Source organism: Lathyrus oleraceus, chromosome 3, assembly GCF_024323335.1.
Source record: "Lathyrus oleraceus cultivar Zhongwan6 chromosome 3, CAAS_Psat_ZW6_1.0, whole genome shotgun sequence".
Lineage (NCBI taxonomy): Eukaryota > Viridiplantae > Streptophyta > Magnoliopsida > Fabales > Fabaceae > Lathyrus > Lathyrus oleraceus.
Window position 1 is genome coordinate 86162248 of NC_066581.1, and position 72089 is coordinate 86234336.

General features: G+C 35.9%; 3 protein-coding genes across 5 annotated transcripts; 1 reads left to right on the top strand and 2 right to left on the bottom strand.

The window, feature by feature from the left end:
• Positions 1-18591: 18591 nt before the first annotated feature.
• Positions 18592-21655, top strand: LOC127125495 (myosin-binding protein 7). 3 transcript variants are annotated; one of them, XM_051054281.1, is made up of 4 exons: positions 18592-18809; positions 18988-20502; positions 20597-20643; positions 21230-21655. In XM_051054281.1, exons 2-4 carry the CDS (start codon positions 19225-19227, stop codon positions 21339-21341), a joined length of 1437 nt encoding a protein of 478 aa, XP_050910238.1. In that variant the 5' UTR covers positions 18592-18809; positions 18988-19224; the 3' UTR covers positions 21342-21655. The 3 variants fall into 3 exon arrangements, with proteins under 3 accessions (XP_050910238.1, XP_050910240.1, XP_050910239.1); XM_051054283.1 differs by having other exon boundaries at positions 18596-18809; positions 21233-21655; XM_051054282.1 differs by lacking the exon at positions 18592-18809 and adding an exon at positions 18853-18874.
• A 15722-nt stretch (positions 21656-37377) lies between these two features.
• Positions 37378-39382, bottom strand: LOC127129823 (sulfate transporter 3.1). Its single transcript, XM_051058944.1, has 9 exons — positions 39368-39382; positions 39100-39237; positions 38938-39018; positions 38666-38792; positions 38304-38590; positions 38031-38221; positions 37860-37945; positions 37691-37767; positions 37378-37582 (listed from the first exon to the last, which is right to left on the bottom strand). Exons 1-9 carry the CDS (start codon positions 39380-39382, stop codon positions 37394-37396), a joined length of 1191 nt encoding a protein of 396 aa, XP_050914901.1. The 3' UTR covers positions 37378-37393.
• Positions 39383-39390: 8 nt separating this feature from the next.
• Positions 39391-40998, bottom strand: LOC127125496 (probable fructokinase-6, chloroplastic). The gene is made up of 5 exons (XM_051054284.1): positions 40790-40998; positions 40473-40670; positions 40220-40357; positions 39795-39911; positions 39391-39612 (listed from the first exon to the last, which is right to left on the bottom strand). The coding sequence occupies exons 1-5, from the start codon at positions 40976-40978 to the stop codon at positions 39478-39480; spliced, it is 777 nt and encodes a 258-aa protein (XP_050910241.1). The 5' UTR covers positions 40979-40998; the 3' UTR covers positions 39391-39477.
• Positions 40999-72089: the final 31091 nt, after the last annotated feature.

The following is a 72089-nucleotide window of genomic DNA, read 5'->3' on the forward strand; positions in this document are numbered from 1 at the left end:
CGGTTAACGCCCTGGGTTAACCGGTTAACGCAAAACAGAACGCGCTTCCTGGCAAATTTTAACAGTGTTAACCGGTTAACGCCCTGGGTTAACCGGTTAACGCAGACAAACATCAATTCTTTTAATTATCATAACAGTGTTAACCGGTTAACACCCTGGGTTAACCGGTTAACGCAAGACAGAAAGCTGTTCCTGCGCTAACACGAACAGAATGCAGAATTACCCGCATTTTTCGCCGTTGGAGGACTTCCGGACCTCCGATTTCGATTCCGTAAAAGGCTACACGTCCAGAAAACTACGACTCATCCAATTATAGATTCAATTACAGTTTTAACATAATTTGTTCATCACAATTTGCAGCATTCATCATCCCAATTAGGGTCAATTCAATGGCTTATTACTACCCATTACATGTTAATCCATAATACCCATTAAACGACGATAAACCCCCTTACCTGAGTTAATCCGGCAAATCTTCTTTGACCTTCAACAATCGTGAATTCTCCTCTTGAGCCCTAGCCTCTTCTCCTCCCTTTCTCAGTTTCTTCTCTGTTTCACGTGTAAAACCTTTTTACCAAATGGGACTCTTTTCTGATTCCAACTTTATATTCCAATAATAATAATCCAATAATATTCCAATTATTTAATTAAATTAATAAATATACTATTAACTTAAATTAAATAATTATCATATTTTATCGGGGTGTTACAACTCTCCCCCACTAAAAGAGTTTTCGTCCTCGAAAACATACCTCAAGCGAATAACTCTGGATAAGACTCCTTCATCTTACTCTCAAGTTCCCAAGTCACATTGCCACCTGCTGGTCCTCCCCAAGCTACCTTTACCAAAGCAATCTCTTTACCCCGCAACTGCTTCAACTCTCGATCCTCGACCCTCATAGGTGATGTTTCAACAGTCAGGTTATCTCTCACCTGTACATCATCTACTTGGACCACATGCGACGGATCAGGAATGTACCTCCTCAACTGAGACACATGAAAAACCTCATGCAAATTCGCAAGTGACGGCGGTAAAGCGATACGATAGGCTACCTCCCCTATCCTCTCCAAAATCTGATAAGGACCAATAAATCGAGGTGTCAACTTCTTCGACTTCAAAGCTCGACCAACCCCAGTTATCGGAGTAACACGAAGAAACACATGATCTCCCTCTTGAAACTCAAGTGACTTCCTCCTCTTGTCGTGATAACTCTTCTGACGACTCTGAGCAATCCTCATCTTCTCCTGAATCATCTTAATCTTTTCCGTAGTTTGTTGAACAATCTCCGGTCCAACCACAACACTCTCACCGGACTCATACCAACATAAAGGTGCCCGACATCTCCTACCATACAAAGCTTCAAACGGTGCCATACCAATGCTCGAATGAAAACTATTGTTGTAGGTAAACTCAATCAAAGGTAAATAACAATCCCAAGCACCTCCCTTTTCCAAAACACAAGCCCTCAAAAGATCCTCCAGTGACTGAATCGTCCTCTCAGTCTGACCATCAGTCTGCGGATGATATGCAGAACTCAATCTCAGCTTAGTTCCCAAAGCCCTCTGCAAACCTTCCCAGAACTTCGATGTAAATCTAGGATCTCTGTCCGAAACAATACTCGACGGAATACCATGCAAACTTACAATTTTCTCAATATACAACTCAGCTAATCTCTCTAACGAATAATCCATTCTGATCGGAACGAAATGAGCCGATTTTGTCAATCTGTCAACAATCACCCAAATAGCTTCAAAATTCTTAATTGTCCTCGGTAAACCAGAAACAAAATCCATACTGATACTATCCCACTTCCACTCTGGAATAGCCAACGGTTGCATTAGCCCAGACGGCTTCTGATGCTCAATCTTTGACTTCTGACAAGTCAAACAAGAATAAACAAAACTCGCAATTTCTCTTTTCATTCCCGACCACCAAAATAACTTTTTCAAATCATGATACATCTTCGTAGCCCCAGGATGAATACTCAGGCCACTACGATGTCCTTCCTCAAGAATACTCTTCTTAAGTTCGGTAACATCCGGAATACACACCCGATTACCAAATTTCAAAACACCATTCTCATCAACTCTGAATTCACCACCTTGACCTTGATTCACTAGAGTCAACTTATCAACCAAAAGCACATCGGATTTCTGACCCTCTCTAATCTCATCCAGAATACCACTCGTTAACTTCAACATTCCCAATTTAACACTATTGTGAGTACTCTCACACACCAAACTCAAGTCTCTAAACTGCTCAATTAAATCCAATTCGTTAACCATTAACATAGACATATGCAATGATTTCCGACTCAATGCATCAGCCACTACGTTTGCTTTACCCGGATGGTAATTCAAACCAAAGTCATAATCCTTCAGAAACTCTAACCATCTCCTCTGTCTCATATTCAGCTCTTTCTGATCAAACAAATACTTTAAACTTTTATGGTCACTGAAAACCTCAAATCTTGACCCGTACAAGTAATGCCTCCATAACTTCAGAACAAATACCACAGCTGCCAACTCTAAATCGTGTGTCGGATAGTTCCTCTCATGAACCTTCAGTTGTCTCGAAGCATAAGCTACAACCTGCTTATTCTGCATCAAAACACCACCCAAACCCAACAATGAAGCATCACAGTAAACCTCAAATGGTTCCGACGGACTTGGTAATATCAGAATAGGAGCAGTAGTTAACCTTCTCTTTAACTCTTGGAAACCTTCTTCATATTTTGAGTCCCAAACAAACGCTTGCCCCTTTCTAGTCAACATCGTCAACGGTAACGCCAACTTAGAAAATCCCTCAATGAATTTCCTATAATAACCTGCAAGTCCAATAAAACTCCTTATCTCAGAAACTGACTTCGGAGCTTCCCACTCAGATACCGCTTCTATCTTAGAAGGATCAACAGCAACACCACCTCTTGAAACCACATGACCAAGAAAACTAACCTCTTCTAACCAAAATTCACACTTGGACAGTTTCGCAAATAACTTCTTTTCTCGTAGAACTCCTAAAACCACTCTCAAATGTTCAGCATGCTCTTCTTCAGATTTCGAATACACCAAAATATCGTCAATAAACACCACAACAAACTTGTCTAGGTACGGATGGAAAATCCTATTCATATACTCCATAAATACCCCAGGCGCATTAGTCACACCAAAAGGCATTACAGAATACTCATAATGTCCATACCTTGTTCTGAAAGCAGTCTTCTGAATATCCTCAGTTTTCACACGTATCTGATGATACCCCGATCTCAAATCTATTTTGCTGAACACACTCGCACCAACCAACTGATCCATCAAATCATCAATCCTCGACAAAGGATACCGATTCTTGATCGTCACTTTATTCAGTTGCCTGTAGTCCACACACAACCTCATAGTACCTTCTTTCTTCTTAACCAATAACACTGGTGCGCCCCACGGTGACACACTCGGACGAATAAATTTCTTATCCAACAGATCTTCCAGCTGACTCTTCAATTCAGTTAACTCAACAGCAGACATACGGTACGGAGCCATCGATATCGGCCTAGTACCAGGTACCAAATCAATCGAGAACTCAACTTCACGCTCTGGCGATAATTCATTCACTTCTTCAGGAAACACATCAGGAAAATCACACACCACGGCTAGATCGCAAATCACCAGTTTATCTTTAGCCTCCAAAGTCGCTAACAGCATAAACAACTCTGCCCCATCTGCTACCGCCTCATTCACCTGCCTTGCTGATAGAAACAAACTCTTTCCTTCCTCAATCTCAGGAAAGATCACAGTCTTATCAAAACAGTTGATATAAACTCGGTTAAACACCAACCAGTTCATACCCAGGATAACATCAATCTGCACTAGGGGAAGACACACGAGGTCCATCCCAAAGTCTCTACCAAAAATACTCAAAGGGCAATTTAAACAAACTGAAGTAGTAGTCACTGAACCCTTCGCAGGAGTATCAATCACCATACTCCCATGCATCTCAGATATCTCTAATTTAAGTTTCACAGCACAATCCAAAGATATAAAGGAATGAGTCGCACCTGTGTCAATAATAGCTACAAGAGGAAAGCCATTAATATAACACGTACCTCGGATCAAACGATCATCTGCAGAAGTCTCAGAACCCGATAAAGCAAAGACCTTGCCTCCCGACTGGTTCTCTTTCTTCGGCTTAGGACACTGTGGACTGATATGACCCACCTCTCCACAGTTGAAACAAGTCATAGTCTTCAACCGGCACTCTGCAGCCAAGTGACCACCTTTGCCACACTTGAAACACTTCTTCTCAGTACTGGTACACTCATGGATACGATGTCCAGCCTGACCACATCTGTAACACTTAGCAGGGGCACTAGAGTCTCCCCCACTAGGTCTCCTCATCCCACTCTGTCTCTGGAAACCTTTGCCAGCTGCATACGGTTTCCCACGATCATTCTGATTCTTGCCTTTCCTATCAACCCTTTGCTGATAGCTCTCCGCTCTGGCCTTGGTATCCTGTTCAAAAATCCTGCAACAGTCAACCAAGTCAGAAAACACTCTAATCCGCTGATACCCAATAGCCTGCTTGATCTCGGGACGTAACCCGTTCTCAAACTTCACACATTTTGAAAATTCCCCAGTAGCCTCATCATAGGGAGTGTAATACTTCGACAGCTCTGTGAACTTAACAGCATACTCAGTAACAGACCGATTGCCCTGCTTCAATTCTAAGAACTCTATCTCTTTCTTTCCTCTGACATCCTCTGGAAAGTACTTCCTCAGGAATCTCTCTCTGAACACCGCCCAAGTGATCTCAGCACTCCCAGCAGCTTCCAACTCAGTGCGGGCAGCAACCCACCAATCATCTGCTTCCTCTGACAGCATATGCGTACCGAACCTGACCTTCTGGTTATCGGCACACTCAGTCACTCGGAAGATCCTCTCGATCTCCTTCAACCACTTCTGAGCACCATCTGAATTGTATGCTCCCTTGAACATTGGAGGATTGTTCTTCTGGAACTCACTCAGTTGACGAGCAGCTCCCAATCCCACAACATTCAGATTCCCTCCAAGTACTCCAGCTAGCATACCCAGAGCCTCAGCAATCGCAGCATCGTCTCTACCTCTTCCAGCCATCTCTATTCTGAGAACCCAACAAGCTAAAACAATAAGTACTGATAGGAGTACACAACACCTATCACATACAGGGAAACAGAATAATTACGACTCGACTCGACCGACTATGCTCTGATACCACTAATGTAACACCCTTCTAAAATACCCCAATAATTAATTAAAACAATAAAATATAAATCAGAGTAGATATGCAATTTCAGGGTGTCACACTTGACACTTCACACCATTCATCAAAATAACTGGTCATGCTCATTTATTAATCAAAACAAGGCATTGCACAATCCGCAGCGGATAGAAATCTAACAACATGCAAACCATGTAACACATTACATGTAAAGTTGTTCAACAACCACAAATGAAAACAAAGTAAACATCCCGTCCCGATGTTACATATACCAGAGCAGGACCCACTAAGGAACTACACTAGACTCCAAGCACTAGCTTCTACTCAATCAATGCTCGTTACCTGAAACATAGTTGTAAGGGTGAGTTCCTCAATCGATATAATAAGCATTATAAAATATCATGTAATGCTAAGTAAATTAACACATTCATCACCCTAATCAGATCACACATTCAGCAACGGCAACATCAACTCAAAATCATACTCAACACAAACACAAAACACACGTATAATATTGGAATACATCCATTCATATTATACGCCATACATACATTATGCAATGAGACTCCATGCATGCGGTACCGACTATTCGTGAACACATAGTTCAACCTCACCGATCAAATCCAGATACGGCTACCAAGCTCACTAGTCCCACTCATTTGAGACCTAGTGACTCACTCACTAATTCCTCACCATGGGAATTAGCTACCACCATAAAGGCTATGCTATGCACGCTAAATCACCTAGCATGCAAACATCAACAACAATCCACAATGGACATATGCTCAAACTCTAAGCCATAAACAATCCATCATACATCATACATACATCACACTCCAATCCACAATAGATATATTCACAGCATTATGCATATCATCATACATCATCAGCATATTTATCACAGAGTCATATCATGTCATGTCAAATAATAAATCACCGTATTAGCACACTCTACTAATACCTATACTGTTCAAAACAACGGGAAATGATCCCTACTATATCATACACCAATATAGGCCAATCGTCAAATATGTACACAATATTTGAATATCAGTTTTCCACTTTCAAACAGTGTTAACCGGTTAACGCCCTGGGTTAACCGGTTAACGCAAAACAGAACGCGCTTCCTGGCAAATTTTAACAGTGTTAACCGGTTAACGCCCTGGGTTAACCGGTTAACGCAGACAAACATCAATTCTTTTAATTATCATAACAGTGTTAACCGGTTAACACCCTGGGTTAACCGGTTAACGCAAGATAGAAAGTTGTTCCTGCGCTAACACGAACAGAATGCAGAATTACCCGCATTTTTCGCCGTTGGAGGACTTCCGGACCTCCGATTTCGATTCCGTAAAAGGCTACACGTCCAGAAAACTACGACTCATCCAATTATAGATTCAATTACAGTTTTAACATAATTTGTTCATCACAATTTGCAGCATTCATCATCCCAATTAGGGTCAATTCAATGGCTTATTACTACCCATTACATGTTAATCCATAATACCACTACGCCAAAAACTGGAATAGACAGCGCCCCTTAGAGGGCGCTTTATTACAAAAGCGCACTCTAAAGTGAAGAGAAAAAATAAGGAGCATACTACTAGAATAGACAGCGCACTTTAGAGGGCGCTTTTGTAACAAAGCGCACTCTAAAGTGAAGCGAAAAAATAATGAGGAAATGGAGGGACACCAATAGAGGACGCTTTATTGAAAGCGCCCTCTAAGGGTAACCTTAGAGGGCGCTTCTAAAAAAGCGCTCTCTAAGTCCATGTACATTTCCAGTTTATAAGGCGCTTTTGGAAAGCCTTAGAGAGCGCTTTTAGAAGCGCCCTCTTAGGCCCCCTTTAGAGGGCGCTTTTGTAACAAAGCGCCCTCTAAAGTGAAGCCAAAAAAAAATAATGAGGAAATGGAGGGACAACAATAGAGGGCGCTTTAGTGAAAGCGCCCTCTAAGGTTACCCTTAGAGGGCGCTTTTAAAAAAGCGCTCTCTAAGTCCATGTACATTTCCAGTTTAGAAGGCGCTTTTGGAAAGCCTTAGAGAGCGCTTTCAGAAGCGCCCTCTTAGGCCCCCTTTAGAGGGCGTTTTTTTTACAAAAGCGCCCTCTAAGGTCCCCTTTAGTAAACATTAAAATTATAACATATACTGCATGTCTCTTTATTTTCCCTCTCTATAAGCTATTTCGTTTACGTAACTGGGTTTTCTCTCAACTGCGATTACTCTCTACTGCGATTACTCTCGTCCTCCGTTCGTTCTCCCTCCCTCACCGTCATCATCGCCGTCGCCTTTTTCTGCTGCTGCGTTCACGTTCACCGAGTTATCCTCTTCCACCGTCACTGTTCACTTTCTTCTCCATCGTTACCGTCACCTTTAAGGTATTTCTCTTCTCCATCGTTACCGTTCACTTTCTTCATGTGTTTGATTAGGGCATTTTCTAAACTTAGTTTTTCATTTTGTGCATTATGTTGATTAATGTTGTTTAGGGCAAACTGAGTTTTTTATTTCTGATTGAAAACTGATATATTTGAAGTGTGTTTGAGCTTGTGCTTGGAAGTTTGATGATTATGGATGCAAGTTTGTTCATGTTCCAAACACCATAAGTTTGCATTGGTCTTTTGCATGCAGTAGGTGTGTGTGAGTTTGTATTCAATAATGATAAAAAAAAAGAGTTTAGATTGTTGTAACATGAGAGAAATGGAAGGTATATGAATGTGTTGACGTATTGAATCATTGTCTTACTTGGGTCTTATTGAATCATTTCTATATTACAGATAAAATGGCTAACCAAGACGATACCCATGCCGCGAATGAATCACGTAATAATGTTGAAAAAGAAATAAAACGAGGATTGACTGTTATGAAGTCAATCATTCGTGCAAGAGACAAGGGTGTAAAATTTGAAGTACATTGGAGTGCTGAAGACCAACTAATTGAGCCTAACGGTTCAATGTTGGCAAGTTACATTGGTTTCCTTGTTCGACAACATATTCCGATTACATGTGATAATTGGAGAAGTCCGGACTTGAAGGTTGGCAAGGAAAAAATATGGTCGGAGATACAGGTACTTACCATATATTGTTATATGTTTTTTTTGTTGACTATTTGTTAACCATATATTGTTATAATATTACTTTATAATAACACACTCCATTTGTATGTTTTTTAGAGATCCTTTCACATCGATGAAAGCCGGCAAAAATATTGTATTCAATTGGCCGGAAAAAGACTCCGAGGATTTCGATCCTTTTTGTGCAACAAATTTCTCAAGGATGAGGAAGGAAAATTTGTTGAAGGAGAACGGCCAATGAAGTATGCCGAGATTATTTCAGCCGATGAATGGGATAACTTTGTCGCCAAACGAAGAAACGAAAAATTCCATGTAATGTCTATTAATTATGGTATTATACAATTGTTAAGTTACTTGGTTCTAATATGCCTTAAACTTTTTTATCCAGGAAGTAAGCGACAAAAATAGGAAAAGGGCATCAAAACCCGCGTATCCGTACAAAAAAGGGCGTACGGGTTATGCACGGTTACAACAAAGAATTGTGAGTATATTCAAATGCTATGAGCTTATACATTATCACAATATGTTATAATTGATGATCTTATAATCTAATTCAATGTGTAGCTAGCCGAGGAGAAAAGTGACGCAACATCTCTTCCGGAGCACGTATTATGGAAGGCTGCTCGGGTTGGGAAGGATGGGGCTGTCGTTGAAGCGGTCCAAAATGTTTATGACGAATGTGTAAGTATATGTAACATTATTTCTTTAATTATATCGAAAATTTTGTTAGACATATAATTCAATTTTAATCTCCTCTAATAATATTTCAGGAGACTTTATCCCAAACCGTACCTTCAACCGAGGTCCAGGATTGCAGGAGCGTACTTAGTCGAGTACTAAATGTTCCTGAGTATTCCGGTCGTGTGAGGGGTAAGGGTTTTGGTGTGACTCCGTCGTCATTTTATAAAAACCAAAAAAAAAAAATCCTACCAACAAAGAGGTGATGGAGACCTTGGCGGAGTTAAGGGCACAAGTACTCCAACTGCAAATCGAGAATGCAAGGTATAGAGAGGAAAGGTGCGCCTCCGAGGCAAAAGATACTAGTGACCGAGCTAGTATCAATTATCAACCGAAATTTCCCGAGGTAATTATATATGTTATTATGAAATTAAAATAGCACTTTTTTACTTGACACATATACAAGTTAACAATAACATTTATTATTGGTTTAGGGCATTTCACCTTGTCAGTTGTATCTATCGTCACCAACTTATCGCATGGTTGGCAAGGGAAAAGTGCACAATACTTCGGGTGAATTACTTCACCATAATCCCCTCCCGGTGGGATTTATGAAAGTTTCGGTTGACCTCGTATTAGATACGGACGCCCGTCTACCATTACCTGACGTTGTTTCAGAGACAACGTTGATGCGAGATGCAGTCGGATCCTTTGTTGGTTGGCCGTCAGATCTAATTTTCCCTGATGCCGAGGTATATATGTTCTAAATGATTATGAATATTTAGTATTCACATTTCAATTCAGCTACAATTATGATATTTAATCAATTATATGGTAATGTTAGACTCCTACAAGACCCACACATAAAGTTGGTAAAGGGATTTCAAGACGCATCGAGTCAGTTGCATCTCAAAAGAGGTACAAATATATATACCCATTGAATTATATACGCAACGATTCTGTTGCATCACAAAAAGTCATGATTTATTTTATATGAATTTTTAGGTTCCCGGTCGAGAGTTGAAAAGCGCTGCTAAGGATATTCCAACGACGTCCGGGACAAAATCTCAAATTATGATGCGTCTTGAGAAAATGGTGGAGGAGTCCGATATTATGCATGGGGCCATTCGTACTATAAATTTTGATGAAGGTGTTTTCGGAGCTGCTCATTTCGAAATAATTGGAAAGGAGGACTTCCAACAACTTTTTGAACACACCGAATTGGGCATCGCTGTCATTCATACATACATATGGTACTCCGATCAATCTATAATTTACTTAGTTGAACAATTTATTTACACATTTCAATGAGTATTCTAATGTTTATTATGTTTCTATTTAAGGTATATGTATGTAACATTGATGCGGGGAACTGAATTGTGTAACCGTTTCAATTTTATTGCTGCTTCCCGTATCAATGCAACGTTAATAACGAATAATCCAACATCCGTAAAGAATGATCTAGTCGATATATTCATGGCGGCCGGCGATAATACTACACCCAGTTTGTATTTTTTACCATTTAATTCTGGCAACGGGTTAGATTTTCTTTCTAATAATTTCATTCTAATCTATGTATATCTTTTACGTAGAAAATTTTCATTCATCTAAATTTTTGTTTTATTTTACAGTGGTCACTGGGTGTTGGTTGCTATGGATCTTTCGAGACTAATAGTGTATTATCTCGATTCTTTATCGGGTGATTGGAGTAAATATCCGAATATGAAGAAGACGATTGACGCGTAAGTGAAATTCCCCTAAATATTCGTGTGTATTTGTATATTTAATTATGTCTGTCAGATTGATCTCAATATACGTTTTTATTTTGTTAGGGCAATAATAAAATTTAGATTGAAAAAGAAATACCGCAATAGGAAGGACATTACCTGGATCAGAGTTCAGGTATATATTAAGTATCTTATTTTTGCTTATAATAGTGTTTGTTTTTTTGCTTATAATAGTGTTTGTAAGAAATTAACTATATATATATTGTTTGCTTTTCTGTGTAGTGTCCTCAGCAAAATAATTCGGTCGATTGCGGATTTTTTGTATTGAGATTTATGAGAGACATCATTGCGTTGAATCGTATAGACATCCCAAAAATGGTATGGAATAATAACTTAGGGTTTATTTTAATATTATCGAATATTTCATCTAATTTGTTACTAAATCATGAATATGTTTTATTCTCTTAATTGTAGTACTTTGAGGAATACAAAACTTACTCAAGAGCAAATTTGGATGAAATCAAGGATGAATTGTGTCAATTCATTGTTGATCAAAGAATCATATAGCTAGGTTGTATATTGTTGTACATATATGTATGGAATGTTGTTGTTGTATGCTGTTGTTGTATATATGTTGTATATTGTTGTTGTAATTTTACTAAATCATGAATATGTTGTTGTATATTGTTGATCAAAGAATCATATATTAATGTTGTATATATGGAGGATTAATGTTGTATATAAATGGATTCATGTTGTATATATCAATGGATTAATGGTGTATAACATTGGATTAAAGGATGAAATCAATATGAATTTTACACTTTTGCAGCATGCGAACAGGTTACCAATTAAATATCCACTGTTTTTCAAACAAATTTTTTTAAAATAACTAACACTTTAGAGGGCGCTTTGTCCAGAAAGCGCCCTCTAAACACTTTACATTGACAACTTTAGAGGGCGCTTTTTCCTGAAAGCGCCCTCTAAACACTTTACATTGACAACTTTAGAGGGCGCTTTTTCCTGAAAGCGCCCTCTAAACACTTTACATTGACAACTTTAGAGGGCGCTTATTCCTGAAAGCACCCTCTAAACACTTTACATTGACAACTTTAGAGGGCGCTTTTTCCTAAAAGCGCCCTCTAAGGTGTCCCTTTATGGACCACTCCATAGGGCGCTTTTTTCTGAAAGCGCACTATAATGTGGCCACTTTAGACAACGCTTTCTCCAGGAAAACAAAGCGCTGTCTTTACCTATGCCAGCGCCACTTTAGAGGGCGTTTAAAAGCGCTGTTATAGGCCAAAATAAGCGCCCTCTTTTCCCTTATTTGGCGTAGTGTACCCATTAAACGACGATAAACCCCCCTTACCTGAGTTAATCCGGCAAATCTTCTTTGACCTTCAACAATCGTGAATTCTCCTCTTGAGCCCTAGCCTCTTCTCCTCCCTTTCTCAGTTTCTTCTCTGTTTCACGTGTAAAACCTTTTTACCAAATGGGACTCTTTTCTGATTCCAACTTTATATTCCAATAATAATAATCCAATAATATTCCAATTATTTAATTAAATTAATAAATATACTATTAACTTAAATTAAATAATTATCATATTTTATCGGAGTGTTACAGAAAACACTTGAGTTTCAAGAGGGGGATCACATGTTTTTTAGAGTTGCTTCGATAACAGGTGTTGGTTGAAGTCTCGAAAGCTCACTCCATATTTTATTGGTCCGTACTAGGTTTCACAGAGGATAAGAGAAGTGGCATATTGGTTTGCTTTGCCACTATCGCTTGCTAATCTTCTTGATATGTTTCATGTGTCTCAGTTGAGGAGATACATTTCAGATCTATCTCATGTGATCAAAGTGGATGATGTACAAGTGATAGATAACATGACTGTTGAGGCATCACTCATGCAGATAAAGGATCAGGGAAGTGAAGTAGTTGTGTAGTAAAGATATTACCTTGGTGAAGGTAGTTTTGGGAGGATCGGCTAGTGGAAATGTGACTTAGGAGCTTGAGAGTCAGATGAGGGAGTCATATCCGAAATTATTTACTTAAGGTAATTTTCGAGGGCAAAAATTCTTTAAGTGGGGGAGAGTTATAACATCTCCATTTTTGAGTTATTATTTTAATTGATTTATTTGTATTTTTATTTAATTATTATATGCGATAGTTTAATTAATTTGGATGATAAGGATGTGTGACCTCGAGATAATGGTGTATGAGTAATTAGAGATTGGTAGAAGTGTACTATAATTAATAGGAATTATTAATTAAAATAATAATATTTAATTTTAATTTAATTAATTAAACGGAAAATAGAGAGTTTGGAGTTGAATTGAGAATTATGAGAAACAGAGGGGAGAAAGGAGTGATAATGTTAGTAACTGAGAAGTGAGTTTATAATTTTAATTAAACTACCCTAATTATATAAACTAGAAGATAACATAGTCTTAAAGAGTTTTTCTATCATGCGTAAAATCAAAGTTGAGAATAGAGAAGAGGTTAGAGAAGTGCAAGGAAAAGCTAAGAACTTGGAGGAATTTAGAGAACCAAAGTTAGGATTTTTGTACTGTTAGAATAACCAGGTAAGAAGGATAATTGATTTAATAACGAGTATAATGCATGAGGGGTAGAATGAAGAGTCTTTAACCTCCAATAAGGCATATGAGATTTGATTAATTCTGAATGTCTATGATATGTTGATGTTATTGGTTATTTTAATGATGAATTTTGTGTACCATGATGTGTGGCAATTTATGTCTTGATGTGTTATCATATAATCACCAATGTTGTTATTTTGAAGGTTTTAGAGGTAAGAGCTTCTGTCGTCTGCCATAATTTTAAAGACAGAGTGGTTTGTTATGACGACATTGATGATTAGGGGAAAGTTTGCGTTATGAATTCCATCTACTTTCTCTTCGTCTAGAAACCTTAGAACCAACCTCTTGTTCCTCTTTCTTTCGTCAATGAATGTGTCTCATTATGAAATTAGCAGGAGAGGTTCAATCTGATCGAACAGATCTTTCCTTATGGTATCGATAGGAAGTATCGAGATGCAACTCATTTTAGGTACTTTTGGTGTTGCCTCCATTTAGCATGATCAACAGATATATGAAGATCTGAAACATATAGACTCAATTGTGACATTTAACAGGAATCAATAATCGTTCCCACAGACGGCGTCACTGTTCTGCACGAGAGTAAGAGGGAACATGTAGTATGAGTAAAGCTGCCAAATTGGGTCTGACCCATCGGATTGACCCACAACCCTATATTTTATTATAGGTCGGGCAAAAGAAACTTTTAAAAAAATACAACCTTATATTTTTTGCCCAACCCACCCGACCTATGTTTTTCATGGATCGGGGTGGGCTTCAGGCTAACCCATTAAAATTAAATTTATAAAATAATTTTATTAATTTTAGAAAAAAAATATTGACATAAGATATGGTTGCATATGTGTTTCATGTGAAAAAATAAAAATAAAAGTGGATGAAGATATATTTTCAAAATGATGTGATTAAATAAATAATTGTGAGATGAAGAGAAAGTTTGATAAATATTAAAAATAATATTCAATTCCACTTTATGTTTACATAGATATCTCTGTGGTATATATATATATATATATATATATATATATATATATATATATATATATATATATATATATATATATATATATATATATATATATATATATATATATATATATATAAAATGAATATTATAATTTTATATATATAATGAATATTTTAAATATCACTAACAAATGATTATTGTCTACTTATTGGAAATAATATTCAGTTCCTCTATCATTTTTTATATATTTAAAATTATAATATTGAAACAAGAGATTTACTAACCTATTAGAAACTGGATCAGACTCATTTTCTTCTGCCTATGAAATAGTCGAACCGACCCACTTCAACCCTTTTATATGTTTTGATCCTCTAAACCGAAATGAGTTAGATCAACCGACCCATAACAACTATAAATATGAGAAACAACTTTAGAGAATACTAAAAAAAACTTTAATTCTATATGTTGATTATAATTAAAAGTTAATAAATAAAAATAATATTTTATAGAAAACTTGTCTGTTGAAAAAATATTTAAATTTTATATATTAATAATTTGAATATAAAAGAATAAAGAAAACAACAAACTATAATAGAAAGCAAAATTATAAAAGGAGAGGAAGAAAAAAGAAAATAAATAATAATCATACAAATTTATCTTAATACATAGAATGTAGTGAACAAAAATCACTTATAATTGTAATTAGTAACAAAAAAAAAAGTGATACATAGTTTTTATTGTAATAAATATATAAAGCATTTTTTAAGTACTTTACTCATTTCATTTAATGCGGGCTCACTATAGTGCCACATTTTTGAATTACTTTACTCATTTGATTTAATCTGAGTATATTATATTATCACAATTTTTAAGTTCTTTATCATTTTAAGAGTATTATCCTAAAATAAAAGAAATCAGAAATGACAATGAATATGGTTTAGACAGAATATTATAATTCTCGTCTTTATAATCGAGTTTTAATTTTGTTTTTTACTTAAATTCATATTTGTGTGGATGTCAATGTCTATATCCGTATTCATATTCCGTGGGTATCTAAATATCTGTATCCGTACTCGTTAGTCGTATTTGTAGTAAAAATAAATCGATCAATTATAAAATATCAAATATTTTAATTTTTTTTAAATAATATTTAAAAAACTCAAAAATTTTATTGCTGAATTATAAATAAACAAATATTTATATTAAAATGTGTAATACTGATCATTTTTTTAAAAAAATTAATAGACAAATGTGTGGTACTGATATTTTTTTTTCTACATTTTTATATAATAATATAAACGATAACTAAATATATATTGTGTTGGTACGAAGCATGTTTGATACTAATGTATTCGTACCCTCATTCATCCCGCTTATTTTAATGTACCCATACCCGAACTTTTTTTTTTTTTGGATATGCAACCTATTTATTAGGAATATTTTTGCAAATACCCAATGGATATATACTAAATTGCCATCTCAATAAATAATGCATGTTTTAGATGTAACTCATATTTACACTTGTGTTTAATAATGTGTTGCCACAACACTAATGAGTATAACAAGTAATGTATTTTTAACTCATGAAATACTGAGGCACTCTATGCATTCGTAAAACTTTTATTTACTACTGTGAATTAATTTATTTTGGTTGAGGAATAAAAAATAATTAAACATAATTTTTAATAAATATTATTTTATTTGACTTAATGATTTTTGAGCACGTGCTCTTATTATAATTTTTAATAAATAATCAAACACAATTTCCGATACAATATTATATTATTGTATTTGATTTATTCATTTTAAACACATGTTTATATTATTTTGGGTTAAATTACATGTGAACAAATTTTAGTTTATCTTCTATAAAATATTTTTTTTTGGATGTCATTTTGTAATGCTTAGGTTTTGTTTTTTTTTTCTCTTTATTGGCATGATAATTATGAAATCTTTATATTTATTGATTTGACATACCACATGATATTTATTTTCTAAAATTCACATGAAGTTTTAAGTTTTCGTTTACATTTTTTAAAAGATTTTTTTATTATCATTTTATATTTTGAGTTTTAAAGGTTAAACAATCATATTGCTAAAGTTGGTGATCAAACGAGTATGAGCTCAGATATGATGATTTTTTTATCTGCGGATATGAGGATAAATATTATAATATCCTGAACATTGTCATTCCTAATTCTAACAAAGACCACCAAGGAACCAAATTTAATCCTCCAGCGAATCGTCCATAAGTATGATGCTAATTTTCTTGATTTTCTTGGCCATATAGCCAAGTATTGCGCATAACTTAATCAACATACTCATTATATTAATTATGCTAATGAAAATGCCAAATTGTGTCAACAAAAAAGAATGTATGTTGAAGAAAAATATCAAAATTAATTAGCTCTTTCAAAATTATTTCTTATTATACTATAGTAAGATTATTTAATTATTCTGTTTAAAATAAATTAATTAACTCCTTCAAGATTATTATAGTAAAATTATTTTATTTTTAATTGAATAATTATTTTATTTTTTATTTTTTTAAAATAAAATAAATTTAAAAATTAAAAAAATTCACATAAAATTAAAAAAAATCATGTAGACTACAAAATCAATAAATATGAAGATTCTATAATTGCGACATCATCAAAAGAGAAAAAAAAAACAAAATCTAAATATTAAAAGAGGGGTATCCAAAAACAATATTTAAAAAATAAATAAATCACATTATAGAAAGTAAAGTGTATTTAACCTTGTTATTTTTTTCTTGTAATTTTTTTTCTGATTTCACAGTTGTATTATAAGATTTTTAGTTTTATCTTCCATCGACAAAAACCTTATGCTGCAGCATGTCATTTGAAACAAATTATATTTTTGTTTTCTACAATTTTGTAAAGTTAAAGTATAAAATTTAAAAAAATATTTATTACAAAGATGGATTTACAAAAATAAATTTAAAAGAGAAAAAAATCGAAATTCCTTCAAATGACACGAGGAAAAAACACTTTTTAATTTTTTTTTAAATTTAGAATTAGGATATTTTTTTGGTAATGAAGAGGGCCAAAGGCCCAAAGATATATTTTTTAATAGAAAATTTTATTAATTTATTTATGCATGAAAAATATTTTTTTAATAATATTATTTAAATATAAAATAATCATAATTTGAAATATATATATATATATATATATATATATATATATATATATATATATATATATATATATATATATATATATATATATATATATATATATATAAAAGATTAATTGAAATACACTGTCAGTGTAAAGGGATTTTACACCATCACCTAATTATAGACGTTGGATATTAAAAGAAGTTTGACTTTTATTTTAAAAATCTATAAAGTAATACAAACGGGTGATGGTGATGAACCGACGGTGTAAAACTTTTTACACTGACAGTGTATAGTAATTAATATCTATATATATATATATATATATATAATCCACATTTTAAAATGAAATTCTAACAATTATACTCTTAAATTTAATTAACTATCGATGTCCTCAATCATGTATAATCTAATATCACATCATTTTTTTATATTTTAAAATGAACTAAAATTATAAAACAATTTATCTTAAAGGTAACTTAAACTCAATACAATTTTTTAAACCTTTTCATATGTATATAAATGGAGAAAAAGAATAATTTTTGAGTGTAAATTCTATAAAAATGTCATATCCATATTAAAAAACAAGAAGAAGACGAATGTTCTACCACATGTGCTCTTTGACTAGATTACAATAATCCTGTTACACCTTAATACTACAAAACATGTGTAGAGAATAATGAATCTAACCACTATTACTAAAACAACAACAATAATAAGATAGGGGTAGTACTAGTAGTAGAATATACTATATAGTGTTGAGAAGTACGTTTGAATTTGAATTTGAATTTGAATTTAAATTTAAAAGTATGTGTGAATCTAACCACTATACTACAAAAAATAAAAAAAACAATAATAAGAAGGAAATGGTTGTACTCTCCTCTTTCTAAAATTTATGACTCTTTTAAAATAAATAATTTATTTTAATCTAATATTATTTTTATTATTTCTAATATTTAATAGAAAATATTTTAATGATATTTATTATTTTAATTTATATAAAATAATCAATTAAATGAGTAATGATAGGACGGAGAGAATATACATGGTGCTAAAATAAGAAGAGTAGAAGAAAATGGCCCACAGGTTTCGGATTGAAACCGTCCGTTAGCATGTCTGCCTATTTGGCGTTGTACGGATATAACAGAGTGAGAGAAAATGAGATTTGAACAAAAAACTGCGTTGATAAATCAACAACTTGCTTTGGTGGCACATACAGAAAAATACACCAAAAATAAAAAAGAAGGTAAAAAACGAAATCAAATTGTTTCTAGGGTTTCCGATCATTCATTCTTCCCTCCAAACACCCGCTCCCAACAAAGCGGGTTCACCCCTTCTTCTCCATTTTCGTCAACCACAAGGTCTTTTTCTTCTTTCTCTTCCCCTTTTTATTTACGTTCTTACCTTTTTTCATTCATTTCATAAGGTAAAACCAGAACAATCACTTCTCAATTTCCCTTTTTTATTGTTATTTTTTTCGGTAATATAAATTGTTTCCTTTTGAATTTATTATTCTTGTTATTATTTATTTATCAACAGATTTGTGTTCATTTGGTTGATTCAATTCAAAGGGGGTGTTTTGCATGGAGGGAGGTACGACTTCAATTCAATTTCAAATTCAAATTCAAAAAATTAAACCATTTCAGATTCTTTATCAGTTGTAAAACTAATGATTCTTTTTTAGTTTAGTTATAAATTCTAACTAATATCCATTGTAGCGGATTTTGGTTTTTGGTTTTTGTTAATGATTGGAAATTGAATGCGTTTTTATATTAAATGGATTCGGAATCTTCTAATGATTCTTTTAATACAAAAACGTGCAAATGTCGGTATTGTAATTGCGAATGTGGTTGCTCTGAGCTTTCGACGAACTGGATTCGTAAGGTGAAACGGAAACATGATGAGATGGAGAAGACGAGAAAATTAAACGGTGGTGGCGGGGATGGGGTTGTTCGGGTTGAGATTGAGGATGAATGTGTTGCGTTACGGGAAGCTGTTAGTAGTCAGCAGAAAGCTATTCAAGATTTGTATTCTGAATTGGAAGAGGAGAGAAATGCTGCTTCGTCTGCGGCGAACGAGACGATGTCGATGATATTGAGATTGCAGACGGAGAAGGCGGAGCTTGAGATGGAAGCGCGGCAGTTCAAGCGTTTTGTTGAGGAGAGGACGTGTCATGATCAGCAGGAGCTTTTAGCTTTGGAGGATTTGTTGTATAAAAGAGAACAGGCGATTCATTCGCTTACTTGCGAAGTTCAGGCTTATAAGCATAGGTTGATGAGTTATGGCTTAACTGAGTCGGAGGTGGAAGGGGATTGTGAATTTCCACCTTATGAGTATCCTCCTTTGAAATGTAATGTAATGCATGCTGTTGGGGATGTTGATAATGATGATGTTTTTGATGTTGATGTTGAGAAGTATGCGTTTGGGGAAACTCCGAGGGATCGTTTGAGGAGCTTGGAGAATAGGATATCACAAATGGAGAGAACTCCGACTTATAGTCAAATGGATGGGGATTTCAATACCAAAAATGTTATAGAGAAGGTGATTGTTGGACACTCTCCTAGAAGGAATAAACATTCAAGGAAATTTTCATGTGACTCGGCTTCATTTGGCGCAGAGTTTGCGTCGGATTCTCCGAAGATCAATGGTAGTTCTAGGAAGATGGATTATAACGGGTCAGAGGATTTCTCCAATACGAAGAAGGTGGATAATGTCTCTGAGGTGGGTGATAATATGACGGATAGAGTTTACACTGTTGACTCTGAATTCAAAGGGGGAGTTGGTGGTTATGATGAGTTTGCAACAACTCCAAGGGAGTTTGCAAATCAGGGTGATTTTGAAGATCCTTATGTAAAGAAGCTTTACATGAGGCTTCAAGCACTTGAGGCAGACAGGGAATCAATGAGACAGTCAATTATTTCGATGCGTACCGATAAAGCACAACTTGTTTTGCTGAAGGAAATAGCTCAACATCTGTGCAAAGAGATGTCCGACCAGAGGAGAGTGACGGTGAAAACCTTCGTTGGCGGCTTCTCGTTCTTCACGATTTTTAAGGTAATTCAAAAGCAAATGATCTTTATATTTCAGTCATCTTATCAAATATTTAAAGAACATCACTTATTCTGTTGTTTTTCTTTTTTGTGTGCAGTGGGTGGCTTCAATTGTTTTCTGGAGAAAGAGAGGTCATCAAGTCAAGTAAGTAGTCTGCAAAATCAAGCATTATTTTAATATTCTCACAGCCACCTTAGCCAGAAATCGTTTTTAAAGAAAACAATAGTTTAGAATTCAAACAGCTTCGACCGATAATGCAGACCATGCAAAGGTTCTTCAATTTCGTAGGAAATTCCAGTGCAGTGGCATATGATATTGTACATGTTAATCACTCATAATGACTGTATTAAATACTTGACATGAACATAATCTCTTAAAAAGTTAGTTTCTTGCAGCAATGCCATTGTTAGTAATGGTTATTAATTTCAAAGGGGAGAAAGTTTATTAATTTCAATGCTAGAACTTTTTGGGTTCTCTGAAAAATGGTGACAGCTTATTAAGTGTATGTTTGCTTTACTGTTGAAAAGAGACACAGTATCTATATAATCCCTTTTAGGCTTACTTTTACAGTTTACATTTGAAATCTGATTGTTTCCTAATACTTTGTCCTCTCAACAAGCATTTTATTTAAATAACCAAGTTGCTGCAATTAAATTTCTTAAAGTGACTGAAGAGGGTACAATAATTGTTTTTGTAAAATGAGATTAATTGTTTGAACTCCTTGTGCTAGTAGGTATATGTTGGGGCTACCATCTACCGACGCCGGCTTGCTAATGCTCCTTGATAAAGAACCTCAACTAAGGTCGTGGAGATATGTTTCAAGAGCACAAACAGGAGAATAGTTTACATGTTGGGATCATACGACGGAGCACCAAATGAATCTTTCATCACACTATGCTACGGTTCTTTTTTAATTTCTTTTCCCCATAGATTTTTCTCGTAGAAGTGATGTTTTGTGCAGTGTTTTCTGTCGTATGAAATTGAATGTGACATTGTAATTTGTTGTTGACTGGTGAAACATGGATGTGAATTGGCATTTGAGCATGGTCTCTTCATGCTTTGTTGTAGTTGAGAAAGTATATATATACCTTTAAACAGACCTATCTTGTACATGATATGTTTTAACTTTTAATTGTCCTCACTCATTCGTAGAGTATATTCTTTTTGTCAAGTTCAATATTGAATTTACACCTGTTTTTACCTTGACCTATTTTATTTGGCGAGGCTTAGTTTGTTTGAAGAGTTGTGGGATTTGTTGAACACACGAAAATTAGTTGCAAATAGTTTACAAATATCGGAATTTATAAGCCATATTTTACCCACAGTAGTTTTTGAGTTACACGTGGTTAATTTTTATAAGTTTTAGATACATTAGTTATATAATTCTTTAAAATTTAATATAGAAAAAGCCATGTTGTTTTATAGTCATGACAATGACAAGGAGGTTTTTCTTTAAGTAGTTAAATTGAAATTTTGGCTTAAATGTATTTTTGGATTTTTATTTTGATAAAATTGAAAATTTAGTCCTTACATCTATTTTATTTTTAACATTCATATAATAATTAATAATAAAGTTTATACAAGGCAAACAATCAATAAGTTGATGGCAAAATTAATTATCTTAAAAATAAATATATTTTTTTTAATTTTCAATGCGTTTTTTCAATTATATCCTATAATTAATACTATTTTTATCATTTTTTAATTGGAGGATGAGAACTTCTCTTTCTGATTTTCCAATTGGTATGTGGTAGAGAAATTAACGGAGTAGGTCCTCTACGTGGATATCCATGATCTCGAAATGCAAGTGAATGATGTTTACTTGGATGAAAATTGGAACTTTAGTTCATTATATACTAATATTTCTGCGCTTCCTATTTGTTTGAATTCTCTGGTTCCTGATCGGTTAATTTGGAAAGGCAATTTAGACGGTATCCATAATACTCAGGATAATTATAACTGACTCAACAAACTTGAATATGTTCATAATACAATAGACAATAACTCTTGGAAGTGTGTGTAACAATAACTCTTAGAAGTGGGTGTGATATATTTTTGCTTACGAGAAGGTGAACATTTTCCTCTGGACGGATTTACATAAGTCCCTTTCTACGAGATCAATGTTGTTTCATCGCGGTATGCTCTAGACGAATCTATGTCCTAGATGGAATCAGGACGCTGAGACGATTCTACACTACTTGAGAGACTATGGATCTATTACTCGTTTTTGGAAATATATTGGCTTCTTGGTCCAACTATTCTTCCAAGGGGATAGTTTATAGGGATTGGATTAGACATGACATCAACACCGACTATATCTTTTTGGCTGCTTGCTGGTCGTCGTGGCGTGCTAGGAACAAACTGTGTCTTGTGTTGCGAATGAAATGACATCTTCCTATACTCTAAAACTCACCACAATAAACTATGCTAATTTGTTAGCTAAATATTTTCTCAATCATAATATGATTTTGAATGTTGATGATAGTAGCCTCGGTAATCTCGGAGCCTCGGGTTTGGTAGATTGATTTGAAATGTTGATGGTGTTTTGGGTTAACAATTTTGAGAATAATGTTGGTTATTCCAACATCCTTCATGCTGAGCTAATGACGCTATATCATGATTTGCGTATGGTCTGGGAACTTGTCATCAAAGACCTAATGTGTTATTCTGACTTCAACTCTGCTATCAAGCTTATTTCAGAGTCTATTAATGCTTGACATCACTATGCCACGATTCTTCACAATATTAAATATTTTCTCTCTAAGGAATGGCGAGTTCAAATATTTCATACTCTTAGGGAGGAAAATGTTTGTGCTGACTACCTTGCAAAATAGAGTTGGTAGTGATGCAACGTACTGGTCTTTTATGGAGCCTCTTATTCCTCTTGTTGGAATCATCATTCTCCTGCTAGTTGATGCTAGTGAGACTTTACTTTTTAGATAATTTCCTACTTAATTTTTGTTCTTTTTCTTTTTTCACTGTACAAAAAAAGGACAACAAACCGCGTCACTACTCTTTTTTGTACGGCAAAATCAATCCTCTTAAAATTACTCCTTCCGTCCCACAATGAAACTCATTTGTAAAATAAAATTGTCCTAAAATGAATGACCATTTTCAATTTCCAATGCACTTTTCCAATTCTAGCCTCTAATTAATATTACTTTCATCATTTTCAACACTTGATGAAGAATACTTTAGTAAAGCATTATTATCTCTCTTTCATTTATGCAATTTTCTTAATCTGTGTGAAATGGTCAATTAGGCCACTCATTATGGAACGAAGGGAGTACATCTATAGACCTAGGAGATACAATATTATCATTCATAAGCTGTTGGACTCTCTGTAAAAGATCAACGACTTATGGTGCTAGAAAACTAAAAGTGTCAAAGGAAAATGGTATGAAAATATGTTGATTGTCGAAACATGCTTTCTCATGTTTGATCACTTTACTTGAAGCAACTTTGAGTGTTTTCCTCCTATCCAGTTGTACACTAGAACATTTGTTGACTTAAGTGTCGATCTTCCCTCATATGGATCAGTCAATAAAGTCTAGTCAAGTCAAGTCCTTACATTTTTAAAACTATTAGTATTTAGTTCTTTTATTTCCTCAATTATTTGTTTCTTAGTTCTTCAACCTTCTTATTATCATGATTCAAGTTCCTACTTCATTGCATGTCTAGCTTTTAAGTTTTAATCGATTGTTCCCATCTTTCACCCTGCTTCATGTTCCCAATTCTTATGAGTTTTTGGTTCTTTCGAATTCCAATTCTCATCTCCAACCTTTGTTTTTCCTCGTACTTATTTTCATTCTCTTCAGGATGATCACTACACAAAAAGATTGAATGACCCAACAAAAATATTAACTATTTGTAACTCAGGTCTACTAAGTCACTGATAAATCAAAATCTATTTTTCTATTTGGGTTAACAAGGTTTTGAAAGGGGCTAAAAAAGCATGGCTATCAAGTTTTTTTCTTTTCCAATTCCACATTTTAAAGGGATTTAGGGGTTTTCAAAATTTTGAATGATATTGGTGATGATTGTGTTTCTTGGGTTTGTCATGTTTAAGGCGACGATGACTGAGGAAAAGTAGAGAAAGGGATAATGGAGTACTTATGTATTATGCTAAATGTGATTAATGATGATGGATATGTAAATTGTAATTATGAGTATGATGATGATAGTGAGATGGTGAGATATGAGATTTTTTTTATCATACTACCTCACTTTTTCATTTTTATTTCCTAAATACTATTATTTCTCCTATCATTTTCAAACTAATATATTTTCAATTTTTTAAGGGGGTCTCTAATTGAATTGACGGTCCCTCTAATTCCATTTTTTTCATATATATATATGGATTTTCATTCTTATAGAATTTCCTACAAATTTATAATACAATCTGTATTTTTTCAAAATCGCATCTTTGGAAAATCCGCAAGAAATTCCATAGAAAAACTTTACCGCATGAAAATCTACAAGGAAAAAAAAGAAAGATCTGCATATTTAATTGGTGGGTGCAATTAACAATTCAAATGACCCTCAATTGCATTTGACAGATATTTGATAAAATAAAGTTTGAAAACATGATAGTTTGGAATTTAATTTGAAAATTGTGGTATTATGGGAATAGAGAGGAAAAAATAAGTTAGATTGATTTTTTTTTTCCGAAATATGGTATTGATGATTATGTTTTTAGAGTTTGTAAGGTTTATGGTTGCGAAACACATCCATTTTAGAAAAAGTACTAGCATCAGGTACATCCATAGTATTAGTATGGATATGACATGTACCAAGTATGTACATTTTGCTTATTTGATACGCGTGTTGTGGTTTTTTTATAAAAACAACCACTTTTTTAAGGAAATTTCCAAAATACCCCTAGTTTTAAAAAAAATCCCAAATTACCCCACTTTTAGGAGGAGTCGCCAATTGAATTGGAGATTCCTCTTAAAACTTGAATGGAGGTGCCAATCCAATTGGCCCCCCTGTGTAGGGTTTAGGAGGAGGCGTCAATTCAATTGGAGACTCCTCCTAAAATGCAATTTTTTGGTAAATGGTATACGTGATAGATAAATTTGATATAGGACCACTTGATATTAATAAAATTTTCTGTTTACACAAAGAAACCTAATGGTGATGACCGAGATCACCTAACCGACCTCCGGTCCCACATCCTCTAGCTACCCTAAACCGTGACCCTAACCCACGTTGACAATTCTGTACCGGTGTTTGATCATCTGAGGGGCCATGAGTGTCACTACCAACTACAGGAGAAGGTCTGTTGAGGTATTCAGACAAGTCGGCATAGTCTTCAGTATGCATCGATGGTGTACCGTCGTAGCTGAGCTCATGACCCATGCCAGAGAAGTTGGGATGTGGTTGAATCATTGATGGGCGACCGAGACGGCTCAAGGGAGACATGGGTGTGAATGATGCATCGAGGAAAGGTTGGAAAGGTTGTTGGGGTGTTTGATAGAGATATGGTTGTTGGATGTTTTGGTTTTGTGAGGTTTGGGCTTCTTGGCTACGGTAGGAGGAGGGGCGGTTGGTGTTGAATGATCGTTGGGTGTTATAGCTTAGGCGACTTTGGTAGGGTGATGGGGTGGGTGCAAAGCGATGTTAAGGCTCAGGTTGATGGTCAATTTGTTGGTGGTGGTATGGGGTATGCTCTTCGTATTGAGGTTGGGTGTATGGAATGTTTTGGTTGTATGTTTGTGTGTTGGTTGAACGGAACGTTTAACGGACAGGGAGTTGTGTGTATCCGGTCTGACACTGTTGTTAGGGGTTTGATGTTGAGGTGTCAGGTGTGTAAGTCATATGGCGTGGGTCGTACAAGTACATATCCTCGGCGATGAACTGAAAACCAACCGATCTGTACCAAGCCATATAAGTACGACTTGGTTTTTCTTCAGTTGGCATGACTGCGTCAGTTAACACATGGTCATGACGGTGCTTCCATTTGCTACACTCTGATCTTGCAAAGCTTTGCCATGGATTGAAGTTCCATTGGTCGTTAACTTTGTGCAGATGCCATTCTCCTAGGCTAGCTGGGGGATCTGGGAGATTTTGGAGCATACCGAACTGCAGCTTCACACGATCACTGTTGTGCATCTCCATATTTGTGAACCGTATTATCGGTATGCATTCAGTCCATATGGCAGCGTCTTTAGCGTTGACCTCATGGTCATGATCCAAATTAAGGTATGGACGCCAAATGAACTGAAATGTGAAAGAAGATAGGATTATAGTCAATGTAGAAGAAGTTAACAAAATATAACGAAATAATTAAGTTATTTTCCTTACGTCTGTCGGTCGAAGGTGATCCAACAGGTTGCGACACTGAGTAATACAGTGTCTTGGACATCTGTTGTAACTCATACCGCGTGCATACCATCTACACCAAAAAGTCAAAAAATATTAGTTAGAGGTAATAATCTTTAAAGAAGTAAGTAAAGATATAACAATTTAAACAACTTACTTTTGTGCATACGGAAATGTGAAAGGGTTGTTATTGACGGGTGCTAGAGACGGTAGTCTTGACCAACCCCATGCTTGTAGCAAAACAGCACATCCAGAAAATGTAGATGTGTCTTTGTGTGAGTTTTTGCACAAGGAGCTATAGAGATAGGCTAGACAAGCAGATCCCCAACTGTAACTTCCTATTCTATCTACATGTCTAAGTAGAGGTAAATACATAATATGCATGCTAGAACCACTACCTTCGGGAAATAAAAACGAGCCAATTAACAACATAATGTAACACATAGTTTTTATTATTCGAGCATCTTCGATAGAATGCTCATCTAAGTATAAACTATTATAGTACGACTTAAGGTGTGAGAGTAGTATACCTTGACCTCTTGCATTATCATCTAACAAATCAGTCTCCAAGAGATCCATGCAAATCGAATTTGCATAGTTGGTTTTACCATTAACAGCCTTACCTTCAATGGGTAGTCCCAAAAGCATGTAGACGTCTTCTAACGTCATGGTACACTCACCGGTTGGGAACCAAAATGTGTGTGTCTCCGATCTCCATCTTTCGCATAAAGCTAGAATGAATTTATTATCTATGGACCAAGACAAAATCTTGCTTATATGACCAAAATCGGCAAGTTCAACATAAGGTTGAATCATCGGGTCCATATGGACATATTCGTGGACCCGAGTTCGGAACCTTGATACATCCTATAAAAGAAAGAACAAAAAACTTGACTAAGTTGGTATGTTAAAATAAAAAGAAGGTTGATGAAGATGAAAGATAAAAAGTTAACAAAAGAAAAAACTTACATATGTTGCGATGTTTGCAACGTTCCTATATGTGATTTGCCCATTGTAAGGATATATATTTTGTCGGGGGGTTGGTGTAGATGAAACTACAAGAAGTTGTTGCAGATGAAATTGTATAAGAAGTATTGTAGAAGAAGTAGTGAGAGTGATGGCGTGGAAGAAGTGTTGATGGAGTGGATGTATTTATAGGCAAATGGATGGGAGCATGAAAAGTTGTGCTTGCATGGTGTCTCCATTTGACTTGGCGACCATGTACAACCTTTAAGAGGGGTCGCCATTCAAATTGGCGCCTCCATAGGGACATGCATGCAAGACCTAGGTCTGATTGCTTGGTTTCGAGGTCTGAATGCATGCTTTGACAAGGTGTCTCCACTTGAATTGACGCCCATGTGCAAGGAATGAGTGGGGGCGCCAATTCATTTGGAGTGTGTGTCTGCATGTCTAACACGTGGCTGTCCTCTCTCTTGCATGCTGAACATGTCACTTCTTAGTAGCTTGCATGGTTGATACATCATTTCGGAGTAGCTTGCATGTGCGACACGTCATTTCGGAGTAGCTTGCATGTGCGACACGTCACTTCGAACTAGCTAGCATGTGAGACACTTCACTCCTCTATTTAAGTGTCTTACTATCAACATCCAAGACACTTCACTCACATTCATCTGCAGTAAGAAAATAGTTTTCATCTGCACAATGTCATCTTCATCATTATACAGTGTCAATGTTCACTACAACGGTGAAACATACGAGTCTGAGCTATATGGTTTTTGTTTTCGAAACACCGATACCATTAGACTCACGATCAAGAGAAATGTAACCTTCTTGCATTTGAAAAAAAGAATACAATCCTGTATAGGATAGGGTATTGTGTCAAAGATCACATATCAAAATCCAATATTTTTTTAGAATAGTCAATGCAAGTATTTCCCCCTTAAGGTACGAGACGATGAAGATGTTGAATACATCTTTGTTAGTCATGAACATTCAGGCTGCAATTGTATTGAGTTGTACATTACTCTTCAACCATGTATACCATATCAACAGTCTCAACTAACCAGTCAGGATGAATCTGGTGAAGATGATCGACAATGGTCAGATGACGTCAACCCAGAAGCAGAAGCAGAAGTGGACGTCATTGATGAAGAAGAAGAGGAGACCGAGATACAGGTTGATCACATGCTGAACAACGACGATGAAGATGATGATCAACCACCACCAATACCTCCTACTCATGTCTACAATCCGCCTCAACATATGACAAATATGGATCTTCACGATGTTGAAACATCCAACAGTGTTTTCTATGATCCGTATCCGAGATCAGAAGGCGAATTAAAGGTGGTAGACATGTTTCGTACCAAAGAAGAATGTGTTCTGGCAATCAAAAAATTCCACATGAACAACTCTGCTGACTTTACAATGAAACACACTGATTCTAGAAGGTATGTTATCAAATGTTGTAACATGCTTTATAAGTTTCGTTTGGCTGCGTCTTACAAGAAGAAAAACGACTCTTGGGAGATCACTTCAATAGACCCACCTCACAGTTGCATTGCAACTAACGTTGAACAAGATCACCGTAAACTAAGCGCATCGTTGATATGTCAAGACATTCTGCCGTTGGTTAATAAAGACCCATCAGTGAAGGTGAGTATAATTATATCCCATATCAGAATAACATATAATTATACTCCATCTTACAAGAAAGCCTGGATTGCGAGGACAAAGGCTGTTGAACAAGTTTTCGGCAACTGGGAGGATTCATACAAGGAATTGCCACAGTTTTTATGGGCACTAAAACATATGTCCCAGGAACTGTGGCAATTATGGAGACATTGCCAGCGATGATGCTAGACGAAACCTGTGCTATAGGTAATAGAATATTTCACCGTCTCTTTTGGGCATTTGACCCGTGCATCAAAGATTTCGCATTCTGCAAACCTATTATTTAAATTGATGGCACTTGGTTATACGGAAAATACAAGGGTACTTTGCTCATGGCGGTTGCACAAGACGACAACAACAATGTCTTTCCAATTTCCTTTGCTCTTGTTGAAGGTGAAACGGCTGGTGGATGGGGTTTCTTTCTTCGACATCTCAGAACGCATGTGGCTCCACAAGCCAATCTCTGTTTGATTTCTGATAGACATGCTGCCATTGAGAGTGCCTACAACAACCATGACAACGGATGGCATGATCATCCTTCTACCCATGTCTACTGTATCATACACATTGTACAAAACTTCATGCGTGCTATAAGAGATAAGAATCTTCGCAAGAAGGTGGTGAATGCTGGGTATGCTCTAACTTAGCCGTCATTTCAATATTATCGTGATGAAATTAGACTGTCTAATGAAGACGCAGGGAGATGGATAAATAACATACTAGTAGAGCAGTGGACAAGGGCATTTGACAGAGGTTGTCGATGGGGCCACATGACAACAAACATTGTGGAATGCATGAACGGGGTATTCAAAGGAATTCGAAATCTGCCGATAACCGCCTTGGTAAGATCAACCTATTATAGGTTGACTTCTATGTTCGCAACCAGAGGTGAAAGATGGAGTGTAGTGTTAATATCCGGGCAAGTATTCAGTGAGTGTTGCATGAAGGTCATGAAAGAGGAGAGCATCAAAGCTAGCACACACGCTATAACAGTCTTTGACCGTCATAGGCAAAATTTCAGCGTCCAGGAAACAATGGACCACAACGAGGGGAGACCAAATTTAGCCTACGCTGTTAGACTAAACAGAAGTTGGTGCGATTGTGGAAAATTCCAGGCCTTCCGCATACCTTGCTCCCATGTCATTGCAGCATGCGCTTATACTCGTCAAGACGCTTACAACCATTTATCTGATGTGTACAAGGCCAACACCATCATGAATGTATATAATCAAAGCTTCTCAGTACTACCAATGGAGGATTACTGGCCTCCATATGAAGGTGATATTGTTTGGCACAATGAAGAGATGCGTAGAAAGAAAAAAGAAAGGCCAAACAACACACGTATCAGAACAGAGATGGATTCCACAGATAAAATGATAAGATTATGTAGTATCTGTCGTCAACCAGGACACAACAAGAACAACTGTCCCAATCGAGGAGCATCATCTAGGTCTTAAGCTTTTTGTAACATTGTATTTTTGTAACCTTTAATCATTATATATCATTAAGTTTTTGTTACAACGAGGTTCACAACAAACATAAATACAAAATAAGCTATCTGAAAACATATATATTTCTAACTTATTACAACAATCAAATTGATGTCGTCTCGACCGAACATCATTTCCCTAGCATCCTTATCAGTCTTCATTCGCACCCAACCAAAGATACTGTCAAGTCTCTAAATACTTCTAATTTTTCCCCTTCTGGTATTTTCCCATCTAACCAACGAACCAGCTCCCTCTTCAGTTGATCGAACGTAGTGATGTTCCAGAACATCATAAGCATTTGAGGTTTGTCTCTCGCATAAATCACCTTTCCGTATCGGCGACGAACACCAAACATGATTGCCAAATGATTATATGAGATGTGGAACAATTACTCACACAACGCATCTATTTATAACACAAAAATTGCATTTTATGAGGAGTCTCCAATTGAATTGGCGCATTCTCCTAAACCCTAGCCAATCCAATTGGCGTCTCCATTCAATTTTTAAGAGGAGTCTCCAATTCAATTGGCGACTCCTCCTAAAAGTGGGATAGTTTGAGATTTTTTTTTTGAAACTAGGGGTATTTTGGAAATTTTATTGAAAAAGTGGGTTATTTTTGTAAAAAAACCTATATACATATATGGATTTTCATTCTTATAGAACTTCCTACAAATTTATAATACAATCTATATTTTTTCAAAATCGCATCTTTGAAAAATTCGCAAGAAATTCCATAGAAAAACTTTACTGCATAAAAATCTACAGAAAAAAAAAAAGAAAGATATGCTTATTTAATTGGTGGGTGCAATTAACAACTCAAATGACCCTCCATTGCATTTGACAGATATTTGATAAAAAAAAGTTTGAAAACATGATAGTTTGGAATTTAATTTGAAAATTGTGGTATTATGAGAATAGAGAGGAAAAAATAAGTTAGATTGAATTTTTTTCCGAACGAAATATGGTATTGATGATTATGTTTTTAGAGTTTGTAATGTTTATGGTTGCGAAACACACATATCCATTTTAGGAAAAGTACTAGCATCAGGTACATCCATAGTATTAGTATGCATATGATATGTACCAAGTATGTACATTTTGCTTATTTGATACGCCTGTTGTTACAAGAATATAAAAAAACACAATTTTTTTCTTAAAGGTTATAATTAGATAAATATACATTCATAGAGTTCTTAAAGGTTATAGCACTATCTTAGATATTAAGGACAAAGATTGAAACCACATATCACAATGAGTATGTCATTTAGATTGTCCTCATAATCCTAAATGAGAGTCTACTAATCATAGACATGATGAAAGTAGGAATTATATATGTAAATACAAGAATAATGAGAGATAAAAGTAAATAAACAATAATAACAAAAATCTAGAATTATGATAAATAGAATTACGAAGAAGCTACCTTTGAGTTCACAAACATAAGCATAAAATGTAAATTTCTCTATTTTCTTCTAATCCTATGGAACCCCTATTTATACTAGAACTAGTATGTCATATTTATCCCCTAATAATAGCAAATAAGTGGGTTTATTCTATAATAATATAAGGAAAATTGAAGGGTTTTATAACAAATAAAAGAAAATGAAACTGACAAAATTCGCCATAATAGAGTCTAGGATCATTACGACTATAATGTCCATTAGGGGCAGGCCGTAATCTTGCATGTGTTGCCCATAAGTTTGATTTTTTTTTTTGCAGCCGAGGACATGTGACCATTCCAACCGTAATGACCATTATGGATTGACCGTAATTCCCACCGCTTCTTTGCATTTCATGCTTCATTATTCTTCAGATTTTCAGGGACATTATGACATCTTTCTTACTTAGCTTAAATAACTTGAATATGAATGTTAGATCTTCATTCTTCTCTACACTTCTAAAATAAAACAAAAACAACATAACGGTAATGAAACTGAGTAAAAATAATAAATTTAACGACAAAATTAAACAATAAAGGAAAATAAAAACTAGACCTATTAAACCCCTCCATGCATAAATTATTTTTTATCCTTAATCAATTTTCTTAAATAGATTAGACATTTTTCAAAAGAACTAAACACATGCAAATTATTAAAATTTTCAAATTTCAAAGAGTCTTTAAGGTTCATATGTTTTGGGAAGAGTAATCATTTAAGGGTTACCCTACTTACTTCTTTTAATTTCCTTTTCATTATAGACATTATGGATCAATTGATATTTGGGAAAAATAATAAGGTGAGAGTCAACCTTTTAGTAAGTGTGACTGTCTTTTATTGCCTTTATTTATTTTTTCTTTCATTCTTTTATAGCTAAAGAGACATATCCAAATATTAGAAAAAGGTTCACAATTTTTTTTATAATGCCAAATTATTTCGTTCATGTTTGAAAATCAAATTGGTGTGTAGGTTACAAATCAAGTTATAGTAAAACAGAGCGTAAGGAATAAGGGAAACAAATTTCTTATTTTTGCAAGCCCTTGTATTATTCTACTATAAGAACTAAGGACTATATTATTTTTCCATATACTTACACATCCTTAATGTTACAAATCTAAATTTAATATTTTTTCAAGTAAGGTAAAATTCAATAATTTATTCATGCAATCAAATATAAAATAAAATAGTAAAAATGAAAGTCATAAAAACTCCTCCCATACTTAAACCAGACATTGTCCACAATATAAAATAAATAAACAAAGAGAGGGGAGAAAATATTCACAATTTTATGGATGCAGAGGTAAGTTTCCCTAGGAAATATGGTAGTTGAAAAGGGTTTTCATCATATAATTTAGGCCATCCTATACTTGGCATTCTCTTTGTTGTCCAACCTCCATATGTTCTCTCCACTCTTGGCCTCTCTTAGGTCCGAATGTAGATTCTTCCACAAGAGGAGGTAGTGGAATATGCTCATCTTGTAAAATTCTTTATAAACTGAAGTCAAGAAGGTGTATTGCCAATTGCCCGGATTACCAATTGTTGTTCTTTTTGATTTGGGTAGAAATATGGACTATTCACCTCATATCAGAACCTTAGAAGAGTCATCTTATCCAAACATAATTTTCATTGTTATGCAAACTTTCATTTCAATTCGGGTGTTTTTTGGTATTACACTTAGTTCTTTATGTTGGGTTTAGTTGAAAATACACATGTCGAAGAAATTCCACATTGTTTAGTTTTATGAATGAATAAAGAGTAGGATACAAGTTCTTTGAAGTCCCACATCTCTTAGTTTTATGAAGGAAAATGGAGTCCAAAGTATCGTACCTAAATAAAACGATAACACAACATCGCAAAGCGCAATCGCGCTCGCGGGATGGACTAAACAGAGTCACCACCAAACTTTATTTATTCATAAAAAGGGAAAATATCGATAAAACCCCTAAAAGAAAGATATGATATTAGTCGTCACAATCAAATCAAGGTTCAGGAGTAGATTACGCAAGGGGAAGGTATTAACACCCCTCACGTTCATTGTATTCAACGGGAACCGTTTGGTTAGTTGTGCGCATTAGTGTTAGCTTAGAAATGTCGGGCTTCTCAATTTATTAAGGGGGAAAAGAAGAATATGACCAAAAGAAAAGAGAATATATATTTGGATTTTTTATTAATGTATCTGACAAGATTTAAAAATCACACTCCTACGTATCTTCGGGTGCAATAGAGAACTAAAGGCTTACGTATTTCTGGGTAGGAAGTGTTTGTTTGTTGGTCCATTTTAGCGAAAGCTACTTTGTGTCAATCGGCGAAAACATTATTGACTACCCAAAATAAGTGGATAAGGGAACGTTTGCATCACGACTGAATGGATTTATAAATCAACATTCGTGAACAACGTCGCAAGCTTACTCACACGTTCAAGTGGACGAAACATTATTTTGCATCGTCTTGAGACAAAATACCTTTAGTTTGCAAAAAGGGTTTAAGGATCAATCGCACGGCAGAGAGAATTATTTTTTGATTGATTTGAAGTATTTTTGGGTGATGAGAGAGTTCGGAAGGGCGATAACTACATCTCGTTTCCTCACTCTAATTCGTGGACTACACCTTGCTCCTTTTTGATCTTATTTGCAAAAGGGGTTTGATATTCTTAGATGTATTGAAGTTTGTCTTGAGAAAGCGCACTCGAAGCTAGTCGAGGTTTAATATATGTTATGGAACTAATTTAAGGATGGTGAGTGTTTGGATTGACGAGAACTACATCTCAGATCCTAACTCTAAGGAGCTCGTGGACTACACCCCGCTCCTTTCATCCTTTTTATTGAAAAATGTTGAATAATGGTTGAGTGTTTTTGACATTTGATTGGGAAAATGACTTGACGTTGGATCAAGTTTTTGATTAACGATTGCAAAAAGAGTTGACAAAAAGGTTGGAGAGTTTGAAAATGGTTGAAGACAGAAAGTTTGAGAAATTAAGAATGGTAGGAATGTATTGAATAGAAGGGTTTGAAATGGATGAATTTTGTTCTTTAAGAAAATACTCGACGTTGGATTGAGTTTTTATTTTTGTTCTTTTTTGAAAAGGGGTTGCTTTTATTCTTGTGTTAGAAACTACTTAAAGAAAGCAAACAAAAATAAAGCGATAGGTTATTACACGTTATGAGAGTGGGGGTACAATTGTTGAATGAGGAATATGAGATAATGAAACGATTAAAGCAAAACCTAAACAAACAAACGCAAGAAAGTGAGTCTACGTGCACAAAAAAGGTCTCATTGTAAGAAGATCCAAGAGTAAGCCAACAAATGGGAGATAGTGACACACACGTCACAAGCATAACACACATTCATCATAATTAAATTGAAAGAATTAAAAAACAAAAAAAGAACCGTGCACGGATCAAGATCATGATGCGGAGATGTGAATCAATGTCACATAACGCAAGGACGTGCAAGGCAAATGGAGGTTGAGTTCAAATTCGAAATTCAAAATAAGCGAAAAGTTGAGAAATGCATGCAAAACTCTAATTAATGTGCTCAAAGTCGGTTTGTGCGTATCGACAACAAATGAAATGTTGCAGGCAAATGTCATAACGCGACAAAATACAATTAATATATCAATAAAAATTCGGCAGCATAGTGTCATGAAAACATCGAATTCGCGGATTAAAAATCTAATTTTTAATATAATGCGACAAAATAAAACAACAACAACACAATATATTATTACAAAATTTTATTTACAATGTTTTATGTACAATATTTATAGCAATATTATAAAATCAACAAAAATATCGGAATCAAAATAAAAATGAAAGACTTAGCATACTCATCATAAATGGAAGACACCAAGGGATGTTGTAGCGGTAAATTCATGATCATAAAGCTATGGATAAGCAAGACATCAAATAACAAGAGTCGTCACCGCGCTTTTATTGTTTCCAAGGGAAAAGATAAATGTACGAACAAAACCCAAAAAATAAGAAATTTTCAAATCAAAACTAATAAAATGCACTACAACAAACAAGACCTTAGACAACGCTTTTTTTAGCCTTAGACAGCGCTTTAAAGCGCTGTCTAAACCTCCGCTGCTAAAGGTTTAGACAGCGCTTTTTTTAAATCTTAAAAGCGCTGTCTAAGCCCCCCCCCCCTTAGACAGCGCTTTGGCCAAAAGCGCTTTATAAGACCCTCTTATTTTAAATTTTTTAGGTATACCTTAGACAGCGCTTTTGAAAAGCGCTGTCTAAGCCCCACCCCCTTAGATAGCGCTTTGGCCAAAAGCGCTTTCTAAGACCCTCCTATTTTAATTTTTTTAGGTATACCTTAGACATCGCTTTTCAAAAAGCGCTGTCTAAGCCCCCCCCCCTTAGACAGCGCTTTTGCCTAAAGCGCTTTCTAATCCCCCCCTTAGACAGCGCTTTTTACAAAAGCGCTGTCTAAGGTATACGAAATTTTTTGAAGCTTTTGTTTTAAACCACATTTTTTCCAGGTTTATAAACCAGAATTTCTACCCGTTTTCAACCAGATTTTGACAGACAATTATCACATTTTACATATGCCATTTTGGCCTTTTTTCTACCAATTTTTGACGGTATCCGGTCTACTTAAGATTAAACCTAAGTTGACGGTCGCGGGTGCTAAGAATCCGAATGACACGTCCAAACCATTGGGGCGCATCAATTTGTCATACAAAAACCTAATATAAAAACATCATTAACATAAAGTAAACATCATTCACAATCAAAATAACATCTTCATTGTATATATCTTAATGTCAATTATCATTTATAATCAAAATAACATCTTTAAAATGACCATCATCTATTAAAAAAATTTAAAAATTTAATCTCTTCATCTTCAATGGATTGAAAATCTTCATCAATATCATCATTCATAATCTGCAAAATAAAAGTAATATAATTGAAATAATATTATTATTTGAAGACTATAAAATAATTAGAATGTAAAGCATAAAACAAAGTTCCTGTGCTCTAATAAACAATGTTTCTTCTCACACATTATTCAAACCTTCTGATTCATCTTTCATGGGGTTAGCCTTTTGTGTATGAAGCATGAAGCTGCTGCATACTCCAACAGCCTCTTCAACTGTCACATAAACCCATTTGTGTCCTATTTCATCTAGGAACTTTGATTTGTTCAGCTTCTTCGTCACCTCGCTTCCCGGATTGACCAAAACGAGCTAAAACCATAGAAAAAAAAAGTACGAAAAATCAGCTCGATATTATAAAGTGACAAATAATTTGATATTTAAATAAACTTAGATAAAAATGAGACGCCGAAGAATTACTTGTAGTCCTTTTCTGTCGACCGTCTTCTTGAACTCTTCAAGCATGCTTATTCCACTTGTATCAATGTTCGCAACAGCTGCGAATCAAAATAAACTTCAAGTTAAACTCGAAATCTTTTGAACCAGATTGTTAATTAATCTCTTAATCACTTTTTTATCTAGAACTTACCTGTCATATCCACTATAACATACTGCAAACTAGTACTTCCTGCACCTTTAATTTTCTCTTCCTCTTCATTAATCCACCTTGTAATCCTATAAACAAAAATTTCTACTAAGTTTACAATTTTTCGAATGCAATTCTTTTCTTCTCTTTTTCATAAACTAGTTAGTGTTTCACCTCTCTCTTAAATAGCTTGCATTTGCAAAGTAAATCGGCGCGTCAATTTCAAGAATTAGTATTCCAGGAACATGATGTGCATTTGGATAATGTTCTACATTTCTGTATGCCGATGAATTCGGAATGTTTCCTAAAACAAATGTTCTAGGCCTTGCTATAAATAAAAGTACTCTGAGTACAGATATTGCAACCTGCATATTCACAAAAAGCATATATTAGTTTCAATAAGAACAGAAAAATGGCTTTAAAAAAAAAGAGCATAATGATACATACTGCTAGTACTAAGCCAATTTCAACACTGCCAAAGACAACTCCAATATACGCACTGAAACATACTAGAAAATCAAATTTATCGATTTTCCACAAATGGATTGCGGCTTGATAATCTATGAGTCCAAGCATTGCAGATACGATTATGGCGGATAACACCACTAGAGGAGTGTAATGGAACAAAGGTGTTAGGAATAACAATGTCAACATCACTGCTATTGACATTACAATGTTTGATGCAGCAGTTTTGCAACCAGCATTGTAATTCACAGCCGAACAAGAAAACGGTCCTGAAACAACATGTTGAAATTCGTTAACAGTTGACGCGGATACTAATTGATACTAATTGATGATGAAATTTTTACCTGTTGTGAGGTAGCAAGAGGTTAGTGAACCAAAAATATTCATGGTGCCAATAGCTATCATTTCTTTATTGCCATCAATATGGTAATTCTTGAACATTGCAAAGCTTCTTCCTACTGCTATTCCTTCCTGCATAATCATGAATTTGGTTTTCAAAACCTTGTTGGCATGATTAACTATAAAGTACGGACACCAGAAACATGATATCGGTCGTCGGTACTATTAGAGAGACAAATAAATGTAGAGAAAGAAATGAGAATTGAGATGTACTTACTGCAAGAGCTATTATACCAGTGATGAGTCCAGTTTTGATGGCTGTGCTCATATAAGGTCTTACAGCTCGGTCCCTCGTAACCTGAAAGGTTGGATTAAAGATTTTAAGTAAACAATAAAACATTATAGTATACTGATGTAGTTTTAGAAGAGAGTTAAATACCTTTGCAGCTATACTTGCACCACTGACAACAGGATAAAGACTATCAGCTTTCTTAGCAACCACAAATTTGATAGATGGGAAATTTTTAGACATTTTTGCCTCATATTTCCCTGGATCTCCGACCGTATCAATATAAACCTGAAAAGCACAAATCATACATTACATTACATCTCTAATAATTCAATTATCTGCTTAACATTACTACCCAAGTACTTTAACAATAAAAGTTACAAAAGCCTCAATTTTCTCTTTCAGTAGCCGATTTTACCTCGGTTAAAAGCATATGCCAAATTATTAAAACACTTGGGCCTTATTTACTGCATTAACTAAATAAGTTCCTAAAATTCACCAAAGAAAAATAAATATGGGGATGTGAAATTACAATACAGGTTCAAGCAGGGCATTCAGAACAGTTTCTTTTGTGGGCAATGCAGGTATTGCACCTCTCTCAGTCACAGTCAATGCACCACAAGCATTGGCAAACTTGAGAGAATCTCTCAGTTGTTCCTCTTTCTGCAAGTTTAAACCACATGATGTTTAGAAAGTTATGTACAAAGAAGAAAAAAATAATGTATATTGAATAAAAATAACCAGGAAGATATCATAGAAATAGTAAGCTAAAATTTTAAGACAGTAAAATGCAATGAAAACTTTTTAAATTGAACACTTCTTTGAGACAGAAAAACAATGCTCACGTGAAGTAATGAAAGATCTGTAGCTAATTGTGATAATATTCCGGCCACAAACGCGTCACCAGCTCCGGTTGTGTCAACTGCATCCACCTTCATTCCCTTCACTCTACCACTAAACTCCTGCAAAGAAATAGATAGGACAGATGTTATTAACGGTGGATATGGGCAAGCTTAAAATCCTTCATAGCAATATGGCAGATGGAAAAGGTTTAAAATCATGGTTGTCGTCTTGTCGATAATACACTATAACTAGAAGCATAAGTGTTATTAGAATTTCAAACTAATAATTTTTCACTGCATGATTTTTTTTGTTAGTAATTAATTTCTTAAACATAGATGTCAAACAATGCAGATTGATTAATAACAAAGATAATTAATTACTTTTGCTTAATTGAGGCCGGAAGGAGTAGGGTTTTTGGAAGGCATACCTTGGTGTAATATCTGCAGCCTTCTGAACCTTCAGTAACAAGCAGTAGCTTGAGGTTTGGATGGAAAAGTTTTCGTACAACGGCGTCATCGTATGGATTTTCACCATTTGTAAGAAATGAAATCTCTTCTTCACTTATCTGAAAATACAATTATCAGATTGGTTTTGTTAGAGAAGGTATTGACATAACCCTGTAATTCGTATTCTAAACAATGGAACGGAACAAGAAAATGGAAACTAAAGAATAAAAGAACCTTGATGATATCTGCAGTCTCCCATATACTCAGAATCCCTTCTCTAGCACTATCTGCAGAAGGCCATAAAGGAAGCCGCAGGTTAGGGTCATAAGACAGAAATACGCCGAAATCTTTTGCTGCCTTTGCAGCAGCTATATGTGCCGATTTGCATGGTTCTGTTATAAGACTGATCGACCCGTAATGAAAGATCTTGGCCTGCCAGAAATAAATAACAGAAGAATTTTACAACAATAATATATGAATTAGGTAGAGTTAAAGTGGAAAACGTTGGAAGAACATAGACTCGACCAATGTTTTGAAGTTTTAATTTTCACCTTTCTGATTAAGTCCAAGTCTAGTTCATCTTCTTGGAGCAGCATATCAGCACTGGGATTACGATAAAACATGAACTCTCGCTCTCCGTCACTCCTCAGTGTAACAAATGCTAAGGCGGTACGTGCACCAGGGTCAAAACGCATCCCTTGGTTGTTTACATTATTTTCCTTGAGTATATCAGCAAGCATATATCCAAATTCATCCTCACCAACCTATTTATGTTGAAAATGAGTTTGGAAGAGAACTTTAAGATTTCTGATTCATGAAACTAAAATACAGTAATGCCAAACAACAAAAATTACTTACTTAGGGGCACCGTCGAAGATTGGTTGTAACCAAAACCAAATATTTACTTACGATTAAATAACACAAAATATCATTGGTGCCAATTTAATTGATTATAAAATAATCAGAAAAAAAAGAGAATGAAGTTGATTGAGAAAGTACCGGCGAAACTCAAAGTAGCTAGGGTTTTCTTATAGGAGAGAGGATAGTATAAACAGCCATAGACCATAGGACCAAGAACGGGACCTCTTCTGGCTTCGTCGATTCCCATTATGCAAGGCTCCGATGCCCATTCTGGAACCATAGCTTCGGATCCCATTTTCGCACATATAATGGGGTTTAGGGGAAGAATCTTTCACACAGGATAAACAAGCTCTGATTGAGGGTTGGAAGAAGGGGGAGTGGATTTGGGAGAAAGAGAAGCAAGCTCTGATTGAGGGTTTGGGAGAAGAATGTAGGATTTTTAGGATTTGGGAGGGAATAACTTTTTTTTCGTGACATGGAGGGAATAAAGACTTTAGACAGCGCTTTTGGTTTTAATTTTTTTTTAATTTAAAGACTTTAGACAGCGCTTTATCAAAAGCGCTGACTAAGGTCTATATTTAAAAGCGCTTTCTAAAAGCGCTGTCTAAGGGGGGGGGGGGGGGTCTTAGACAGCGCTTTTAGAAAGCGCTGTCTAAGACCCCCCCTTAGACAACGCTTTCATTATTTTTTTGGAACATTTTCCGTGTTTTATTTTAATTTTAACCTTAGACAGCGCTTTCTTTTAAAAGAGCTGTCTAAGATGCGCTGTTAAAAGTCATTTTTGGCGTAGTGATGCCAGAGATTACAGGTAAGGGGGTTGGTTACACAGAGGGAGGGTGTTAGCACCCAAAGTGTCATAGGTACTCCTAGGGAGCCTTTTTTTGTGTGAATAAGTGTTTTTGTACAAATGATGTTTGCATAAGGGGGAATGAGAAAAGAATTTGTTAATTATATTTTTGTGTTTGACAAGACCTTCTGACTTGTGCCTACGTACCAACATAAAAATGAGGGATCAAAACCTCGTAGTTCGTGGTATCAATTTCAAAGTGAGTACATTGCTTTTAACAAAAGTTTAAGTTTGAAAGGCACAAAGGTCTAAAATGGTTTGAATGAGTTAGTTCTTTTTGGCTTTTGAAATTTTTTAAGTCAATAATAGTTAAGTCTATTTACAAGTTTAATTAAGAAAAGAAGTTTGAAAATGCAATGGCTTAAGGCCAAAGTTTCTAATTTGCAAAAGTGGCCAAAAGTTTAAAAATCAAACATAATCAAAGAAGATTTTTGAAAGGAGGGAGAGATTTTGAAATTAAATAAGTGGGGATGAGATGAAGAGACTAATCCTAAGCATAAATTTAAAAGTTGAGAGTTGAAAAGATCTGACCAATTGGCTGCAATCCAATAGACAAGAATGTCATATAGAACCCCAAATTTCCCTTGGACTTTAGAATCAAGCAACAAACAATGTACAACATATCAACTTGAAGAGCAAGGCATCAAATAAAGATAGCCATATCCAAGCTTAGAAACTCCATCATCTTCTTCAAATTTGCCCATGTAGCAGATGAATTCCATAATGCATAAATCACAGATTCAAAGTAACAGTTTCACAATGATAATGTTGCAGATGAACTCAAATGGATCTTTAATGATGTATCAGATGAAGTTTCAAATTACAAGCACTTGGTTACATGAAAGTTGGTATTGTCCAAGTCCTTTGCAAAGGGAATGTTGCCTAAATTCTAAGTCCAATTGTCTCAGATCAAACCAACAGTCCACACAAGATATTTTTTAGGGTTTTTGTTCTTATTATGTACATTAATGGTCAAAGACCACACAAACAAACACAATATACACAAACAAAATATATCACACAATATGGTCCAAGTGGACAAAGTGAAAATGACATTAACATAAACAATTAGAATGGTATGGATAATGACACATGAATAAGGCTTAAAAATTAAATTGCATTGAAAGTAAAGGACTTGGAAATAAATGTTAGTTGTTAATGAGTTAGAAGTTAGTATTGCTTTTGCTTTGCATTTATTTAAGTCATTCTTTGGAGAACACTCAACCCATTTATCACAAGCATGGATCCTTGAACCAAGACATCTTCCAAAGGAAGGAAAAAATGCCAAGTTTCCACACAATACCATGAAAGAGGGGAGACTTACAATCTCACTAACTAGAATGTTATGCCTTTTGGATCAAAATTTAGCGCTATGTTAAGCAATCATAATTGGACTTATGTAGAAGTCACAACTATTTGAGGCTGGACAATAGAATTTTGGTGTTAATGCATGTTAGAGACATAGTATGATGAACTATGCTCATGAAACATACCACACACAAAAAGAATATGCAAAGCGGGGGGCCTAATCTCATCCATACTTATGTTGATTTTGCAATCAACTAGCCTTAGGATATTGAGATATCATAGGTCCATGACATGAATGCATAAAAAAGGGGAATAAGATGAAGAGGGAGAGGAAATGGATAAAACCCAAATTGGACAAAGGAGGACTTTTCCTAAGTTAAGATCATTCATTCATTTTGGGAGATGGAATGTATATTCCATAAATCCCCTAAATCCAATGATCTTAATCTAACAAAATCAAATAAACCTTGACCAAAGCCCAACAACACAAGTTAAACTCACAAAGTCAACTAAAATGGTTCTACACAATTAATTTGGCATTTAAACAATTAAAAATAATACATTAAATTAAATATGGTTGGTCAATTTCCTAAAACCTTATCAAAACACCAAATAAGTGGCCATGAGATTTATCATAGGTAAAACAAGGTCAAAGGACCTCGGAGAAAAAAATTCAGAATTTTTGGAGACTTAAAAGTATTTTTAAACAATTAAAAATATTCACAAAACCAATTAAGTCATGAAAAATATTAATAATGATCCAAAAAATAATTTTAATTTAGAAAATGAAAGAGGATTTTATTTAAATTTTTTTGGTGAAACTCTCATATTTTTTCGATCAATATTAAAATTAATATGAATTAATGAAAATCAAAGGAATAAAAAATAAAATTAGATAATCAAAAAAACATGGACCACTTGATCTGCCTCATTAATTGAGGTGGCAGATCAAGTGGTGGAGCGCGCGTGTTCCATGATGCGCTTGAGTCAAACGCCCACACGCCTGGTAATCACAATGTACGCTCCTGATTAAAACATTTCTGACTCATCTAATGGCTCTGAACGCTTCCAGCGCATTGCCGAAGCCAAAGGCCGGTCATCTTCTCCGATGACCCTGGTCGGTCTAGTTCAGTAATCACCACATCATAAATGAAAAAAGAGGACATGATCTTAAAGATAAAATACGTAGATCACAAATATCACCTCAATTTTAACCAACTCCAAATATATAGAGAGATACGTGGAGTTGAATTTTGATGTGTGTCAATTGAGTTGCTTCAATTTGACCTCAAAGCAACTCAATCTTCTTGCCTACATTGGTAGGACTTCAGACAACCAAGGATCCAAGAGAATTGATGAGTATTAAGAGAGAATCAAAGAGAAGAAAAATCTGGAAAATTACCTTCAATGCTGTGCAGAAATGGATCTCTCTTGCTTCAATTCGTGCTTGATCTTGCTTATGGAGCTTGTGGAAGTGGCTTAAGAACAATGCAAAGCTTTGGATCCTGGAGTTTTTGAATCTCCAAATAGTGAGATTCAAACTCAAATTTCAAATGAAATTTCTCAGGTTTTCCTTTGAATTGAGAGGGTTTGGAAGGTTGGGGGCAAAGATGGCGCGCAAGGTCCTTTGAATTGATGTAGGGGACCTCTATTTATAGCCATGAGAAGTGTTATTTGCACACTTGAAAAATTCTCCAAATTTGGTAATGCAATGCACATGCTTGCATGGGCGTGTGCAGGCCCATGAAGCAATCCATTTAGATCCAAAATCAACTGAAATGAGGTCTGCATGAAGCTTGAATGGCAAGGCAAAGTTGTTTGAACATTTGAAGCTTTGATTTTGCCAACTGATACATGTCTGTTTATACCATGCGCGGACCTATCAAACTTTGTCCAAAATGAATGAATTAGGACTCTTTGGAAAGCTTAGATCAAGAGGAACAACTCTTATGTTGAACAATTTTATATTTGGAACTTGTATCATGGTGAATTTTGAGGTGGAAGTTTGGAAATTTCAACATGTTAAAATATTTTCTAAGTGTCAAGTCACATATTCAATTATTCCACCTTGCTTAACTTTTTATGTGAGCTCCAAATGAAAAAAGTGTCTTTATAAAAGTTGTAGATATTTCCAATACATTCAAAATGGTCACAAATTTGGCATCATTTGGATTTAGAATGAGTGAGTTATGCATTTTTGAAGTTGAGGAAAATCACTTGTTCAATGGTATTGGTCCTATATGACCTATAATGTATCCTCATATCACATGCTCATAAAAGTTGATTTAGCTCTCACTCCAAACATAAAAGTTGAACTAGACATCTTTAATTCGATTTTGAAACTTGGAAATATTTCATATCATAAAAATTGGGCAAGTTATGACCTTAGGAAGTTGACTTTCAAATTAGGGTTTAGACAAAATGACCTATAATGTTTCAACATAGAAAATGACTTTCCAAGCAAAATTAGCTCTAGAACCCAAAATTAAAGTTGTTTGGAATGACATTTAGAGTAACCTTTATCTTGGAATCATTTTCATATGATGAAAAGTATAGGAGATAGGGTCTAGGGGGACCCAGTTTTGATCAGATGAATTCATCTGGTCAACCACCATTAACCAACTTGCTAAATTGAAATTATCTTGACTTTTTAGGCTCATGGTATATCATATATGCATAATATTATGACATTTGAAGTATCCTATGAGAAATTTGATCAATTGGTGAAGAAGCTTGTTGAAGAAGTTACTCAAGATACCTAGATGAACTAGGGTTTCCAAGACAAATCAACTCCAAACTCTTGAAGAATGCTTGATCAAAATAACATGTAGAGATCATTGGGACTCATATATGATGCTTATAGATCTTGTGGATCATTCCTTGGTTGTGCTCTTAGTAATGAGGGTCTTAAACCCTAGATGTGAATTTGATAGATCAAGGTGATCATGCCTTACCTACAAAAGAGTTAGGCAAATGCGAAGACATATTTTTGGTATTTTGGTTAGTAAAATGATAAAATACAAGTATGATACAATCACATGGTGCTTGGTGATCTCTCCCAAAACAAACCCAATGAAAGATGGGCAAGGAGAATGACAAGGTATGATCCCAATGCTAATGCATATGATGAGATGGCATGAGGGATCTTAGGGTCAAAATAGGGGTCTTACAGCTGCCCCTATTTAAAAACGTTCTAGCTGAGGAGGTGAAGGTTAAAATCTTCGCTTCGACTTAGTACAACGGGCTTGGATAACAACATATAGAAACAAATTTTGGTCCCTAAGAGACCTCATGATGCTTGCGATATGAATGTAAAATAAAATTCCTTGTGGGGAAATGTTGCAACAAAGAAAAAGAAATCAGAGGGACCGAAGGTCCGCATGAGCGTAATGCATTCCATAAGGAAAACTCACTGGGGAGACATAGACTCTGAGGGGATAAAAAGGTTGTGCGTAGGCCAGACTATGACTTAAAATTGCTGGGGGACTAGAGGAATTACATTAAAAATGGAAAGACTCAACCGGGGAAACAAAAGAACTCCTGCAAGGGAAACAAATAGATCAAAATAAAACTGAAGTACTCGAGTCATGCAGGAAAAGCGATTTCACTAAAGAAATACGCACTTAACTCAACTGGAGAAGAAATAAACTTCAACACAAGAGGAGCAGAAATGTATTATCCACTACCTGTTACTGGGTAAGGAGATAATAAAGATATGACAGAGAGGACACCCATCATCGGTTAGGATGAACATATAAAGGATGACTCACTGAGGGCCGCCAGGAGGGTGTATTCATTACCGGTTACTGGGTAAGAATAGACTTGCTGGGGAAAAACTGCAGAAATAGGATTTACAACTACCGGTTACTAGGAAGAAGACCGAAGGGAGAGAATATCCGTCACTGACTAAAGTGAACATATCAAGGATAGACTCAAAGGAAAGAAAATCCGTCATCGGTTAAGATGAACATATCAAGGATAGACTTTCCAGGGGATGCTAAGGAGGATATCCGTCATCGGTTATGATGAACATATCAAGGATAAACTACCTGAACAAAAGAATAGGAATTACATCTATCGAATGTTGGATAGAATACCATCAAAGAGAAATATCCGTCACCAGTTAGGATGAACATGTCAAGGATAGACTCCGAGGAGAGAAATAATAGGGATTACGTCTATCAGTTACTGGATAGAATACCATAAAGAGGATATCCATCACCGATTAAAGTGAACATATCAAGGATAAACTCTGCAAAGGGGAGAAAAGCAGGATTTACAACTATCGGTTACTGGGCAGAAGACTGCAAAGAGAAGAAAATCCTTCATCGGTTAGGATGAACATATCAAAGATTAACTCTCTGGAGAATAAATGTAGGGATTACAACTACCTTTTTATTGGGTAGAATACCAACAAAGAGAATATCTATCACCGGTTAAGATGAACATATCAAGGATAGACTCAAAATAGGGGAAGAAAATATCCGTCATCGGTTAGGATGAACATATCAAGGATATACTTCCTGGGGAAACATGAAAATGAATCCGTTGGGGAGAGAAAAAGGTTACTTTTTCCTGGTATTGGGAAAGAAGTAACAAACTGCAAACTTAAGAAGAATATTACCAGTTACTGGGTAATAAACTCTTAGGGGACCCAAAGCATCTATCTAGGCCAGATCTAGAAAGAAAGGGTCAATCAAGACTCAACCCAATGAGGATATAACTCAAGGGGAGTGGTTCCATCCAGATAATCAACTGGGGAGGAAGCTGAAACAAAAATCATCCACGAGGAAGTAACTCAGTGAGGAAAGGAGAAAGGTTAAAGTCTTTCTGCTTAAGGGGTTGACATTCTACTATTGAAGGAGGACATACACCAAACTTGTATGGGGTTAAAGTACCACCATAACAGAGAATTAAAATCAAAAGAATGAATCAACAAGTGTGATGATGCAAATGATAAAATTATATGAATGTATATGTATATGTATATATATGATGATTATGCTGATAAAACAATCGCAAAGGATACAAAGGTATCGCAGATTTGAATCATCAATACAATTCTCGGTCAATCCACAAAAGAGGGAGACAATGCTGGAGAAAAGAGAGATCAACATCCTAAAAGCTCAATCATAGCTGGGGAAGGAGGAGATTTGCTAAGGAAAAACCGTTATCAAGTCTGCAGGGAATTTTAGGTCAACACCATATCAAATGGGAGACAACCATACAGAGGATAAATACAAATAGCTGCACAGAAACCAGGAGTAAATTCCGACTGGGAGAGAATCTGATGGCGATTAATAAGGAAACCGAAGTTTCTGTCGCAACCACGCGAACTGCTGAGGAAAACTGTTCTTACTCCACTGGAGAGCCAAATCGGCTGGGGAATAAACACTCCGCAAGGGACTGATCAACCAACTCAGCTGGCTACCACGCGGGGGAATGGCGAACGAAAATCGTCAGGAGAAATCAACAAACACTGAGTGCTGAATAATACTGTCGGGGATTAAAGACAAATGCGCCTACTGCTTTGGGGAGAACCAAACAATGCTCCACAATTAGGGCTTACCGCTTTCGAACCACTGTTGATATTCCTTTAAAAGGAAATCGATTGCTTAAAATTCATGCTTTTATATGTTTAAGAAAAATGATTTTGATTTAAAAATTTTAATTTAAAAAATGATCATAATAAAATTTAAATCTATTTGGCTGAAATAAATAAGAGTAGAAACAATTGGATAAAGCTCAACTTTATTTAATGGAATGGTAGTCTGTAAATGACAAGACTCCATAGATCTTTACAAATTTGAAAATGGTAATTTACATGGAAAAGGGGTACATTGAATATAATTATCACTAATCCTTCTACCAACTCTTGATATCCACTGTGCTCTTGGCAGCTGCTGGGGACAATGAATCGACATCGACCATTGTGCTCAAGAACGTCTTCAAAACTGAAGATCAACAAGATTCAATTACTTGCCATAATCCATAATTTTTGCATAAATTTCCCCAAGGTGGGGTACTCAACTTATCAGGATAATTCTTTCTGTTTTATGTCTCTAACTTTTGCCTGGATCGCCCTTTCGGGTTCAATCCACCAAGACACTCATTTTTGCCTAAGCCACCCTTTCAGGTTTTCAACTTAGCGAGCTGTTCTTTTATTTTTTAGGCGAAGTATTTCTTGACTGCATCTGCATTCACAAGACGAGTGAACTCTTCACCATCCATAGTTATAAGAATCAAAGCGCCGCCTGAAAAGGCTCTCTTAACAACATATGGACCTTTATAATTAGGAGCCCATTTGCCCCTAGAATCTGGCTTGAAAGATAGAATCTTCTTGAGCACAAGGTCACCTTCTCTAAACACACGAGGTCTGACCTTCTTATTAAAAGCTTTCTTCATTCTTTGCTGATATAACTGACCATGACACATGGCAGTCAATCTCTTTTCTTCAATCAAATTCAGCTGATCAAATCTGGTTTGACTCCATTCAACCTCAGTCAACTTGGCTTCCATCAAGACGCGTAGTGCTGGGATCTCAACCTCTACTGGGAGCACAACCTCCATGCCATAAACAAGTGAGAAAGGAGTTGCCCCTGTTGAAGTGCGGATGTATGTACGATACCCGTGTAAAGCAAATGGGAGCATTTCATGCCAATCCTTATATGTTACAACCATCTTTTGAATAATCTTCTTGATGTTCTTGTTTGCAGCTTCAACAACCTCATTCATCTTAGGTCTGTAGGGAGAAGAATTATAATGTGCAATCTTGAAGTCTTTGCAAAGAGCTTCCACCATATTATTATTCAAGTTTGATCCATTATCAGTAATGATCTTACTTGGCACACCATAACGACATATGATCTGATTCTTGATAAACCTTACAACAACTTGCTTGGTTACATTTGCATACGATGCCGCTTCAACCTATTTTATGAAGTAGTCAATAGCCACCAAAATGAAACGATATCCGTTCGAAGCTTTGGGTTCAATCATGCCAATCATGTCAATTCCCCACACGGAGAAGGGCCATGGGGAGTGTAACACCCATTTTTCTATCCCAAAATACTTAACATATAATCAGATTAAATAAGCACGCATATAAACAAAAGGGCGTCACATCGACGTTTTCAAAAACTAAAAGCTTTCAAAAACCAACATCATTCATCATCACTACACAATACACCTGGTCATTTAAAATAACACATTCTCATTATCATGAATATTCACGAATATGCGTTCGCAGCGGAAAATAATGAATACTCATGCATTTCATCAAATGATCCATGTCCCATACCATGATCATCTCTCAATCATCTTTTCAAAATAAACGGAAACCATAATCAGAATATTTGGCACTATGGCCTCTCAACAGCAATTGTAAATAAGCAGGTTCGCAAGTAATAACATAATACTTATCCAAATAGGATACGAGTTCAATACTACTAATCTACCCAGTGTTACATGACCAGAGCATTGACTCATTACCTAGTCTTCAAACTAAAATAAGGGAACTCTCCAGCTAATCTCGAGCGAGCTACTGTCCACTTACTTCAACGCTACTACTCTTGAGTATCTGCGCGATACCCATGTAAAGGTAACATTCAAACAGAAAGGGTGAGAATTCAAATCATTATGAAGGAGTAAAATCAAGCACAATGATTAAATCAACAATTAAAGGAATTCATCATACTTCACATAACCATGTAAACGATATTCACCAACATCTATTTCACATGTTTCAAATATCCATCAAACTCAAGGAGTACAATATTAAAATCCAATATTATATTCTCAAATATACACATAACTACAATTATCACATAATCACATATGTTGTCAAGTTATGTATCCAAACATCATCACATTCAATTACCATATCTCATACACACATCACAATCACAATAATGCATACACTCAATTATCACATAACTCTAATGTGACTCAATACAAGACATGTGACTCTATGCATGCGGTACCTCAATGTGAACCCAACGTTTCACCGCTTTCCGATTCAATATCTAGAATCCAATCCACCACGTCTATTTCCAATTAAGGATCAACGTCTGCTACGCCTATTTCCAATTAAGGATCAACGTCTATATGGACCCAACGTTCCACCGCTTTCTGATTCAACATCTAGAATCCAAGCCACCACGTCTATTTCCAATTAAGGATCAACGTCTGCTATGCCTATTTCCAATTAAGGATCAACGTCTATCTACCACGCCTATTTCCAATTAAGGATCAACGTGTGCTACCATGTGAACCCACAGTTTCACCGCTTCCACTATGAAGCCGACCATGCATGCCATGAATGAATGTACAAATACCAATACATATGCAATTAAGATCATCTCTACCATCTTAACATTCCACATATCACCATAATTCAACTCTATGAATTATCCACCAATGGTACATTTACACATTCATAACAATATATCATTCACAATCCACCAATGGTACATATACACATTCATAACAATATATCATTCACAATCCACCAATGGTACATAAACACATTCATAACAATATATCATTCACAATCCACCAATGGTACATATACACATTCATAACAATATATCATTCACAATCCACCAATGGTACATATACACATTCATAACAATGTATCATTCACAATCCACCAACGGTACATACACACATTCATAACAATATATCATTCACAATCCACCAATGGTACATATACACATTCATAACAATATATCATTCATAATCCACCAATGGTACATATACACATTCATAACAAATAAACCATTCACATAATATCTATTAGTGTCACCTTTCTAATGCTTTAGACCCCAACCCAAAATGATTCACGAGTTGAAAGTTATGAATAAAACCGTGCACGAAGGCGTTACTAAAAAGTTGTTGTTTTCTAAAATTTCCAACATAATTTTCATCTTCTTCAACCCCAAAAACGTCCATGAAATAATCTCCAAAATTATTTTATTCCTGAAACAAATTTATAGCCTTCTGTTTCAGCTATCCAACACTTCAAACGACACTCAATTTGGACTTACGGATCAAAAGGTATGACCAAAACGATTTCGACAATAAAACATAAAAAAAGGGCCGCGATTGTGACGGACATCATGCCGAATTTTCTGCGGTTTTCATCGTTGGAGGACTTCCGGACCTCCGATTTTGATTCCGTAAAAAGCCACACGTTCAGAAAATTATAACTCACACAATACTCTAAATATATAGCGTTAATTTGCAGGTTTAACACAATCAATCACCACAATCGAGCATACTCATCAAAACCTAACAATTCCAAACAACCATACAAAATTAGGGATTTTAACCTAAACATACATCTACCCATTGACCCGATCATACTAACCCATAATAATAAGGATTCCCCCCTTACCTCTTCAATTTTCTGGAAACCCTAGCTCCTCTCCGGTTCTTCCCCTCTTCTCCTCACTTTTCCTCTTCTCTTTCTCTATTGTTGTCAAATGATCAATGAATCCTAATTCTCACTCTCCTCCCCTTTATATACTAGTATTCTATTTGGGCTTAAAGAGTGATACCTCTAATTTAATTAATAGCCCCAATAAGACCTAATATTTAAATACCTCTATTTAATTCAAATAAATCAAACCAACTCAATATACACACCAAGTTAATTAATTCCATTATTCATTATATCTCATATCAACTAAATAATTAATTAACACACCAAATTAATTAATATAATCGATTATTATACTACCTAACAACCAATTAATTAATTAACACTCCAAATAAATAAAATAAAATATAATAATAATAATAGTATAAGAATTAAATACTAAAAATTGGGTTGTTACAGGGAGGAAATGATGTTCAATAGTGTCGGCGGAACATGAATCTTATCTACATAAATCTGACACTTGTGGCATTTCTTAACAAACTTGCAACCGTCAGATTCCTTTGTCAGCCAATAGTGACCTGCTCGCAACATCTTCTTTGCCATTACATGTCCATTGGAATGAGTACCAAAGGAACCTTCATGGACTTTAGTCATCAATAAGTCTGCTTCGTGTCTATCCATGCTTCAACAGCAAACACATGAGCTGGCCTATCAAGACGCATCACAGTCAGATTGGGAACTTCATTCCAATATATCACTACAATCATTGACGCCAACGTTGCAAGAGCATCTGCCATCCGATTTTCATCTCGAGGGATATGATGAAAATCAACCTTTGTAAATAAATTTGAAATCCTCCTCTCATAATCTCTATATGGTATCAAATCAGGTTGATTCGTCTCCCATTCACCTTTGATCTGGTTCACGACCAAAGCTGAATCTTCATAGACGTCCAAATACTTGATTCTGAGATCGATGGCCTCTTCAAGCCCCATAATGCAAGCTTCATATTGTGCCATATTATTTGTACACTTGAAAGTCAATCTAGCTATAAATGGAAAATGCATGCCTTGAGGAGTAATAATCACTGCCCCAATGCCATTACCATACTGATTAACAGCTCCATCAAATACCATGCCTCAACGGGAACCAGGTTTTGGCCCTTCTTCAAGCAATGGTTCATCACAATCCTTCATTTTCAAGTACAAGATCTCTTCATCAGGAAAATTATACTGCACTGACTGGTAATCTTCAATCGGTTGGTGAGCCAAATGGTCAGCCAAGACACTACCTTTGATTGCTTTCTAAGATCGGTATTCAATATCATACTCTGAAAATAACATCTGCCAACGGGCAATCCTCCCAGTTAAAGCAGACTTCTCAAAAATATACTTGATTGGATCCATTTTGGATATCAACCAAGTGGTATGATTCAACATATATTGATGCAGACACTTAGCAGCCCAAGCCAATGCGTAACAAGTCTTCTCTAGCATAGAATACCGAGTCTCAAAGTCGGTGAACTTCTTACTGAGGTAGTAAATTGCAAATTCTTTCTTTCCAGTCTCATCTTGCTGACCAAGAACATAACCAATACTCTCTTCAAGCACAGTCAAATACATGATCAATGGTTTTCATTCAACAGGTGGATACAAAATCGGAGGCTCAAGCAGATATTCTTTGATAGTGTCAAAAGCTTTCTGGCAATCTTCGGTCCAATCGCAAGATCGATCTTTCCGAAGAAGCTTGAATATAGGCGCACATATGGCAGTCATGTGTGAAATGAATCTTGAGATATAATTCAAACGGCCGAGAAAACCTCTGACTTACTTCTCAGTCTTGGACGCATGCATCTCTTGTATGCTTTGACCTTGGCGGGATCAACTTCAATACCCTTCTCGCTGACAATAAAGCCCAACAACTTACTAGAACGAACACCAAATGTACACTTATTGGGATTCAAGTGGAGTTTATACTTCCTCAAACGCTGGAATAGCTTCAACAAATGCTCAACATGTTCCTCTTAATCAATAGATTTAGCAATCATGTCATTGACATAAACTTCAATCTCTTTATGCATCATATAATGAAAAAGAGTAGTCATTGCTCTTTGGTAAGTTGCACCAACATTTTTCAAACCGAAAGGCATCACTCTATAACAAAATGTTCCCCAAGGTGTAATGAATGTGGTCTTCTCCATGTCTTCGGATGCCATCTTGATCTGATTATATCCATAAAATCCGTCCATAAATAAAAAGGCTTTGAATTTAGCTGTATTGTCTACCAACATATCAATGTGTGACAGAGGGAAATCATCTTTCGGACTGGCTTTATTCAAATCTCTGTAATCAAACACATGCAGACTTTTCCATCCTTCTTCGGAACAAGCACAATATTGGCCACCCATTGCGGATACTCAGCGGTTACAAGGAAACCGACATCAATTTGCTTATGTAGTTCTTCTTTGATCTTCACTGCCATATCAGGATGCGTTCTTCTCAACTTCTACTTGACTGGCGGGCATTCTGGCTTCAACGACAATCTATGTCCACTATCTCAGAATCCAAACCAGACATGTCTTGATAGGACCAAGAAAACACATATGAATACTCTCGAAGAAGATCAATCAACCCCTTCTTAACATCTGGACACAGTCGAGACCCAACCTTGACTTCCTTCACATCATCTTCGGAACCCAAGTTGACTAACTCAATCTGCTCTTTGAATGGCTGAATGGATTTTCCTTCATGCTCAAGAAGACGAGAGAATTCATCCCTTACTTCTTCATCACTTTCCTCCTCAGCCTCAAACACAGGGAATTCAAAATTTGGAGAAGGAGAAGGATCATTGTATTCAATGAGGTTAGAAACCAACCTGCATAATGATTTGATATTTTGATTTTAGAGAAGTGAATTGTGACCAAATATTATGCAGATGGGCAATTGTTATTATTTATTTATGTTTTTTGTGATTGCCATTTTCAGAATAAAGCAAAAAGTAAAAACAAAATATCATAGATGTGGATGAATAGATTTATATTTTATTAATGATCAATTTGAAATGCCCAAACAATGTTCACTTCTCCCTTAGGCATAGGAGAAGGATTTTCAGAAACAAATAAAAGCAATTACTTAGATCGATGCATAATAACAGGAATATCAACGACAATCCAATTGTTGCAAGCTTTTCCATGCGTCACAAAATTGGTGCAGTCTTCCTCTTCATCATCCTCTAGCACAACAACTAAGTGTTGTTCATTATCGTGAATGAACCCCCCGCTACGGAAACTGAGTGGCACATCATCAGATCTAGCAGTTGACGAACCTTGCTGAAAACCCATACCAGATCTATTCTTGTTATCAGAGACCTCTACCATCTGCCCCCACTGATCAACATTCCCATCTTCAACAATCTTCCTTGCATCTTTAAATGAGGACACGGGTGCCCTAACTCTCTTTTCAACAACAATAGATAAGGCTTGGAACGAAGTTCCAACCTCATCCTCAACTTCAACATAAGAGAAAGATGACAGGTGGCTAACTAACAACGCCTTCTCCCCGCCAACAATGACTAACTTCCCATTCTTGACAAACTTGAGCTTCTGATACAACATGGAGGTAACAACTCCTGCCTCGTGGATCCATGGCCTTCCCAACAAACAACTATAGGACGGGTGGATATCCATTACTTGAAAAGTAATTTGGAAGTCACTCAGACCTATCTTCACCGGAAGGTCCACTTCACCAATCACTGTCTTGTGCGAACCATCAAAAGCCTTGACGATCACGCCATTATATCTCATAGGCGCTCCTTGATATGACAAGTTCAACAATGTTGACTTTGGCAGCATATTCAATGAAGATCCGGTGCCAACTAGCACATTGGATAAAGCATCATCTTTGCAATTCATGGAGATGTGCAAAGCCAAGTTATGGTTCCTACCCTCCTCGGGGAGTTCTTCATCACAAAAACTAAGATTATTACAGGAGGTGATGTTAGCTACAATATGATCAAACTAAACCACCGTGACATCATGTTCCACATACGCTTTCTCTAGAACTCTTTGCAGTGCTCCTCTGTGCGCTTCAGAATTCATTAACAGAGACAATACTGGAATTTTTGAGGGAGTTTGGAGCAACTGCTCCACCATATTGAACTCACTCTTCTTTATTAGCCTGAGTACCTCATCATCATTGTTAGACTTCAAATTGCTGGATTCACTAGACCGACACTTTGGAGCGCTAACTGGATCTACTGCGGGTACTTCCACCTTCTTACCAACTGGACAAACTTCTACATTCTTTGGGAACACCGGCCCAAACGCACGACCACTGCGGGTCACCTTAGTAACATCAACAATGCTTACGTCAGAACTGGTCGTAGGTAACAGAGCCTCTTGACCATCTTTCACCATAGTTGCATTATACTGATAAGGAACAGCTTTATCGGATGAGTACGGGACTGGACCCGCCAACCGTATAACCAACGATGATACCGATCTCTTGCTAATACTGTTACTATTGCTGCTATCAAACTGGATAACCACTCTCTATGGTGTCTTGAATACTGACACTATTACATTGACATCATTATCTATGTGACGGGATTGAACAATCTGAGTCAAGCCTTCATCCATCAACCGCTGGATGTCCCTCTTCACAATCATACAAACTCTAGGATTAATACTGCAGACAGCACAACCATCATGGTCATGCTCACAATCGCTCACCAAGCAAATGTCCTTGTGCATCATCACTAATGACCTTCTAATGAAGCGTACATCGAATACCTTGAACTCCCCTGGATAACCGTCCATCATATTAACAAATGAATTTCCATGGACATGCAGTGGGTTAGCTTTCACATTGGGTGCATGGTCCTCAAAGGACACCATCCCACTTTTTACCAGCTTCTGAACTTTATATTTGAGGGGGTAGAAATTCTCAATATCGTGTCCGGGGGCTCCTTGATGAAAAGCACAATGGAGTTCTGGTTTATACCACCAGGGAGGTGGTTCGAGAATTTGCGGAGGATTTCTCGGTTGTAGCAGGTTCTTGAGAACCAATGAAGGATATAACTCTGCATATGTCATTGGATTAGGGTCGAAAGACACCTTTTTACTCTCAAAATTTTGTTGCTGATGATTGTTGGTATTGTTGTTGTAGGTGTTTGTATGTTGTTGTGGTTATTGTTGTTGACGTTGTTGTTGAACTGGTGCTAACTGATTTGCTGAAAATACAGGAATAACTGAAGATACTTGATGGTGATGTTGATGGGGTGGTTGACTTCTTTTTACATGAAGCCTCATTTGCCTCCTAACGGACACTGCATTAGTCTCTGCTTCCTTTTTCTTACCAAAGCTATTACCATACCTCTTGCTGGATGACACTTCCTCTTTAGATAGTCATCCCTCTCAGACACCTTCTTCTAGCCTCATCCCCATGTTTACCATTTCGGTAAAATCATTGGGGGCACTAGCAATCATCCGCTCATAATAAAATGAGCTCAAGGTCTTTAATAAAATCTTGGCCATCTCCTTTTCCTCTAAAGGAGGGGTAATCTGAGCAGCGAGTTCTCTCCACCTCTGAGCATACTCCTTGAATGTCTCTTTGTCTTTCTAAGACAACGACCTCAACTGATCTCTATCGGGAACCATATCAATGTTATATTTGTACTGCTTCACAAATGCCTCGCCCAAATCGTTGAACGTGCGGATGCTCGCACTATCCAACCCCATGTACCATCTCAATGCAGCACCGATCAGATTGTCTTGAAAATAATGGATCAACAATTGATCATTATCCGTTTGAGTAGACATCTTGAGGGCATACATCATCAAATGACTGAGTGGACATGTGTTCCCCTTATATTTTTCAAAGTCAGGCACTTTGAACTTCACTAGAATCTTCACATTTGGGACCAAACACAATTCTGTAGCACTCTTTCCAAATAGGTCCTTACCCCTCAAAGTTTTAACTCCTTGCGCAGATCAAGAAATTGATCCTTCATCTCATCCATCTTCTCATACACATCCGGGCCCTCTGACGGCTCAGAATGATAGATGGTGTCTTCTACATGAGGCAGGGTATGTACAACAGGCGGCAACACGTACATGACCAGGCTATATGCCGACACAGAAGCAAAGGTATGCGCAAAGCCTTTAGGCACAAATTTTGGCGGCATTCCCCACGGGAATCCGGAAGGCATGTTAGGTGCAAAGTGAGCAGCAATTGCAGGAATGGTAGAGGTAGCCACCTCTGAAATGACAATCCTCTAAGGAGGAGGAGTTGCGGGCGTTGGAGAAGACTGGCTCTGTGCAGCTAACACTAACTCCATCATGGAAGTCAGGCGGGTGATATCCTCTTTCAAGTCTCTATTATCTTGTTCAAGATGTTCCATGATTCTGGAGTTATTAGCGCGAGTATTATACCGATGAGTCAGCTTAGCTGAAGCACAAAAGAAACACCAATGAGACATCTGGTGAAAGAGAAACCTGTTTATGCAAATGATGTATGAAATGCAATGCTTGATTGTTTTTATTTTCAAGGAACTTACTATATTATTTACAAATATATATATATATATATATATATATATATATATATATATATATATATATATATATATATATATATATATATATATATATATATATATATATATATATATTTAACAATAATTGCAACAATTTGATATGACCATAAAAATCTCTTTTATTTATATAATTGGAAGGATTACACTGAGTACAATTTCAGAAACCAAATGAAAAATACAAGAGGAAAGGAGACTACTCATCCTAAGGATCCCTAACAACAACGTCAGAAGATCTGGATGTAGGCACGTACTTTCTTTGAATGCATTGGATCTCGATCTCAAAAGAAGCCTTCATCTGAGTCTTCTCGAGGACAAGCTGATGAACAATCTTCTTCCAAGCACCGGAAGACTGAGGCATACTAGAGGAAGATAGACCCTCTAGATCTCTTTGTCTCTTCACTGCCCGGTCTTCCAGAATCTCAATAAGTGCATCCTTGTCTTTCGACTCAAGTCGTAACTCTTCATGCTTTCGACTCAAAGCATGGAACCTCTCTTCCCATATGTCTTTCTATTGCTTCATCTTGGTGAGTGTGTCTTCCAACTCCTCAACATTTTGGTTAGGGAGAGTTGATGGCTCAGCCACAACCAAAGACATATGTCTTTCACAAGCATACGACATCTTCAGCTCCAAAGCTCTCTTCTTCACCCAAATAGTGTAAGCTTCCAAAGCCACACAGTTGCACGGACCAAGCTCAGATCTTCCTTTCTTATGCACATTATGCCAATCAAGTACCATCCTCTGCTTAAAATGTTGGGGATCTTTGCCCTCTTGATAGAAAAGACCTTCTAACTGAGTGTTATTAGGTTTATCTCTCAAGGGGAACCCAAGTTGACGACGATCCAAAGCAGGGTTGTAGTTAATTTCTCATTGTGTACCAATGATAGGCACATTAGAGAGTTCACCACAACTATCAATAATCTCCAAACTGCTCAAAGAAGGATCATACCAAACTATATCATCATTAATGAGAGACATAAGTCTCTGAGACCACCGTAGACATTGTTTGTTCTCCCCAAAAGCAGGCGTCTGAGGCAAGTGCAAAATAAACCACTTGTACAGAAGAGGAATGCAACAGGCAATTGTTCCACCACCCTTAGAATTCCTTAGATCCAAAGAGAAGTACAAATCACCTAACAGAGTAGGCACAAGATTCCCAATCAAGAAAATTCTAATGGCGTTAGCATTAACAAAACCGTCAATGTTAGGGAACAAAGCTAGACCATAGATGAGAAACACAAAGATAACTTCAAAATTGTCCACACTACCGGCTTGAGCAAAGGCAATAGCTTCCTTGATGAGGAAATCATATGGCAATCCAAACAATCCTCCTTTCTTCACCCAATGAGCCTCTATCTCAGACTTCTTCAAGTGAAGAGCTTCAGCAATAAGATAAGACTTGGGAATCTCTTCCAATCCATTAAATGGCACTTTGCTAGAAACAGGTATTCCCAAAAGATGGACATACTCCTTCAACGTAGGCACAAGCTGATAATCCGGAAAAGTGAAGCAACGGTAGAGAGGGTCATAAAATTGAACCAACACACTCAAGAGTCCTTCAACCACATCAGCAGACAAGATAGATAAAAACTTCCCATGGCGTTGCTTGAAGTCCAAGGGATCTAATACAAAAGATGCTAGCTGTAGTGGGGTATTCGTTACCATTAGAGATATTGACTAAATCCAAGGTAAATCATACAAGTCGAGTCGCCACCGCACTTCTATTTATCCAAAGGAATGGTTAGAAAGCGAACAAAAACCTAATAGTTTTAACAAAAACTAGTAAAAGAAACAAAGATCTGGGTAAGGGGGTTGGTTATGTAATGGGAAGGTGTTAGGCACCCAAAACATCCTAGGTACTCCTAGGGAGCCCTTTTCACACTTGTTGTAAAGGTTATTGTTTTTGTGAAAAATTTGTGCAAACATGATTGAAGAGATGAGAAGAGAATATACAAGTTTATTTACATTTTGTGTTTGGATGGATAAACCCATTGCCTACGTACCATATTAAAAAGGTAGGATCAAAACCTCGTAGTTCGGGGTAAAAATCTCAAAATGAGTTGGTGAATTGATTGGTCCAAAAGCCTTAAGGTCTTTTGTTATCAAAGGGAGAAAACTCAACCAAACCACAAATCCACCATGTGAGGATAGCTTCAACATGCTAGTGAGGGGTTAACCCTATAATAAGCATGGAAGACTCATTGTCCATCACTAAGAATATAGGTGAGTATTACATCTACCACAAAGATAACTCAAACCTAATAACTAAAGGTTATGGAAAATTTGATTAAGAAAGTGGCCAATGGAACCACAAAAGAAATTTGAATGGGTTATATTTACCAATTAGAAGTATATACAAACATGGTCAAAGTTGTCTTAAAGATTCAATTCAAAATAAGTGTTATGAAAAGAAAGTTTGAAAATCAAAAGCATAAGGCTTAGGTTTCTAATAGTTGGAAACAATGGTTAAATGTTTGCACGAAAAGTTTTGGCTTGGGTTAGAGTAGAGAGAAGAAGAAGAAGGGCTAAGTCCTAAGTAAAACAAAAAGGTGAGGGATAAAGGAATAAACCACAATGGAGTTCCTCTCTTGAGATCATATTGATGATCCAAATAGCTCCCATCCTTTGGAATAAGCAATCACAATAAAGCATAAGCAATCATCAAACAAGCCTCTTAAGAGATCCTCAATGTGTCTTGTGTCTTTCACTTTGGATGAACATGGCAATGGTCCTCCAATTAAGCTCAAGTAGAATTCCCTAGCACAAAAGCCCACACATCAAAAGCTCCATGAAGTAAATCAAAAATAGACAAGAGTGAGTTTAGAGATTTGGTCCTTCTAATCCATCTTCATCATTGAGGTCCATTTACTCCCATTTTGCATAAGGAAAGTCCTAGAATCTAAGTCCAATTCTCCATTCTTTGCATAGGGAAAGTCCTAGAAACTAAGTCCATTTCTTTGCATTTGGTTCACAACAATCAAAACAAAAACATAAGCACTAATAATATATACACAATTATGTGCTCAAGTGAGCAAAAGGCAAATGGCATTAACATAAACATGTGCTCAAGTGAGCAAAGAGAAAAGCAAATGGATAATACGTGCAAGAATAGTAAATTGCATAAAAGTAAAGAGCAAAAAGTAAATGTTAATTGTCAATAGTTAGTGTTAGTAGTTAGTGTGCCATAAGGCAAATTTAGCGCTATGTTAAGCAATCGTAATTGGACTTATGTAGAAGTCACAACTATCTGAGGCCGGTCAATAATAATGTAGGCAACAACACAAGTTAGAAGTCTTGATTAGTGAACCAAGTCCCAACAACTTGCCATGCCAAAAAGAAAAAGAGAAATGATCTTGTATTGGTTTAAGCCTTTTGCATGATTTAGAAAACAACCTATCCTTAATGCAAAGTCATTCACTTGATCAATTGATCAAGATGAATTAGATTTGGATCAAGGAAGATTAAGTCTCCCTAATCAATGCTAACTTATCAACCTTTAACTCATTGATCAAGAAGAAAGAAGAAGAAGAAGAAGAAGGAGATGGATAAGAGAAATGGAAATGGCAAAATTAAAGTGCATTAAATGAAATAACATGTACCAATCCACATATGTTGACCAATGACATTGAAAGTCAAAGTCAAACAATTAAAAACAGAAGTGAGATGAAGATTGGAAGTCAAGAAATGAACAAAATATTTTTGGCATTTTTTAATATTTAAAATTAAACTTGAATTAAAAATAATGGAAAGGTCAAACTTCAAAATCACTTCAAATCAACCTTGAAAGGTCCAAGTAATTTATCCTAAGTTCAACAAGGTCAAACAAAGTTTGACAAAAAATTTCAGCATTTTTAAAAGTCAGAAACTATTTTTAATCAATTGAAAATGAATAAAAATAACCTAATTGAACTAAAATCTCAAATAAATCTCAAATCAATTTAAAAATTGATGAGAATATTTTTCATAGATCCATCATCATTCAAATAGGTTAGGAAAATATTTTTGTATTTTTTGAATATCAAAAACTATTTAAAATAAATTAAAAATAACCAGAAAAGAGAAAATTCACAAAAAATATCAAATGATGAAATAAAAAATATTAAAAATCAGAAATAGAAACTAGAATTTATTTGGAGACTAATGCAATTGGTCCCATAATTTTTGAATTAAAAATGAGAGAGTTATGATTTTTTGAAATAAAACGGGATTAAGAAAATAAAATGGATTAAATCAGAAAATAGAAAAAAGCACACGCGTTGAATTCATTTCATTAAATGACTTGGCAGATCCAAGGGCTCTTAGCGCGCGTGTATCATATGCCTTAGTCAACTGAGACACACGAAGCAATATAAAAAGTCATAACAATGGAAGGTCCAGATTAGATCTGGAAAAGAGATCACACGGCCAGGGATTGATCTGGAGCTAGGGCGGCCACCGGAGCCACTGTCTTCTCCGGTGAGACCTCCAGCTCCGGTGAGAATTGCAGACATGGCAAACTCAACCAAATGGAGCGATCTATACATCAATCGAAAGAGGAAGTGATGTACATCACTCCTATACCACGCACTTCCACTCTAGATCCCTATAAATGGAGAAATCAGAGCTAGAAGTATGATGGTGTTCATCATGAACTTCATGTTTTTGCAAAATTGAAAGCACAAATCAAATGCCTCTATTGAGAGGACTTCAGCCAGACCAAGGAACACAAGAAATAAGCAAGGATCAAAGAGTTTCGAAGAGAAAAAGTTCTGTTATCCACCTTTGAAATGCAGGTCTTGTAAGCACGATTCTTCACAACAAAGCTTGCAATGAGATCTAGTGGTGAAGAGGAAGCAAGGCTGAGGAATTATAGGTCTGAAAATCAATCAAGGAAGTTGAAATTCAGATCTGAATTTTTTAGAGAAAAGTGAAAATTCCTTTAGTGAAGGTTGTGGAGAGAATTCTGCAGCATTTCAGGTTGAATCAGGTTGAAGAATAGTGGAGCTGAGCATACTTATTTATAGCAAATGGCAAGGCAAACAAGGTGAATTCTCGTGTGCATGCATGAAGAGGGCCTCCACGCATGGGCCTGTACAGGCGCATGGAGGGCCCAAATCTCATTGGAATGGAAAGCTGAAGTCAATTTAAAATGAAATGGACGTGCAAGTGTGAAGTAATTGGAGTGTGCAATGAGTTTGAATCAAGTTTCCATAAATGCACCAAAATATTCCCTTCTTCGAAACTAACACTTGCCAAATCCAAACATGATCATATGAGTAATGGTTGGAAAGGTCTTGATGTAAGGAACAATTGTTATGTTGGGCAAAAATTCATTTGGAGTGTGGAAATTTATGAAATTTGAGTTTAAAGTGTGATGTGCAAAACATGTCAATGCAAAGTTTCCAAATTTGGCCAATGTTCAAGCCCTTCTGTTTTGATGATGCAAGCTTCAAATGAAAAAACCTCCAACATCAAAGTTGTAGATGTTTTCAAGACAATCAAAATGGACTTAAATTTTGAATCATTTGTATTTTTTATGAAGAAGTGATGGGCACTTGAAGTTGGATTTTTTTGCCTTTTAATGCATTTGGTCAAAAAGGACCTATAATGTCTTGCATTATCACATGTATTTCCTTTGAGATTTTGAAATTTTGTTCAACATAACATTTGAAGTAGACATATTAAGCTTTCCAATGCATTTGATCACACCTCAGAATCATAAAGAATGAATGAGTTATGTCCTTGGGAAGTTGACCCAAAATTAGGGTTTCAGTCAAAATGACCTATAATGTATTGGAATGGGAGATGGCCTTCCAAGCTTCAAATAAATTTTTGATGAACATGAAAGTTGTTCATATTGTCCTTAAGAACATGTTTTATTTTGGAACCATCTCCATTTGACCAACACATAAAAAGTTAGGTCTCAGTGCATTTCAAAATAGTCAGATGAATTGACTGATCAACTTCTCAAGTCCATGACTCATATCTTGGGGAATTGATGATTGAGGACACTCAAATGAGTTCAAATATGCATGAAATGATGAATTAAAGAACTTCCCTTGATTGTATTTGATCATGGGCTGAGGTTGCTTCAAGAGCAAGGCATTGTGGTGCACAGATGAATTAGGGTTTCTCTGAGGCACAAACCTCAAACCCTTTGACTTGCTTTGATAAAAATGATGAATTGAGATGCTAGGGAGGCATATTTTATGGATGAGAGCTTTGGGAACCATTACCATGCATGCTATCATCCCCTCTTGACCATGTCTTTGTACCAATGATCTCCTTGAAGCTTTAGACCTTGTGATTGCTTAAGCTACACACAAAAGATGTTAGTGACATATTTTTGTGCTTTTGGTTAGTAAACAAAATAAGAAAAACAATGATATACAATTCAAACATGCTTGGTGATCTCAAACCAACTCACAGATGGCCCCACCCAAAAGCAAAGGGAACCAAGATGCTAATGATCCTTGAGGCAATGCAAGTGCAATGCTATGATGCCATAAGGGATCTTAGGGACAAAATAAGGGTCTTACACTAGCTTCCTTAACTCTTTCAAGTCGGGACTTCTGAAACTGTACTTCTTAGTATTCCTTCGTCCACAATCCATGGTCTGAAAATATTTACAAATAATACCTCAGTTTCCTTGAAATTTTCGTGTGATGAATGTTATGATGCGCATGAATGCATGAATGCAACAATCACAAATAAGGGATCACACACAAGGCAAACAAAAGAGGTCAAGGGATGAATCAAGTTATTGTCAAGATCAATTATCCATTTTGGTGGATTATGGTTTACACCTTATCAACACCCAAGTTCCATTGATATTGACAAGATTTGATTGGATCAACCAAGAATCAAGGGTTTGTTGTAAGTCACGAGCACGGAGTCCGGGTAAGAACCATCCCAAAGAAGTGAACTAAGGATAAAAACCTGTAGATCATGTTCTAAAAAGTTCCCAGAGTCTTAATTCTATCTATCGGATATTATAGGTTAGGGTGACTTACCCATCAACCCATAATATTCTCAAGAGAAACTCGTCTGAGTGTAGTATCGCGTAACAACTGTTATCAAGTATACACTTGAACAGTCTCTGCACTACGTCCTAAATAGGCCAAGAGGGGTTAAATGTTCTATGGTCCTCAGCTTCTCGGACCCCAAATCAGAGATAGTAATGCCTAACCACAAATACTTGTGTGACATTTCCAAATCCAAAAGGGTCTCCACTGAGTAGATGGGTCTCAAGCCAACTTGTTAAGGACTACTCCACACAAGTCGAACATGACTATACCATCCTCCTATCTTAATTGCACTCATGTTCGGGTTAGAACTTATCTCACCACTCAGAGATCACCAAGCACAACAGGCAGGTTATATCATACAAACAAATATACATACATCAAATATACAATTATATACACACAAAAAATAGGCTAAACCCACTGGAGACTAGTCCCCAGTAGAGTCGCCATTTAATTTCTGTAGCGGTAAATTCATGATCATCAAGCTATGGATAAGCAAGACATAAAATAACAAGAGTCACCACAACGCTTTTATTGTTTCCAAGGGAAAAGGGAAAAGTACGAACAAAACCCAAAAAGTAAGAAGTTTTCAAATCAAAACTAATAAAATGCCAGATATTACAAGTAAGGGGGTTGGTTACACAGAGGGAAGGTGTTAGCACCCAAAGTGTCCTAGGTACTCCTAGGGAACCCTTTTTTGTGTGCATAAGTGTTTTTGTACAAATGATGTTTGCAGACAAATAGAATGGGGGTGAAATTCTGGTATCAGATATGAGATGTCGAAGGTAATGTCACGACACTAATATATGAACAACAATTAAAATATAAACAAGATAAAAGACAAAGAAACAATAGAACAAGTGACACAAGCAATTGTTAACCCAGTTCGGTGCAAACTCACCTACGTCTGGGGGCTACCAAGCCAGAAAGGAAATCCACTAAACATAATTAGTTCAAAGACTCTCAGTAAACAACTTCAAGTTACAGTCTTTTCACCTAATCTCTACCCGTGTGACTTCTATCTAAGAACTCTTAGATATGAGACCCTACTCACTCCCCTTCAATCAGAGCAGTGATATAAAAACAAGTATTACAAAGAAAGAAGACACTCTTCAAGAACACATACTTGATCTTGCTTAAAAGCTTTAACCAAGTAAACACACACTCATGCTTCAAAGCTTAGAGTGGACAAATTACAACACAAAAGTCAGACCAATTCAATCATCAATAGAATGAATGAATGACTCACAATACACAAGCTCACACAAGACTAAAACCCTTATTCTCTCTCTCTCACTATTTCGTTTGTTTTCTTGTGTGTTAAAACCATGTTTTACATGGCCTTTAAATAGAAGCTTTTGAATGGGCCTGGACATCATAAAACCCTAAGTCTATTTTCCTTGCGTATCTTCTTATTCATGACTGTTGATCATCCCTTATTGGAAAATAAATCCATCTGTTTTTAAATCAAATTACTCATTGAATGGTGCATTCAATCTCCACATCAATCACACACAGATTTGCATGAAAAGTGCAATCTTAAGATACATAACATTCAGACTGAATATTCTTTATACACATGTCTTAACATCGGGTCGCACATCTCAGCTAAATCCTGCACAACCATATTTAAACATCCTGCAGGAAACTGATATCACATGTCAAGACAACACTCGCGACAACTTGTGATAACTCTAGGTTTTACCAAAATTGATGCTAACACATAGAACCAATAAACTCCCCCTTTGGCAAATTTTGGCTAAAACATACAGCAGATCATACGTTTCACAAGAAAATAATCACAATATCAGTTCAGCAGCAGAAGTAAACATACACACATTACTAGCAAAAATAGCAACTAGTAAACACATAGTAAACACACATGCGCTTGTGCTCAGAAAACACCACCTCTCCCTTCAGCTAGCACCAGTCTGCTTTACACAGACAAAATCACTTCTAACATCATCTCCAACATCACCTGTCACATACAGAACACTTCCCCATTTAACATCATCTCCAACATGATCTGTATCAAACAAATCATCTCCAACATCATTTGTAACATCATCTATAGCATAGCATATAATATAACATCATATAGCTACTTTAGCTACTTCTCCCCTTTTTTAGCCAAAAGAGACCAAAGAGACAAAATAAATGTCTATTCAGTCAAACAAACAGAATGTCAAGGGTTAAGTGTTATAGAGCCAAGTACATACACAACTTTAAACAAGCTAAGATAAAATCCAACAAACCAGAAAATCCAGAAAAATACACATCAAAGCAGCAGAACATAACTGCAAAAAAAAACCAAACATCCAACAGAGCTAATCAAAAAACATCATCTCATGAATGGGGGCCAACTTCAGAAGGGCTAATCAGAGGAGCTTGAGCTTGCATCTTCATCAGCATCAGAAACAGAATTGCCACTTGTCTCATCTTTAGTTGCAGACGTCTCACTAGAGGTTTGGGTTTCAACTTCCTTGGCCTGTCCAGTATTCTCACTTTCAGCTTGCTCCAAGCTTGCAATTAGAGCTTCCAACGCTTCTTTCCTGGCTGTTGCTACCCTTATCCCTGCATCCAGCTCTTTACACGTTTCCTTCAGCTCAACAATAAGACCACCTTTTGAGGCTGGCTTTTTCATAGTAGATGTCATGACAATGTCTTCGACATGACTACCTTCTGTAACACCTCAAAATTTGCCCTCCTCTCTTGGGACTAGCATAACATATTGCATATCATTTTTAGGTCATTAGGCATTGCATATTGCATATCATGTGGTTACATTGTGCAAGCCATTCTCCCAAGTCTTGGTTAGAAGATGAGGAAGTCAAAGTGCAAGCTAGGGTTTCATTGGACTGGTCATTAATCATCTGAGGATGTGGAGGTCCAAATTAGGGTTTCATGGTTCTCAAAGGATATTGGTCTTCATCTTGTTTACAATGATTCATCATCATCATCATGGTTTGTCATCAGCAAGTGTTGAAGCAGATTCCTTGAGATTAGGGTTTTGACCACTGGTCAACCCTAATCAGTTGCATTGGGCCAATCAGGGCATGATCAGGAGATGGGGTCTATGATGGATATGAGGATCATTTTATGATTATATGGAGCTAATAGAAGCTAGGGTTTCATCCTTGGGCCATTTCATCAGAAGATTGGAGCTCAGATTGATCAGTGCATAGCCAAATTCATCTATCAGTCAAAAAAGTCAACTGTGGTCAACTATACATGATTTGATGGATTTGGAGGTGGAAATGAGTTGGATACACTTCATTCATGTTGGAACAAGTGTTATTTGACATTTCAAAGCTCAAGAATGGAGAAAATCAAGTCAGGACAAAAATTGCCAAAAATAGAAAGTGACTTGTAATGGAAGTTTCCAAAAATGGAAAGTTTTTGACCTCAAAATTACATGTCCAAGGAAGCTTAAAATGAAAATTTGTTCAACATGAAAGTTGTAGATCTTGTTCTCACCTTTCCAAAAAGTCCAAGAACTTGAAAATCCCATGTATGGTTGGCAAGTTATGGTCCAGGGAATTTCAAAAATGACCCATAATCAGGAGGGCATAACTTCCACATGGAGTGTCCAAATTGGATGATCTTTTTATGCACAAACTCCATTTGACATGTACTTTCATGGTGCATAATTGGATTTCTTCAAAAATGGTCAATGCAAAAAGTCAAATTTCAACTGTACAGTTAAAAGTCCAGGGGCAAAATTGTCCAACTTGAGAAATAATGGGAATTTTTGGATGGGGATTTTTGCAACACTTCACAAATGGTATTTGGAAATTGTTGGAATGCTCATAACATGCCAAGGCCTTGTGGTTTGAGAATTGACTTTTGAAATGAACTTGAAAAATGAACAAAGTGCCATCACATAGTGAATTTCTAAAATATGCATCCAATCAACATGAGACAAGTTGCAACAGCTCACACATGTCATTTTGAGAGTGTGTGAGCTGTCAATGAGCTGTCAATGAGCTGGCATGTGAAGTTACCATTTTGCCCTTAGTTTGGAAAATGACATTTTGCTAAACATTGCATTATGTTAATTAAGATGATTAAGGAGCTTGATTAATGGAAGGTATTTAAGCTTAATCATAACAAACTCTAACAGATGGCACAATTCCCCAAAATCACAATCTTTTCCCTCCAAATTCATCAAAATCCCTCAAGAACACAAAGAGCAAAAATCCTTCAATCTCTTCCAATTCTTCATCAAACTCGAAAATTCCTTTTGCTGCCATCTCTATTCAACTTCTTCTTGGACTGTTTTGGTAGATCAACCTCCAAGTCCTCACAATTCGCAACTGTCCAAACAAGGTGCATCCATGGCTTTTGAAGAATTCTTCCATTAGAAGCTAATCCAATCGAACCTGAGCATTCCAGACACCTCACACATCATCATTCTCCATCTGTTTGGGATCCAAACGCGCAAAGAACTCCAAATTCAGCACTGCCTTCGAAGTAAGGTGAGTTTTCGAAACTCATGGATTGGTGAATGCTTATGTGCGTTGTGTAGATCATTTATCATAGAGCATCGTGATATAATTAGTTTTAGAAATAGTGAACTGTAGCTCGAGTAATCTTGATTCAAAGTGATGATGCAAAAACCTAATTCCTTCGATTCGTAAAATACATGAACAATTGGACGAAATCATCGTGATATTTGAGATCCTGAGAACGAGACCTTTCCAACGGTTATAGGCATGTTAATTTTCATTGAAGTTGGATGTTCTTCGTGTTCTTGAGTTTCTGGGAAGGAGATGAAGAAAATCTGGAAATATTTCATGTTTGATCCGTGTGTTTTCCTTGCCGCATTTGAATCATGTTTCCCGCGGAACCTTAGCCAATAGCATGCTTCCACCTCAATTAATAGAACGACCGCGTTTTGGTCTGGCCAGAAGTATTTACAATAATGCCATTCGTTCACTTTAATTAATTAATATAATCCAAATAATTATTAAAAATTACACAAACATTAGAAAATTTATAAAAAATAATTGGCTAATCCAAAAAATATGAGGATTTTTTCTATAGCTTCCATTTTCTCTCTAGAATTTAATGAGCATATTTTTAGAAATTGTGCTTGGTGAAAATTTAGTTTGACTTAGGGATGTTTGACTTGTATGCATTTTTGACACATTTTGCCATTTTTGTTGTGGAATTCTCATGCCTTAAAAGAAATGTTTGAAATTTTTTGTGGTGATTGTAGACATGTTGCTGGTGATTTACATATAAAGTTTGTGAATTTTGGATACCTGATGATTGAGTTATGAATTTTGGAATCTAGGTGTGACAATTTGTGTCACACCTAGCTAGGTCAACTTTCTGGATTTATTTTCATGACCTAGAGATGTTGAAATGACTTGAAATTTTGTATGGTGGATCATTGATATGTTGAGATGCTATGTACATTTTTCTGGATTTTTATGTGGCATTTTCAATTTGATTGGTATTTTTCATCTCTGTTGGTCAATTATGCAAGTCTATGTGACACATGTTTGAATATTTGATGTGAAATGCTCATATGGTATTGAATGAACATGAAATTTGGTATGATGGTTGTAGACACATTGTAGGACATCCCTGTTTTGGTCCCATTCATTTCTTTATTGTTTTCATTGACTTATGATTTTTTTAAGTGAATGCATGTATTGATGCTATGGTTTGGTTTGAATAATTGTGTCTGGATTTTTTGATTTTCATTGACATAGTTCCTTTTGTCCAATTGAGCTGAAAATTGACATGCTATACCTTGAATATGTCCTGTTTAGGTGTAAATTATTTTAGGATTTTTGGAATTGTTTTGATATGGAATTGAATGCAATAGTTCTGTTTGGACTTT

Bases quoted from the DNA above. Each gene is read 5' to 3' on its own strand.
- LOC127125496 (XM_051054284.1), bottom strand. From the start codon at position 40,978: ATGCTTGCTGATATACTCAAGGAAAATAATGTAAACAACCAAGGGATG. The intron at 40,671-40,789 runs GTGAAAATTAAA...TATTTCTGGCAG, and splicing joins ACTTGGACTTAATCAGAAAG to GCCAAGATCTTTCATTACGG. The intron at 39,613-39,794 runs GTGAGCATTGTT...TTAAACTTGCAG, and splicing joins CAGATCTTTCATTACTTCAC to AAAGAGGAACAACTGAGAGA.
- LOC127125495 (XM_051054281.1), top strand. From the start codon at position 19,225: ATGGATTCGGAATCTTCTAATGATTCTTTTAATACAAAAACGTGCAAA. The intron at 20,503-20,596 runs GTAATTCAAAAG...TTTTGTGTGCAG, and splicing joins CGTTCTTCACGATTTTTAAG to TGGGTGGCTTCAATTGTTTT. The intron at 20,644-21,229 runs GTAAGTAGTCTG...TCCTTGTGCTAG, and splicing joins AAGAGAGGTCATCAAGTCAA to TAGGTATATGTTGGGGCTAC.
- LOC127129823 (XM_051058944.1), bottom strand. The intron at 38,793-38,937 runs GTAAGTACATCT...ATGATTATGCAG, and splicing joins CTGGTATAATAGCTCTTGCA to GAAGGAATAGCAGTAGGAAG. The intron at 38,591-38,665 runs GTAAAAATTTCA...ATGTTGTTTCAG, and splicing joins CTCTTGCTACCTCACAACAG to GACCGTTTTCTTGTTCGGCT.